The sequence below is a fragment of the Eretmochelys imbricata genome, chromosome 25 (genome assembly GCF_965152235.1).
Source record: "Eretmochelys imbricata isolate rEreImb1 chromosome 25, rEreImb1.hap1, whole genome shotgun sequence".
Classification (NCBI taxonomy): domain Eukaryota; kingdom Metazoa; phylum Chordata; order Testudines; family Cheloniidae; genus Eretmochelys; species Eretmochelys imbricata.
In genome coordinates this window covers 6,441,542-6,502,489 of record NC_135596.1, presented here as the reverse complement: position 1 = coordinate 6,502,489, position 60,948 = coordinate 6,441,542, and the positions used below count along the sequence as shown (strand labels likewise).

The 60,948-nt window shown below is 48.6% G+C and overlaps 2 protein-coding genes across 2 annotated transcripts; both read right to left on the bottom strand.

The window, feature by feature from the left end:
* Positions 1–1,221: 1,221 nt before the first annotated feature.
* On the bottom strand, positions 1,222–28,512 carry SCAMP4 (secretory carrier membrane protein 4). The gene is given in 9 exon segments (XM_077841917.1): positions 1,222–6,619; positions 7,653–7,770; positions 9,502–9,603; positions 13,838–13,994; positions 18,062–18,190; positions 21,679–21,736; positions 23,679–23,785; positions 28,355–28,376; positions 28,378–28,512. Coding segments are annotated over 9 exon segments (1,005 nt in total). The 3' UTR covers positions 1,222–6,442.
* Positions 28,513–37,488: 8,976 nt separating this feature from the next.
* Positions 37,489–51,378, bottom strand: LOC144280191 (nuclear receptor ROR-beta-like; the record flags this gene model as incomplete). The annotated part of the gene is made up of 9 exons (XM_077842027.1): positions 37,489–38,093; positions 39,137–39,249; positions 40,170–40,280; positions 42,846–42,953; positions 47,303–47,435; positions 48,530–48,651; positions 49,686–50,099; positions 50,536–50,677; positions 51,268–51,378. Coding segments are annotated over 9 exons (1,416 nt in total), but the record flags the coding sequence as incomplete, so codon positions are not given.
* Positions 51,379–60,948: the final 9,570 nt, after the last annotated feature.

Here is a 60,948-nt window from a genome sequence, read left to right as displayed (position 1 = left end):
TACACCAGTTAAACAGCCCCTGAGCTTGTCAGCTGATACAGCCTAGCTGTGGGTTTTAACTGCCATGTGGACACACCCCTAATCATCACCTGCTCCAGAGATCAACAGGGGAAAGGCCAGCCTGAGACACTGTGTGAACTCCTCTCTCACCCACAGATTAGGGGAGGCCCATTGGGGTTGCCTGGTGGGTGGGAGCATCTACCCAATTTTTAGCTGAACCCGGACAGCCTAATTCCCCGGCTCAGGACTCCACCAAGCCAGCCTTCCCCACTTTTAGCAGGTGCCCACCCCTGGGCCTTCACCCATGGGCTTCAGCTGACAGATTCCTCCCCCTGCTTCCACCAAAGCACCTGCCAGATAAGGCCACCACTCTCTCATGCTGTGGACTCTCTTGAGTGTGAGTGGTAGCCTGACCCACTCCACCACACGTGATACAAGGGTGGCCAGTCCCAGTTGTTTGGGTAGCCTAGGGTGCAGGGCACATATCCAGGGCAGAGTTTTTTCATAGAGGTAGGGGTATGCAGCTGACTCTGCTCCCTTCCCTGGCTCCAGGGTCTTGGGAGGAGGGTGATAGGTTTATTCTCATATCGAATCTCCTCTGCTCTTCAGCAGCATCTCTCCAAAGTGGGACAGATGCTGCTCCTTCTGTTCTCCTCCCCAGTTCTTGGAAGCAAATGCAACATGTGACAGGGCCAGGGGATGTCTAAGCAGAAGCCAGCGAGGTAGGTCTGCAGGGGAGACTGCACTCTGATGTCTCAGCCTGGCCTGCTTGAATAGGGGACTCCTGTTTTCCACAGGGCTTTGTTCATTCTGCCCCAGGAGATAGTTTCTGCAGCCATTTCTGTAGCCAAGCAAGCCCAGTCCCTGTTTAATTTATTATTATAGATATGCATGCTGAGTAATCAAATCTCATCCCGCAGGGCATAAGCAGATTGCTGCAGGGGGTGGAAAGGATGTCCCTCTGTCCCTGTACAGTACTGCACAACCAGCCCTCTCCCTGCTCCCAGTTCCTTTGAGTATCATGACACCCCAGAATACTACTGCAAGCACCTCCCATCCCAGCCAGAATGTCCACTGTCTTCAGCAGAAGTTCCTGCAAGCTCCTTCTGTGCAGATCTGGCCCCCGCCCACGGCACTGGAGGAGATGGGCCAGTGCTCTGAGCCGATACCACAAGACACCCACCCCTTTCAGACACTTGGCTCGAGAGCTTAGACTGCTCATTAGAGTTGAAGACAGGAAAAGCAACACAGTTTGACTTTTATTTCACTAGAATGCTCCAGCATGCTGTAATTCAGCATCAAATACAGTGGCGTGAAAGGGCAGCACACAGACACGTAGTGGAGAGATCAATACAATTCATGCTCTACATCCAGCGTAGCATTAGTAAGCTAGTTATAAAAGCTACTGTATTACTGTCGGAAAACATACATCTGCTAACCCTCCACTCATCGCGGGGTGGGGAGAACTAAGTAGGGCTAGTTCATAAGCAGAGAATACAAAATCCACCAATTTAAAAGCAGAGGGAAAAGCAAACTGCTCAGCCAAGTTTAATCTTTCTGTTACAAAGCATTCACATTCTGGGCTCAAGGAAGATGCACACAGGCATTGGGAACGTGGCAGCAGCGAGGCAAACAAGCAGGTACACATTTTCACATGGGCCAGGCACACACAGAGAGGGCTTGATCTTCCCCAGGTGTAGGGGCATGAGTGTAATGTAACCACTGCTGAGAGGGAGAGTTAGTTGGGAATCCTGATCCCACAGGCAAGCTCCTTGGGGCAGGGACTTTTAGACTTTAGTTTGTACACCACCTAGCACAGTGGGGTCCTGGCCCATGCCTAGAGGTCCTAGGCATAACTGCAACACAAATAACAGGAGCATGACTGGGTGGGTACCAAGTCACACCTGCCCCAGCTGGAAGGAGACCTGAAGGGGGAGCATCCGAGTTCCTCAGTAGCACGATGAAGGCCATGGTCATGCCTGCATCTCAAGACACTGCCATCTTCTGCCCACACGCGACCCTCTGCTCTTGTGTACTAGGGAGTGAGTGCACAGCGGTGCCTGCCGCAAAACCACTCATTGCAAGGGACTATGACGATCTACGCTTGGCTTGGGGAGCGGCGCCCTTGTGACACTTGTGTTCCACGCAAGGACTTGCAAGATGGATGCCTGAGAGGAGAGTTTATCCCTGTGCATTGAACCGAGACCTGGGGATGAAAGTCCACCTCACAGCAGCAAACCACCATATGAAGCAGCTGCCATTTACTACCATTAACAAATTGCTAACAGTGCAGAGAAGTGCCCTAGGAGTGATATCCCCAACACCCCCATGCAGGTAGTCAGCACAAGGCCCTGCATGCTATTTACACCCTGCTTAAATGGTGCCTAGGGCCTTGTGCGAGTCCCCCAGACTACAGTGAATTTCACCCTGGGGCCAAATCCTGCTTCCACTAAGTCAACTGGAATTGCAAAGCTGTCACTGACCTCCTGAGGCCAAAATGTAGGCCTTGGTGAACACACCAAATGGGTCTGCACCGTTGACAGAAGACATCCACTTTCATCTGCTCTGCTAAGTGCTTTTCTGGCTCTGAGTGAAATGGCTAAAAGTTAAGCAATCTTGAGGAGGCGCCATTCATTTCAGGATAACGTTAAGAGGTGTGTGTAGGGAAACTTGACTGAATTCAGCATACAGCATGAGCCTGTTTAACCCAAGGCTTATTAATACCCTCCCCCCCCCACCGCCGTAACTCATACCAGGTGAAATTCATCTACGTGCAGAGGACCAACTTGAATCCTAGGTGCTACATAGGAAAGGCAGTGCTATCCAGTGGATAGAGCACTGGACTGGGACTCAGGAGATCTTGGTTCTATTCCTAGCTATGCCACTGGCCTTCTGGGTGATCCAGGTACAGAGAGAAGTGGCTTGCCCAGTTTCTCCATCTGCACAATGGGGATAACAATACCTCCTTTGTAATGGACTTTGCTCAGATCTAGAGTTGAAAAGCGCTAAAAGAGGATAAATTAAATAGTGAATATGCCTTGCACTAGCTCCCAGCAAAGGGGTGAATTTCACCCACAATGCACTGTTCCTTTACTTGTCCAAAACCCCCATTTCCCAGAAGCTTTGGAGTTTTCTAAGAGGAAAATACTTAACTGGGATAACTAGATCTCGCTATTTTCTTCCAACCCTCATGACTACACACACACCTCCAAGGTAGCCAGGCTCTTCTCATTGAGCGTAGAATGAGGATTTATTTGACCCCTGCAAGGAAAACAACAAAGAACCCCACAGACGACACAAAGCATCCCACATAACATGATGCAGAACAAAAATTAAAAGTTGGCTAAGTCCAGGTTAACAATTCTCCAAAACATTGGTAGTTCCTTAGAAATCTAATGTAAACATTACATTTATAAAAATATAGCTATGATTCCAAAAATAAGCCACAACAGTTCTGGCAGCACATTGATTGAGTCAACTTTCTGGAATTACGACTCACCTGCAGTCACCCCATATTGAAAAGAATGGCCAAGAGGAGCAGAAGATATTCCACACCTCCAAGGATGAGGTTAGGCAGCCACGCTATGTTTAGGCTTCCCGATGTGGCAAATTACAGGCAGGACTCCAGTTTCCATTAACAGGATCCAAGCACTGGGAATTTTGACCCATCCCCTGGGCAGCATGTTCGTATTTCCAGGGAGTTAAATGACAGGCAGTTCTCTTTCACCACCCTTTCGATGGCAAGCATGCAAAGAAAATCCACACAACACATTACGCAAGATGAAGGCAACTAAAAGTTCGGTAACATGATTGGACCGTATTCTGTTAGCAAAGCTCCAAGCATCTGTCCTTGTGTTTATGAGCAAATCACACACACACACACACACCACTGCGTTAGGAATGTGTTAGAAAGATATTTGAGAGGCCCAGCAAAGGGCTGGCTTTGCAGCAATGGGAAATGTTGCTTTTAAACTGAAGTTCAAGGAGGCTTTGGCCTCCAGTGTTAATTAGTTGCTTTGGTCCATCTGATAAAGATGTCACACAAATCCCATGGTAATGCATTTCACTTACTTAATATTTACAATATATACAATATAGGGAAAAAATTAAGACTAAACAAAATGGGGAATGGGGCACTGGGGGAAGGAGAACTCTCCCCTAGGAGCTAATATATTATTGAATAAGGCACTTGTATATTGAGACCATTTTCAAAAGATCATTTGCAAATGGATTCCATCCAGCTTGGAGACCTTTTCGAAGCCTTTCAGGAGCAGATTCTGTTTCCAGTTACTCAGTGTAAATTTGGCATAACTCCACTGTTAGCTATGGAGTTACTCTGGATTCACATCAACACGACAGAGCAGAATCCAGCACTAGAGTGCAGATCTGAACAAACAACAAACCTCCTTCATGTCTTTCTGAAGTTGAAGGCTTTTAGCACCTCACAGGATCTTTAGCAGAGACTTTCAAAGCTGCTGGAGGGTTTTGAAGGCTCAGCTCTCATAAAAATTAACGGAAATCGGGCATCCAAATCTCACAGGCTGATTGGAAAAATCTCAACATTGAGTAGCAGATTTTTTAAGGAGAAATGAGAAACTGTAGCTTGTACTGCGTGGGCTGACATAGTACAAAATGGAAAGGAATCAGACTGCTCTGTCTACAGATTCCAGTACTTGTGACATGAGAAATCGATAAAAGGATGTGAGTCAGCACTGACACATACTATGGCCAGGTCTACACTACAAAGTTTTGTCAGCATAGCTAAGCTGATGGAGGTGTGAAACAAAAAACAAATCAACATCCCCCCTAGCCAACATAGCTATGTCAGCAAACCCCCGCCCAATACAGACGCAGCTCAGCAGGCATAACAGTGCTTCCTTCTGTCGATATAGCTAATATCATTCAGTGAGGTGGTGTTACTGGCCAACTACAAAACTTCTGTCATATGCTATGTCTATACTTGGGTGCTCTGGTTGTTACAGCTATACTAGAAAGCATTTGTAGTGTAGACAAAGCCTAGTTCTCAGCAAGAAAAGACCCTCAACAGAACCTCTCTCTTCCCCTCAACCAACTTCTTAGGGAAAGACAATACCACCTCTCTCTGCCTGCATGCTGAAGTAGAGAGAAGAGCTGTACAGCTGGCGTTATATCAGGGGAGTGGTCCTGCATGACTAAATAAAGGATCGTTCACAAGACTGTTAAGCATTTTGTAGTATAACGGGTGACATATTGGAGTAGAACAATTCACAAGCATAAGAAACTTGATCAGATTCGGATCTAACCTATGTCAGAATAAATCAGGGATTAATCCATCCATTTTAACGGAGTTACTCCCAAATCATTCTTAGTGTTCATTCATGTACAAGTCATTCTTGGTACTCAGATTTACAGTTATCTACCACCTGGCTACAGAACTGTAGCTGGAAGATTATTTACATTTTTAGGGTTTGTCAATGGGGTGAGATTCAATCAGGAGGGAGAGGATACGTGGGGCCAGCACAAAATCTAGACACTGCGTAAGCGGGACTTAAGTGATGCCTAGGTCCTGTGTTGGCTGTCTGCATAAGAGTGAATATAACTGATGCAGTCTGAGCCAAAGCCCACTGAAGTCAGTGATTCCAATGGGCTTTCAATCAGGCCATTAGCAAGCAAGGGTTATAGGCAAGTGAGATGAAGTGGTACTTTCAAAGCATGTAGATCCTATCGTAAGAAAAACCTTTTTTTTTTTTTGGGGGGGGGATGACGAATTGTAACAGTATAATACCTCACCAGCTGAGTGGAGGTTCTGCTAATCAGATGCAATGTCCCCAGCAATCCCTCACTGTGAGCAGAGTTATCTAAAGCATTTTCTTACTACAGAGAACTCAAGAGAAGGTTTAGACCTTCAAGGGCCTTATGAACAAAAAGGGAGCCCTGGCCACCAATTTCAATCTTACAAGGAACAAAATAAAATAGATGAGACATTTCCCTTCGAGAAACAGAAATTCCAGAAAACTCATCAGGAGATACCCGTTGATGCCCATTTCCAATTGCGTCCCCTGCTCAGTAACAGGAAGATGGCTGTGGTGTACTGTGCATCTGATATGACTGAAGAGGGAAGGGAAAGAGCATCTTAAAGTGTTCTTTGCAGAGGGAAAATCAGCCTTTTCCATGTACAGATCATTGGAGGATTCCCCCAAGCAAGGGCAGCGAATAGTTCCTCGGTCTGCAGCAAGGCAAATACTGGCATCTGTGCACAAAATAAAACATTCCAACAGAGATGGGCAAATCCCTGGAGGCAGTACACGCTGAGTGCACAGATTTTCTGCAGTCATGGGGGAGGAGGGAATTAAAAAACCCCAAAGATGATGGGAAAAAAAAACAAGTGATATTTTCAAATAATAAAAATAATAATGATGAGACCAAAAAAAGATAATCCAGGCAGTTTGACTGCTGTTGCTGCTTAAGGCCACTGATTTCCCGTGGGATAGTTGGGCACCGTGGGATACTGTGGCAGACTGTTTCCAGAAAAGTTATTGTACTGAGCTTCCCTGCTCGGGGGGTCCCTCCATGAGCCGCTGTTCCATTCATCCTGGGCTTTCTGAAAGCTTCCGCCAGCCCCTCGGTAAATTTTATGTACCTAATAGGTAATCAAGAGAGCAAGGGAAGAATCAGCAGCAAGTATCTAGTTCCCTTTCCAACAAGAGCTATGGTCACTTTGATAATGCCTAATATACTAGACACTTCCTAGTGCTGTCCCATGTATCTGGTAACATCTCTGTTCAAGTGTCCACATTCCAAAGGAACAAGGGCGCTATAAACAGAACAGTGCAGCAGACGGCAACAGAGAAGCAGCTAGATAAGATCTACATAGAGTCTTTTAACCCACTGCAGCATTATGACGAACTCAGGTTGGGGAATTGCATAGTAATGATGTTAGAAGCAATTCATCCAAACTAGGTCAGTTTACCTATAATTCACTATTACTGAAATTGCTGCATCCCAGACTGGCAAAGCTTGGGTACACGATAGGAGAACTATATAGCTGGGTGTATAGAGGTGCAGGAGGAGGAGTGACTTTCTTCAGCCACCCTACCACACAGATGCCAACCAACGTGTGATCTCAAAGAAGGCAGTATGCTCCCACATTCCAGAGGTAAACTGTCCTGATGGCAGCTGCTTTGGGGTAGAGAACACTTTGCTGGACTGGTCAGCTTTGGCATCACCTTGTGTGACAGATGAAGTGCAACAGAAATACTATGGTGAAGTGTCTCCTGTTGTATTCCCTAGGACAGTGGCTCTCCAGCTTTTTCTTTTTGCAGACCACTTTAAGGAGAAAGATCCTCCCATGAACCTCCCTCTCACCACCCCCATCTGTCATTGTGTGGGTCTCAACAGGTTTAATTCTCCGAATCAATGGTTGTCCATGGATTCATGCTGGGAGGGACACGGTTGCATTGCATGGAGGGAACCCTCAATTGCGCACTCAACCTTTCATCTAGATGTGCCTTGGAGGGGATCAGGCTTGGCAGGGGGACAACCCCCTCACGGTTTATACTCTCAACTTTATAGGATGCGAGTGGGTACAGCGACCACCGAGCTGATGATTCACTTTGCTTTGATGCACAGAACTGACAGATACTTCATGTCAGAAAGGCAACTGAGGCACTTACCCTTAGGAGATAGAAGGACATCGCAACTGCCGACACCGTAAACAGTATGGCTGGGAACAGCATGAACACAGCCGCGGCAACACTGGTACTGAAAAAAGTAGTGGCTGCCAACCATCCGCTGGAAGAAAGTGAAATACAGAGACGGTAGTTTGTTGTGACCGCCAACCTGAAAATATTTGCAAGGGAGTTGTAAAGTTCCAAGATATGCATGGAAAAAACAAACGAACTAGGGCAAGAACCAGCTGCAGTACAGGTAGGCACTCCCCCCTGCACATCTCTGTCAAGGCACCTCAAGTCCTGACCTGCAACATCCCCTGCTAGGTGAATTTCTCTAGGGGCCTGGAAGCCAGTTGAATGGTGAGGATTTAGGAGGTAAACAAACATCCATCAGGGAACCAAATTTATTTTCACTTGTGCAGAGGTAGTATGGGGGCTAGTGGAATAAAGTTGGGGTTAAGAACCAGGAACCTGAGAGTCCTTGACCTAGCGCTGAGTCTCCATTTCCCACAGGTCTTCACACTGTGCCTCATGGGCACCCTGAGGAGCAGCGTTTAAACACAGCACTCTGCGTAGCACTTTCCCCCCGTTATTCTAGCTTCAGCAGGATTTGCATCCAGGATTTGCATCCAGGCTCTAAAGATGGCAGATTAAATTATCAACCTTCTGTGACCTAAACAGGTAAGGTCAAGAACATACCCTCCAATTATTATTTAAGGATGAACGTTGGGACTCTAGCTTTGTAGACTGGAGATGAAGTGAAATTTATGTGCACGGGGAAGATGGGAAGAAAGGATAAGATGTCTTGATCTCCTCACTCTCACGCCCAAGAAGCTGGGTTGGAACCTTGCTGCAAACTCACAGGTGGCTTCTCCGCGGCAATGGTGTGGTCATATGGAGGGAGAAATGGTTATTTATTGGTAGGGCCCTACCAAATTCACGGTCCATTTTGGTCAAATTTCACGGTCATAGGATTTAAAAAAATAATAAATTTAACAATTTCAGCTATTTAAATCTGAAATTTCACGGTAGTGTAATTGTTGGGGTCCTGACCCAAAAAGGAGTTGTGGGGGTCACAAGGTTATAGTAGGGGGGGCTGCGGTTCTGCTACCCTTACTTCTGTGCTGCTGCCGGCAGTGGAACTTCCTTCAGAGCTGGGTGGCTGGAGAGCAGCAGCTGCTGGTTGGGAGCCCAGCTCTGAAGGCAGTTTGCTGCCAGCAGCAGCTTAGAAGTAAGGGTGGCCTGGTATGGTCTTGCCACCCTGACTTCTGCGCTGCTGCTGGCAGGGTGCTGCCTTGAGACCTGGGTGCCCAGCCAACAGCTGCCGTCCTGCAGCCACCCAGCTCCGAAGGCAGTGCAGAAGTAAGGATGTCAATATTGTGACCCCTCCCCCCCCCCCCATAACCTTGCGACTCCCATGCAACTCCCTTTTGGGTCAGGACCCCCAATTTGAGAAATGCTCGTCTCCCCCGTGAAGTCTGTATAGTGTAGGGTAAAAAGCACACAAAAGACCCGATTTCACAGTCCTATTTATTAGGGTGGGGGAAAACACGTAGCCCTGAAAGAACAGACCGGATGAAAATCCTATGCTGGCTCAAATCATGTAACATATTCTGTCATTACCTTAGTGAGATGAGGAGCTGAGACCATGCCCTCACTCTAACCAGGACCCTTTCTTCATCAAACCCCTTCCCCTATCATCTCCCCCAACTCTTCCCCACCCCCAAACATCAGCATTTAATGAGTGGAAATGTGGAACATAGATCCTATGGGACAAAAATCTCTGCAGCTAGATGGAGAGAAGACATGGACTGAGTGCTCCATTCAAAGACAATGGGAGCATCCTGCTTACCATGCACCCCAGCCGGAGAAACCGATTGCTTGTATGACAGTCAGAATAAACTGGGCACCAAAGATGAAGAAAAAAGCCATAAAATTAAAAGAGCTGTCAGACCTGTGAAATGAGAGAGGATATTAGGGAGAATGCATGGGGTTTATCACCTTGTACTGTACCATGTTACTGTGTCCCCACTCCCTCCATACACACTTTATCATGAAGCAATGGATCCCCACTCAGTTTTGTACCTTGAAGACGAATATTCCCCACCCCCCTTTCTCGAGTGCTGGAAACACACAGGTCTCTGCATCATCGGGACTTAATCTCCCTCAATAAACCTAGGTCCTGAAATTGATCTAAAACTAATTAGACGTATGACCACCTTCAGAGAGGCATGTTTCCCATCAATACCTCAGCAGTCTCTTGCAGAAGAGAAAGCACCTGCTGCGTTATCCTGACTGCATGTCTAAACCCAATGCAGTTTGACACCTGTGCTTTTCATAATGCAACCCATCCATTTGTGATCAGGCACAAAGCCATGGGAACACATGGGTACGAGTGCTGGCAGCCAGAGAGATCCTGTATGTGCATTACATGCAATTATTGAGAACAAGAATCCTAGCTGGGAATATCCCAGTGGCTGTTTGTCATCAGTTTACACACCTGTGGTTAAGGAAGTGGGCCACTGATAACCCAGCTCTGGGATGGATTAGGAAGAAAAACAGCTCTGACAGCCATGTACAGAGTGCGTTTGAGCCTCATGAGCTGGGTGGAATGCTGCCTGGGGAAAGCAGTTGTGTTCAGAGGCAACGCTGCTTTTTGTAACTCCACAGCACCTCTGTCTTTTGGCTGGATAGGTCAGGCAGGTGCCAAACTACTGAACGAAGTCAGCAGAGTTTATGTTCGTGGTCCAGGTACGCATGGTGGCTACCGAAATTAGGTGTGCTCAATGGCCTCTCCATCACAAGATGTACCGGGGGTCAGCATAGCTCTACCAGAGCCCTAGCCGTACCATCCAGCAACAGTAGCACAGATGGTACCATCAGAGGCAGTGTCTTCATCTACCACCCCCCATATTAGTCAGCCGTTCTTTGGCAAGGAATACTGCTAGTTTAAATGGAAGTTCAGCTCTGGATCCACTCATACCTGATGACATTTAATAGAGCAAATTATTGACATCAAATCCATTGAACCACAGAAACAGGGAGGTGGTGTGTTCTAGGCGAGATGTACAAAGGTATTTAGGCACCTAAAGATGCACAGAGGAGCTTTTTAAAATCCCCTAGGTGCCTAAGCAGGACAGGTACCTAACTCGCATTGAAAGTCAACTAAATGAGTTAGGTTCTTAACTCCCCTTGAGTATGTAATTCCTCTTAGGTGCCTATCTGCACATTTAAGCACCTAAATACTGTTGTAAATCTGGTACTTAATGACGAGAGCAAATGAACAGGGCTGACCTTGGGCAAGTTGGAAACCCTCAGGACTTGATTCTCTCTTGCCCTACACCTTATGCAGTCATTTACACCAGTGCAAAGTGAGTGTAAAGTTGCATGAATACCTCCACAAAAGGCAGGTCAATAGAAGATGTGGCCTCTGTGTCCAATAGTATTGTTGCCTCACAGGGGGGTTGTGAAAGAGACTGGACATCCTGGGTTGGACAATGCTACAGAATAGCAAAATGCTACCATCATGGCATTCTCCTTTTGAATACTGGATCTGAGCATCGCACATTTACGGTGATAGAATTACCTTAACCATGGACTATTTGTCTCAGTACTGAAACCAAATCACAGTGAAAGAACAACTTTCCAGGCAGGACCTTTAAATGGACTCTCATGACAATGACCTGGCAATAGTGAAGAAATCTCAATTTGAAGGGGTGTATGGGAATCAGCTAGAGCAGTGGTTTTCAACCTGTGGTCTGAGGACCCCTGGGGATCTGCAGACTATATGATTTCCAAAGGGGTCTACACCTCCATTTGAAATTGGTTTAGGGATCCGCAAATGAAAAAAGGTTGAATACCACTGAGCTAGAACATGTGGAAAAGGTGAATTCTGATCCACCTTTCCGCTGGAAATTTGCCACATCTCTGCTCTCATGCCAAGGCTCTGCACCTAATTTAACTTTGGACGTGGACATATGGTGAATGTTTCACAAAACCATCCATGGAGTATGCTATCCCAATATCTACCATGGCTGTAACATCTGGGAATAAGCCTAGCAAGTGGGTCTAACCTGACTCTCTAGAAGAGAGACTGGCTGTAATGAATCTGGCTACAATATTCCTTTCTCATAAAAAGATTTCCCCGATTACACCGCTATTTTCTTTAAAGTCTCCTCCAAACTAACTGCTCTGTGGCTTGCTGGCCTGTCCCTTGGGTATTGATTTTATAGAGAAGTATTTACACAGGATAATCACAAGGGCCTTTCAGCATTCAGTTGCACAAACACATACAAACAGCATTAAAGAAATAATTAGAATCTTAGTCCACAAAGCCAAGAGGAAAGCATTGTGGAGGAGTAATTTTCCCCAGACTTTGGAATAGAAAGTGCTCTTTGAACAGAGTTCCGCTAGTGACTTGGAAACCCCAGGGACTTCTGAATTAGGAAAGGGGAAGGGAAAAAAAACAAAAAAAAACACAGCCCAATAGAGTAACACTTCTCAGATTTCATTTTTCACTTCCTTTAAGAATTTCAGATGATTCAATTGCTTTGCTTTTCATATCCTTTTAGAAGTTATTTCCTTTGAATTCTATAACGTAATTAATTTAGTTGCTATGGTTTTAATCATCTCCAGTACATTAGCACACATTTTGTTAGTATTTGAGGTGAGCATTTAGATGCAGATTCAGGAAAGCATTTGAGCACATGCTTAGAGTTAAGCACTTGCGTAAGTCCCCCCGGCACACGCTTAAAATTTAGCATATACTTGAGTGCTTTCTAGAATCAGGGCCTTAGTCTGTCTGCTTCTATTCCTGCCAGCTGCTTATGCTTTTTTCTAAATTAACTTCTTACCATAGAATGATGATTAACCAATTTAAAAAAAAAAAACCACACTGGTCATGAAGGAAGGGAGAGAAGGTTTCTAGGAAACTGGAATGACAGACTCCTGTCAGTTCTGCTAGTGACTTGCTGCAGGACCTTGGGAAAATAAACTTCCCCTCTCCACGCCTCAGTTTCCCTATGCAAAATGGAGATTAAACACAAGTCCCTCAAAGAGATGTGAGTCTCAATACACTAATGATTGCAAAGTGCTTTGCAATTCCCAGCAGGCACTAGAGACATGCAAATGATTATTAATTTTAAAAAAAAAAGTAGGATTTTAAATAGATTTGTGCAGTTTGAGAAGAGACCTGGTCTTTGTATGCTGCTTTTATTTAAATACCCCCTCCCAATATGCGTAACTAGATGCTGTGCCTAGAGACAAAAAACAGAACAGTTCTTAGCAAGCTGTTTTTGTACAGCTTTCCCATAAAGAACTGAGAAACCAAAAATCTCATACAAGCTTTTTGAAGAATGTCTCCCATACCATTAGTGATGTGAATGCTTAGGTAACCCCAGGGATATTTAATAATCACAATTCATTAACAATTTTAAGTTTTTAAAATATGGATTTCATGCTTGTGAAAGTGCCAAACCAAACAGTGCTGCAATGACCACAGAACAGGTCATACGGCATGGTCATCAGCAGTGCAAGATCTTATTGCGAGCCCCCCTTCACCAATGTGAATCAGCCCGGTTCTGAAGGAACCCTTCATGGGGACAAGAGAGAAACTAAGTTTCTGTGGCCTTTTCAGGCCTGGACCTCTCTGCCAACAAGGGGCCAGTCTGTGTCAAGGGTGGTGTTTTGTGGGCATGGATACTTCTCGCTAATCATAGTATTCTTCACCGAGCTCATACGTAGCTTGTAGACTGTATCCTTCCCCACTACCTCCACCCTTTGTCCATCTTGTCTGTTTCAACTGTAAGCTCTCTAGGGCAGAGACTAGCTCTTAGTCCATATCTGTATAGCACTAGAACAATCGGATCCCTTTAACCACTATCATAATACAAACAAGCAGCTACCAAACCACCACCAGACAGCAGCAGCTTTGAGTCACTCTCTACCTGGGCTGGATTCAAACCAGCCACCCAGAGATGGGAAGCCCTATAGCTTCATCTATAAGCTCCTGAGCTGGCCAAACTTTCTTAACCAAATATTGTTGTAACTGAATATTCCATTTACTTTCTCCTTAATCTTTGCCCTGACAGATAACAGCTTGCGGGCATTGTCCTCTTGATCAACATTTACTGAACGAACCTCTCAGAGGAAACCCTTTGATCAAAGGAAGAAGATGAGTGTCTACTTACCGAAAACCTTTGTATGCAGGCCGGAACCAGCATATGTAACTGCAGGGGCTGAAGAGAAAAAGCCAAAGGATGGCCAAGCCAAAATTAACGCCATAACCACCACCAATCCACCAGGCCAGGCAGCCAATTAGATTCACCACTAGTGTGATGCAGTAAACTATAAAGAGAGAACAGGAGAGGGCATAAGTAGTGCTGTTTGCTGCCTTCAGAAAAAAAGCAAATGGTTTGTATTATAATACAAGGAGACCTTGTTATGGGAGGAATTGTTAGCACAATGAAGTGATTGGGGTGGACGTTATCAACACGCTGACCACAAGGCATGGCTTCTGCTGTAACTTGGAAGAACTGCTGCTAGGGATGGTCAGTTTTGGAATGGGGCAGATACCAGTAGAGAAATCAAGGGACTCATTTGTGAGCATATGTTAGTGGAAGAAAAACTGGGTGGATAATTCTGCAAGTGAAGGGATCAGTGGAAGATCAGGATTTGGACCTCTATTGTTACAAAGTAAAATTGAGTTGCCAGATTTTTAGTTACATCAAGGTCCCTTTATGCCCCAAGAATGGTACAGAAGGGTCTTTAAAGGAGTGGAATCATCCATTGAAAAAACACCCCCTGCACAAGTAGCTTCCCTGGCTAGCACATGGAGTCCAAGTAAGGGCTCTGTGGTGGGTTTCCCGCACACCACTGTCCCCCATCCTGCCAGGGGCTCTGGGCACCCTATTCTCCTATACCAGGATCTCCCAATTGCCCTCCGTGGAAGAGACTCTGTGTGTCCCTATTTCCCCCAACTCCCGTAACAGGATTCCACATCCCTCAATGCCAGGGTCTGCACAGGTCCTCTCCCCCCGCCTCAAACATTATTTTACTTCTTCCTGCCTGGGAGATGCATCATTCAAGGTTTCAACATGTTTAACTCTATTGGGAGGATGAGCAGAGATGAGACAGGGTGTTATGCTGGAAAGTTTTAATAGCTTCCATCAAGTGGCTCTTCAATCTAAAGACAATTACAGAGGGCTTGAAGCTGTGGCTATGCTAAACTGATGCCAGGAGCTCAGTGTGATGCCATTTTCCACCTTCCCGCTTTCTGATTCCCCCCCACAATATCAATTGAGTTCTGCCCATTGATACCTGGAAAATTCCCAGAAATTTTAGAACAGATAGGATGGAGCATTAAAAAGTTATATAGAATCATAGGACTGGAAGGGACCTAGAGAGGTCATCTAGTCCAGTCCCCTGCACTCATGGCAGGACTAAGTATTATCTACACCTCCCTGGGCAATTCATTCCAATGCTTAACCATCCAAACAGAGATGCCTTATACCATCAAGTTGAGTGTCTCGCAAGCTCAGCCAATTATATGTCCCCTCCTAACCGACTTTGGGGACACTGAGTAATTAATAAATGATTGTGTACCAACACATCATACTGGGAAGATACACAGCTGAATCTTTAATACAAGAAGTTTCTAACTGATTATTCAGGCATTTAAGTTAAATGGGAGTTAACATAATCAAAAAAGCAGTTTTAATTAAAAAAATCCTTCGCTCAGTTATGCAGGTTTCACTTCCTGGTATAAGTTAACTGTAAAAGGTTAACAAAAGATTTGCTTTAAATGCCCTGGTTTGCAGATGCCTTAAGATTTAGCAAAGGGAAAACTCACTTTTAAGTTAAATCCTATTTAAAGTGAATAACTGGAGAGTCTAGAATTTTTAGTTTGATAACTCGTGGGCTATAAAAACAAGCAAATAATAAAAACCCTTTAAATCAATGGTGCCTATAAAGCTGTAACGCAAAATGTGATTTACACAGGCATTTGTTCTCCAGCAGTAGGAGCTCTGGTACAGGATACCCCAAATCTCACTACACCATTTGTTATTAAATGTTCAAATCCAATTAAAATAATGACCCCTCAGCTTTCTAGTATGTATTTATTTTAAATGTTTTTGTCCTCTCTTTGGATCTGTTTCTCTCACCTTTATGCCGCACCCACCCCAGAAACCCAGAATGACCCAAACAGAAAACGTGCAGCAGATGGAAATCTAAAATGCACAGAGGAAAGCCCAGGTCTGCTCAGACATACATGTGGCCCAGTTGCCTAAATGGCTGGCACCTTTCCATTTTTCCACTAAATTGAATGAGGGATGCTTTGTTTAAAAAAAAAAAAACAACCCATCCACACACAAAGGCAGCTTTACTGCATGCAACATTTAACTAGTCAGTCTGGAGGAGACAAGCAGTTTCTTCAGGCAAGAAAATTAGAGCTTTTTTCAGCATCTCTGAATAACAAAAGAACAATGAAATGACAGATCATCCTATTGTTTATACACACACATCTCTCTCTCACACAACATTTGGAATAAAACCCACAGCATCAAGTGTGTATTGTGTCCCTCAGTGAGAAAGTTATTTCTGTAACCAGAAGGGAAGCTGGGATGACAGGTATTTTGGGAGGAAAGGGTTGGCAGGGCAAAAGGATTTTTTTCATCTTCAGGAGCAGGGTTTCTCAAACTGGGGGTCCTGACCCAAAACGGGGTGGGGGTTGGTTGTTGTGCGTCCTTCAAGTTCGAAGATCACTATGATATCACTGATTGGTTTGTTTTCTGTGAACACCTGAGTGGCTGATCAGGCCAATTTGAGTTTCGAACCATCTGTGGCACACTAAATCTCTTTGTCATGAAATTGCAACTTACAAATGTAGTGGTTTTTTTTTTTTTTGTTACATAACTGCACTCAAAAACAAAACAATGTGACACTTCAGAGCCTACAAGTCCACTCAGTCCTAATACTTGTTCAGCCAATCGCTCAGACAAACAAGTTTGTTTACATTTACAGGAGATACTGCTGCCTCCTTATTTACAATGTCACCAGAAAGTGAGAACAGGTATTCGCATGGCACTTTTGTAGCTGGCATTGCAAGGTTTTGACATGCCAGATACGCTAAACATTCGAATGCCCCTTCATGCTTCGGCCACCATTCCAGAGGACATGCTTTCATGCTGATGATGCTCGTTAAAAAAGAATAATGCGTTAATTAAATTTGTGACTGAACTCCTTGGGGGGAGAATTTTTTGTCCCCTGGTTGGTTTTACCCACATTCTGCCTTATATTCCATGTTATAGCAGTCTCAGATGATGACCCAGCATATGTTGTTCATTTTAAGAACACTTTCACTACAGATTTCACAAAACGCAAAGACACAAAGAAGGTACCAATGTGAGATTTCTAAAGATAGCTACAGCACTGGACCCAAGGTTTAAGAATCTGAAGTGCTGTACAAAATCTGAGAGGGACGGGGTGTGGAGCATGATTTCAGAAGTCTTAAAAGAGCAACACTCCGATGGGGAATCTACAGAACCCGAGCCACCAAAAAAGAAAGTCAACCTTCTGCTGGTGGCATCTGACTCAGATAATGAACATGAACATGCATCGGTCCACACTGCTTTGGATGGTTATCGAGCAGAACCCGTCATCAGCATGGACGCATGTCCCCTGGAATGGTGGTTGAAGCATGAAGGGACATATGAATCTTTAGCGCATTTGGCACGTAAATATCTTGCCATGCAGGCTACAACATTGCCATGAGAAAGCCTGTTCTCACATTCAGGTGACATTGTAAACAAGTAGTGGGCAGCATTATGTCCCGCAAATGTAAACAAACTCGTTTGTCTGAGCGATTGGCTGAACAAAAAATAGGACTGAGTGGATTTGCAGGCTCTAAACTTTTACATTGTTTTATTTTTGAATGCAGTTTTATTTTTAACATAATTCTACACTTGAGAGTTCAACTTTCATGATAAAGAGATTGCACTGCAGTACTTGTAAAAGGGGAATTGAAAAATACTATCTTTTTTTTTTTTACAGTGCAAATACTTGTAATCAAAAATATAAAGTGAGCACTGTACACTTTGTATTCTGTGTTGTAATTGAAATCAATACATTTGAAAATGTAGAAAACATCCAAAAATATTTAAATAAATGGTATTCTATTATTAACAGTGCGATTAATCGCTTGACTGCCCTAGTTACTTTTGAAGTAAGCTTCATGGGACAACAGGTTAAAATTCAGGCACAAACTACACCACAGTATCCTAGAAGGAAGATTTTGTTCTTGATAAGTGAACAGAAGTGAAACTCTAAAATGTGTAATACATGGGGATCTACCTCTTTATAGCTGTTGAGCCCAATATGTACAATTTCTCAAAAAATTTCATAATTTCACTTACAGATCCATAAATGGTAAATTCTCTTCACCAAACTCTGATAGTCTATGGGAATTTCATCAGCAAAGTTCTGGTAGAAGCACGGTTTCAGAGGAATAAACTTGGGGAGCGGAGGGAAATTATTCACTTTCTCTACAAAAACAAAAACATACACAGTTTAGCTAACTCAGACATATTCTCTTAAATTAATGAATCATCATAATGACATGCCCCCTCACCCGCACTTTCCCAGCATGGAAATACTCAGAGGAAGCACAGAGAAGAGTGTGGAAGCTTGGAACTATTCTGACAAACATGCCCACCATTAGGAGAAAAGAGGATGCCTAGTTCATGGTATCCAGTTTATTTACTCAAATGGGCCAATATCAGCACTTATCTTCACCCTAGATATTTAGGGCTTATTCTCTGTTGTTTTGTAGCCTGTGTAGTCATTTACCCCAGTGCAAACCAGGGGAAAAGCACCACCATTCTGATTCAGTTGTGTTTCACTGGCATAAATGACCACAAAAGGTGCAGTGAAACAGACTCCAGACTTAGCTCAGGAGCACAGTAGCTTAGATAGGGTGAGAGAGGCCAGCTAAGCAGGTCACTAGCTGCATCTAGTGGTGGCAGCCCTTGCAGGAGGGTTTTATCTAATCCATTAGGGCACAAAAGCAGTGGTGGATATTGGTTTCCCACACCAAACAAATCAGATGAAAAGCAGGGATTCTCCCCTCCCACAGGCAGAGACAGATGGAGATTGGCTTGCAGAAGAGCCTACATTCCCAGTGGAGTTCTTTCTGGCTACAGCAATCAGGCCTTGTGGCCTGCAGCCAATATGGTTTCATGACAATGAAAGGGGTGACTTTAGGAGAACAGTCCTCTACAAATAGGTTATACATAGGTTATATATAGGGGTCGGTCCTGGGGACGGTTTTGTTCAATATCTTCATAAATGATCTGGAGGATGGTGTGGATTGCACTCTCAGCAAATTTGCGGATGATACTAAACTGAGAGGAGTGGTAGATACACTGGAGGGCAGGGATAGGATACAGAGGGACCAGACAAATTGGAGGATTGGGCCAAAAGAAATCTGATGAGGTTCAATAAGGATAAGTGCAGGGTCCTGCACTTAGGACGGAAGAACCCAATGCACAGCTACAGACTAGGGACCGAATGGCTAGGCAGCAGTTCTGCGGAAAAGGACCTGGGGTGACAGTGGACGAGAAGCTGGATATGAGTCAGCAGTGTCCCCTTGTTGCCAAGAAGGCCAATGGCATTTTGGGATGTATAAGTAGGGGCATAGTGAGCAGATTGAGGGACGTGATTGTCCCCCTCTATTCGACATTGGTGAGGCCTCATCTGGAGTACTGTGTCCAGTTTTGGGCCCCACACTACAAGAAGGATGTGGAAAAATTGGAGAGAGTCCAGTGAAGGGCAACAAAAATGATTAGGGGTCTGGAACACATGACTTATGAGGAGAGACTGAGGGAACTGGGATTGTTTAGTCTGCAGAAGAGAAGAATGAGGGGGCATTTGATAGCTGCTTTCAACTACCTGAGAGGTGGTTCCAAGAGGATGGTTCTAGACTATTCTCAGTGGTAGAAGAGGACAGGACAAGGAGTAATGGTCTCAAGTTGCAGTGGGGGAGGTTTAGGTTGGATATTAGGAAAAACTTTTTCACTAAGAGGGTGGTGAAACACTGGAATGCGTTACCTAGGGAGGTGGTAGAATCTCCTTCCTTAGAAGTTTTTAAGGTCAGGCTTGACAAAGCCCTAGCTGGGATGATTTAATTGGGGATTGGTCCTGCTTCGAGCAGGGGGTTGGACTAGATGACCTCCTGAGGTCCCTTCCAACCCTGATATTCTATGATACTAAAAGGATGCCATCCAGTCAAAGGGGAAAATGAGTCACACTAACTCTTCATGGGACTATCTGCCCTGCATATATCAGGGATGTTTTTACTGTTATGAATTTCATAAGTCATGGCCTTCTTGCCTTCCAAATCCAACATTTCTATTATCATTCAGCCTTGCCCCTAGCAAACCAAGCCATAAATTCAGACACCATTATACAGACAGTAGGGACAGCCACACAAGGAGCAGAGAGATATCTACCTTCTTATATGCATTTTATTTTTTAAACCTCTGATTTTTAAAAAAGTAATAGGAGTCCTTAAATTGTGTAATCCAAACTGCTGTTAGCTGCTGGGAAGATACGCACGCATGAATATCTAATATAACCATGTGTGCATTTCTACATATTTGGGAATATCTGTTCTTGCCTTTGAGTGCTGATTAAAAGTTTGATTCCAGGGCACTGTGACTAATTGTTTCAAGTCCTCAGTTTCAGTAAAACAGAATTAAAAACAATCAGAGGAAGAGAAGAAAAATGTCCTGGGAAAACTTCCAAATGGCACAGAAGACAAGACAAGTGTCTTAACATGACCTTTCAGGCCCAGAGAGTTCCCCCCCTCTTGCCATCATCTCTGTGTGAGAAGATAAAAAGCTGCTCTGGCAAAATGAACTGCTCTCTATAGAAACACCAGCAATAAGAGCAGCCTCACTGTGATGCTAAAGGAACAGTCTGCCCACAGCCTCTTTATCAGGGTGCTGCTAGCCCCTTCTCTATCCCCTCTCCCAAAATGTAGTTGCAGCCACTTTAGGTTACTGCAGATCCCTCTCTCCTTCCCTCCCCGCAAGGGGGTCTCATTCACCAGCATTTCCGTGACGGCAAGCCACCAGTGCATCTGGCCCATAGATTTCCTTGAAGCACAGGTTCAAACCCTGGCACATTCAGATAAGCCCTCCAGCTCTCTAAGGTAGATACATTTAGTACCATAATGTTTACTTTGCATTTTGCACTGCCTGGAAATTAATGATCCCATGGTAATTGGCTAAAGGCGTTTGTCAGTGGCCAAAATTTTCCTCTATTATTCTCTATTGTTGTGTACCACGCTGTGTGCCAGTTGGCTGCTAACCGCCCACCCCAGAGTTGGCTACATTTTAGGGCTGCTGTGCATATACAATTTTAAACTGTTTGCGGTTTCTTCGGCGGAACAACAGGAATGTAAGAAAATATTCTCTCTCAGATCTGATCACGTGCCCCAGAGATTTCTACAATACTCGCTTTTGCTCTGGGACAAGACTTTTAGACTACAGCAAGCACAATGTTTGCTAAAAAACACTGTCAATTTTAGAGGATGTATAAACTCAGGACTCGTTCCAGCTCGCAGTGAAGTCAATGGGAGTTTTGCTTTTGTTTTCAATGGGAGCAGAATTAAGCCCTTGGTTAAAGTTCATAATGCAGCTAGGAGTGCTGTGGAAGCAGACATTTAATTTCTGTAGGAAGGGACTGCAGTAACCAATTTCCTCCACACAAGCATCTAAGTCACATCCAGCCTTCTATGGCCAGGATGGGGACCTCAGTTAATGACCTTGAGGACAAACACAGTGTAAAATAGGAGTATGCGGAAGGGAGGAAAAGGGGAGCAGCCAGAAGGCTCTACAAGGGATGTGAAGGGCCTATGGAGAGAAGAAGAAAAGCTTATCATGCCTAATCCACTATGCTGATCACTGTACACTGCTGAAACATTATCTGCCATCGTTTTTATTTCTCCGTATTTAGTACTGCTCTTTACCTGCCATTTCTGCTAGAAATGTTCCTTGGAGAAATTTTGAAATCAGACAGCAATGAATCTATTAAAGAAAGAAAGAAATCAGATCAATCGCATATAATTGTAACCCACATTCACAGAAACCCCAATTTTAAAGGCATTTTAAAATTTTCAACGAAGTCCACATTTTTTCAAAAATTCATTATTCTAGCTCTTGACTGCCAGCATAGCGTTTCCAGTGCACACTGTTTGTTTCTAACTGTACAGAGTAGGCAGGCTCAAACAGTATCACTAAGAGAAATATGAATTACCCCATTTGTATTAATGGGATGCTACATTTGAAGGCTTAATTAATTACAACCTCACGGTCAACAACTTTAGCAGCTTTATTGCTAAATGTACCTGGCACAGTCAGAGGTTGCACAGGAAACTGCTGCCAGAACACATGCACATTCCAGCTGAAGGCAGACAAGTTGAAACAAACGAGCCTGGTTTGGACTCAGGTCCAAGCAAACAAAAACTCAGAGGGGAAGAAACTGGTGCCAGACCAGCAGACATAATGATTTGACTGTTCCCCAGCTCACCATGGCACTTTCATAACTGTTAGAGTATGAGTACGCTTAAAACGCTACAGCAGCAGCTTCGCCGCCATAGTGCTTTAACGTAGACACCGCTTATGTCTATGGGAGAGGTTCTCCCATTGGAATAGGTAGTCCACCTCCCCAAGAAGCGGTAGCTAGGTTGATGGAAGAATTCTTCCGTTGATCTAGCAATGTCTACACCGGGGGGTTAGGTCAGTATACCTACCTCTCTTGGAGGCGTGAAAATTACACAGAGAGAGGTAGTAGTTATACTGATAAAATTTCCCACTGTAGACCAGGCCTCAATTATTAACCAATTGTTTGCTAAGAAAAACATCCCTCCCTCCCTCCCCTCCCCCAAAAAATCACAGATGCAACACAAACTGACAACATAGTTTATCTTCACAGAGAATTCTTTTACATAACAGTTTGGCAAGGAACCAGACTGCAGTACAGAACTCCCAAAGAAGTCACACATTCCATCATTAATTTTTTTTTAAAAAAATCATGCAAAAATATTCAGAGACTTTACAAATAAAGATTATTTAATGGGGAGAGGGTGGAGAACCATTCTTATTATTGCAATTCTTGGAGGACTCAATCATGCAACCCTTATTCTGCTCAGCAATTCCACTGATTTCAGTGGAATTAACCGTGTGAGTAAAAGCTGCAGGTTTGGATCCTGAACCACAGATAGCTGATTCTATCTACTTGATATTTAAAGAACAGAAAATGTGTGCCAATGCTTTCAGTAAATCCCAGTTGAAAACAAAGAATCCTTTAAAAAAACAAAAATACAAAAAAAACCCCCATTGTTTTGGCCACAGTTCTAAACCAGAATTTTAAGTACCAACAAAAATAACTAGTAAAATGAAAGAAAAAAGTCAGCCCTTACTTTAATATGACAAACAACAGACACATACAAAGTTCCACCTCACACCGCAGTGTGATCTTGAGACCAGGAAACTGAACTTGCGAGTAAGAAGAACTGCCACTAAATTGTTGTGACTTGAAGCAATTCACTTTACATCTCTGACCCTCTGTTTCTTCTCTCACCCTTTGTCTTGTCTATCACTTGGTCTGCACACATTTTGCACCAAAAACAACGAGGAGTCCTTGTGGCACCTTAGAGACTAAGAAGTTCATTTGAGCATAAGCTTTCATGGGCTAAAACCCACTTCATCAGATACATGGAGTGGAAAATACAGTAGCAAGTATATATACATAGTACATGAAAAGATGGGAGGTACCATAGCAATTTCAATATAAAAAAAACAAAACCAAAAAACCACCACCTTTTTGCAAGGAAGAAAAAGCCAATGGGCAAGTTAAGTGATGCAGGATCAGGTTCCACAATTTATTTAGATTCCTCTCATTTGTTCGCTTTGCCATGGACTTCAGTAGAAGCAAGCTCAAACTCTTTGTATGAGGATATGCACTTACATTGTTGGCTTGGACCTTGAAGTACTTTTCTTTAGTGCTCTGAAATGGCTTGGTAATTGAGTTGTTATTACACACTCCCAACTTGTCATTTATTTTGCCAGGGACTCCTGCAAATACATGACTGCATGTTCGAGGAGAAGACACCTTAGATTTATGATAAAACAGAAGAAAGATCCTGCTCCTGCAAGGTGACAACGTTACTCAGTTCTCACTGACTTGAGCATATATAGCCCATACAATGCTATATTTCTATTTGAAGAAGTCTTAGCCATCAGTGAACTCCAGCTGCAAGATACAAGTGTAGTGAAACAGCTGCACTGCAAATATTGATAAGCAGTTAAGCAAGAAGACATATGGATGAGCATTTACATCTGCACATAGATACCATAACTGACTTATGTCTTGTGATACAGTTGTATGAAAGATACTAACAGAAATGTAAGTTCTATTGTACATTCATATAGAAACTTTAAGTCAACTGAAAAGAACAGATTAAAAATGCATCACCCCACCACTCTCTGCAGCCAAGACTTTTCAATTAAAATCCATCTTGCTGGGGGGAAACTAAAGGAAACCTGGATGTAAAATGCTCTTCCCTTTTCCACTATGCTCCTAAGCAAACATGAATAACTCAAAGTTTACAGTCCAATTCACATGACTCACAAAACCAAGACGGGGTTCAATGAAAGCTGCTACTGTCTCCATTTCAAAAATACAAAATGCCCTTGTATCCTGTTGAGGGTAACATTTTCTGTTTTAAAAATGCAAGAAACAGGACACTGTTGTCTGCACAGGAAGCAGGCAACAAACTACATTAAAGGGATACATCATGTTTAAAGTCATATGTCATAAATACGTGTATTTCTTTACCTATGTTGTAATATCTTAAGTTGTCAGAAGGGAAGGTTTTAAATTGGATTTATTTTTCGCTGTTTGTGCCTTTCATTGATTTTTTGAATTTCTCTTAGCTTGGAGAAGGGACAGTCTGGCTGTTAGGATGCTAACCTGAGACTTTTAGATTCATAATCATAGACAATAAGGCCAGAAGGGACCACTGTGATCATCTAGTCTTACCTCCTGGATAACACGTTATAGCACTTCCATCCATTAATTCCTGTTTGAACTAGAGCAGATCTTTTAGAAAAATAGTTAATCTTGCTTTAAAAATGGTCTGTGATGTAGAATCTACCACAGTCCTGGGTGAATTGTTCCATGGCTAATTACTCTCACTACTAAAAACTTGCACCTTATTTCCAGTCTGAATTTTTCTAGCTTCAACTTCTAACCATTGGTTCTTGTTCTAACTAGGTCTGCTAGATTGAAGAACCCGTTATCAATATTTTGTTCCCCATGTAGCTATTGCTTGCCCCAAGATAAGACTCCCCTGACAACCTGTAAGTATGGCCTATGCGCTTTTTTCCTAGATTAGAGAGTTACTTGGGAGAGCCAGGTTCAATTCCCTGCTCTGTCAGAAACTGCCTGTGAGACCTTCAGCAAGCCACTTAAGGCCAGATTTTTAAAAAGTATCTAGGCACCACCTAAATCACACTGAAGTCAATGGGAGTTAGGCACCTAACTACTTCTAAATATCTGCCCCTTAGTCTCTCTATGCCTCAGCTTCCCATCTGTACAATGGGGATAAAAGCACAGCCCTACTTCACAGGGCTGTTGTGTGGATAAATACATTAAAGATTGTGAGGCACTCAGATAATGGGGGCCATATGAGTACCTAGAAGAGAAACAGAAAGATGGACAATCAAAATAAATGAATTCAATTTCACTTTTGCTTATAGCCAGTTTCACAGTCAGACTAGAGAGGGAGCATAGTCTTAACTGACAGGCTTTCACCTTTGCACCCTCCTAATCCTGAGTTGCTGGAAAGATGGGACAAAAACACCCTCTCTCTTCTGTCAATTAGACAGCCTAGAGACTGCTCTATGTTAATAAGATTTCCAAGGATGTCTATGGCTTACAGTCAGGCTCGGAAGGATGTGGTTTTTACTGATAAGCGTCAATTTCACCACACACAGCCAAACTGACAAAAAAATATTTCCATCAAGAATAAGCAAAGTTTACAGATCAGCAAAGAAAGAAAAATGGTGCTTGAGAACTTATTAGAATTTGATTGAAGGATATTTATTTTGACATGTGATGCTGACAATTTGTGTTTTAACAGTTATAAAACTTCAACTTTTTGCATCTTGATGTTTACTGTCATTAATTATTGCCTGCCCCCCATAATTTCCTGCAACTGTAAAAATTTAAATTGATACAAAGATTTAAAATGCTTAAAATAGACATTAATATTATCTGTCAAAATTATAAAAAAAATAAAAACCAAGTTTTGCCAAGCCTACTTACAACATATGCTACTGCTATGCTCCCTCTCAACGCCTATCTGGCACTTGCAGAAGGCAGTTTATGGAAGCCCAACACAACACCTGTTCTGGAGGAATTTACAGCCCCATATCCTACCGCAGTAGATCGAGCAAGATCCCACACTCCAAAAACATGATAGACAGACACTGGCTTCAATGGGATTACTCCTGTGAATAAGCCTTACTCACAGGAGTAAGAGATTGCAGCAGAGGGCCCCAGAGGAGAGAAAGACTTGCTTTTCCAACTTGTGTGTTTCTGTGCTCTCATACTGCATTATAACTACTACTCCTGGGGGAACTCTGTGCTAAAAAATTAAAAATTCTACGCACAATATTTTAAAATTCTGCATATTTTATTTGTCAAAACAACGCAGTATAATCATGTTGGTTTCAATTATTTAGGTAATTTATTTAAAGTACAATACAGTGGATGGAGCATGGGAGGAAATCCCCAAACCTCCTTGCCTAACAGTAATGTAGCTAGGTTTGACCCTTTATTTCTAGTTATTAGTCAACAAATATATGTAGCCATATGCTCAGTGTTACATCACAGGCAACTGAAGAGCAAGTGAGGGCTGGGGAATCAAACTCACAATTTGTACTGGCTACTAACCATCTCCAGAGAAGTCAGTAGCAAACAGTTCATAGAGCACATTTTGATAAGAATTCTTTTCAGTCCAATAATTTAGACCAGTTGTAATCAGTAAAGCACCATACGCACTTATAAGGCCATACTGTCCTTTACACCACTCTGACCATATAAAGAAGCCTTAAAACTTTTACACCTGTTTTATACTCCTGGGGGAATTCACAAAGACAATGGAAACAATTCACTAAGCGGGCAGGCTGCTACGTTCTGCTCTTTCTGAGGGGACAGTCTGCGCCACGCCTGCCGCCTCAGACACACCCTGAAGCCATGCCCCTCCAAGCCAAGAGTGCCGCAATAGGGAGTGAGAAGGACAGTGTCTCTCTCACAACTTCCCACCCCTTCACACACACCCGGTGGTGATTTACGTCTCTATTGGCTGCTCTAGGTGCTGAACAGACCTGCTTGTGCTGCCAGGAAGGTGTGCGTGGCTGCTCTTGTGGCTTCCCTTTGCTCCCTCATCAGAAGTCATTTTTCTGCAGGAAAGAAAAGAAATCTGCAGGGGGCGGGAATATGAATTCTGTGCACACGCAGTGATGCAGAATTCCCCCAAGAGTAAACTACTCAGATTGGCCTAGCTACAAATGGGACCTCTGCAGCAGACAACACTAACACCCAAAGTAAAATTAAAAACACACACAAAAATAAATCATCAATTATTTACATGTCAAATGTCTACAGCACAGATAAATACCACAAAGGTCTCATCACTACAGCATGAGAGAAATACTTTTTGCTAAATATATTCTGAAAGTGTTTCACAGTCAAGAACAAAAAGGGGGGGGGGGAAACCATTCCTCTTAGAACTACTAGTGCCCAAGGATACGCTTTGAAAAAACTTCCACCCTTCTTGCAATCACCACATGTGCAAAACCCCCAGGCATTACAGATGTGACTTTCCCTTACATTCACTGTACAACCAGCCTCTCCTTGCACCTGCACCACATACAAGACAGCACTCCCACCCTTACTTGCTCTACATTCATAATACAGAATTACCTCAACTGTCATACATGCAAACTGGTCATTTTCATCCACAAACCAGGAAGTTACACACCCAACTCACCACAAATCACAATGCAACAAGGTGCAAAACTTGGCAGAGAAAATATGGGCGGGAACCTGCCACTGACAGATGGTTGCTGAACAGTCAGACTTGGGGGACAGATCATGGGGGGGGGGCGCAGAAGTGTTTCCAATCCAATCAGTCCCCAGTGCCGAGAGGGGGAGAAGAGGTCTGCCTGGTTACACCTCCATTAATTGCTCACCTGGGCTGAGAGGGGGACTGGCCTGGCTACAGCCTCTCCCCCATTAATTGCTCGCCTGGGCTGAGGAGGGGGAGCTGGCCTGGCTGCACCCCCCCTCCCCCATTAATTGCTCGCCTGGGCTGAGGAGGGGGGCTGGCCTGGCTGCACCCCCCCCCATTAATTGCTCGCCTGGGCTGAGGAGGGGGGCTGGCCTGGCTGCACCCCCCTCCCCCACTAATTGCTCGCCTAGGCTGGGGGGGGCTGGCCTGGCTGCACCCCCCCTCCCCCATTAATTGCTCGGCAGCGGGGGGGCCTGGTTCCTAACCGGGGCGAGGGGCCACTCCCGGGCCGCCAAGCCATTCCCCGCAAGGGGTAGCCACCCGCTCGGCTGTTTATCGCCCTCACCTCCGCACCAGCCGCCGAAGCCCTCCGCTCCCTCCCGGCCTTAGCAGCAGCCGCGGGGCACGCCGGGAGTTGCAGTTCCAGGACGGCTTATGGCCGGCCCCGCCAGCCGCGAGGATGACTACCTCTCCCAACATGCCCCTCGGCGGCCACGGCGTCATGTGACCAAGGAGCGGGCCAAGGGGCGAGGCCTGAAGTCAGAGGGGCGTGGCCTGAAGCCGGGGGGGCGTGGCAGGCGGATATTGGCCTACGGCGGCCGGCGGGGGACAATTTTATAAGGGAGGGGAGGCGCGGGGGTGCAAACGGCGAAGCCAGGGCTGGCCTTACCCTGAGGCGCACTGAGGCGGCCGCCTCAGGTGCCAGTAGGGGGGAGCGAGGGGGGGGGTAATAGGAGCCTGTGTAAGAAAAAGACCCAAAAATCGGGACTGTCCCTATAAAACCGGGACATCTGGTCACCCTAGGTGCCAGACGGGGGGGGCACCACTAGGCCCCAGAGTTTAAAAGTTTTGGCCCAAGCCAGGGGACGTGGGGGCGGGGCCGCCGGGGGGGGGGCAAGTGGGGCAATTTGCCCCGGGGCCCCCAGGGGAGCTTTCGGCAACACTTTGGCGGCGGGTCCTTCCGTGCCGCCAAACGCACCCAGAGCGAAGGACCCGCCGCCGCCCCTTCCTCCGCTCCGGGTCTTCGGCGGCGGGGGCCCTTCCGCTCCCGGTGTTCGGCCAAGTGCCCCGACGACCCGGGGTGGAAGGACCCCCGCCGCCGAAGACCCCAGACCCCCTGAATCCTCTGGGCAGCCCTGCGTGGGGGCGTCACTTGAGCTCCCTGTCTCAGGTGCCAAAATGCTGTGGGCTGGCCCTGCCTGGGGTCACTGATGGGGCTGGCGTCTGCACCCCCCACCCCCTTTAGGCCTCTGCTCCTTAGCACCCCCACCTGGTCTTCCAAAGAAAGAAAAGGAGGACTTGTGGCACCTTAGAGACTAACAAATGTATTTGAGCACCTGGTCTTGGCAGCCTGCCGCTCCGGGGCCGCCACACCCCTGAGCCAACAAGTCAGAGCGCTATAAAATGTAAGTGTAGCCAAGCCCTGAGTTTATGAAAGGAGCTGTTGACACTGAGGGAAATAACTTTGCAGTATTTCAGGTTTCCTGTGTACCCTCGGTTGTGGGGCTTTGGCACATGCTGTGTCTCACATTTGGGTCTTGGTAGACGGACAGGCTTGGGCTGGCCGGATCTCACTGCCCTTTGGCAGCAGTAGGCAATGCACCAACTCCCCTCTGGCACCATGAAAGGAAGGTCTGGCAATTAGCAGCCACTTAAGATCCCTTTTCTTCTCCAGCAATGGCACCTGCCCAGGGCCAGCCATAGGCTTGTTCTTAATTCGGGTTAGCTAACTCAGGTTAAAATAGCAGTGAAAACACTGCAACTTGCCCTTTAACTCAGGTTAGCTGCTCAAGCTGCCAACCCAAATTGCAGTGTCTTCACTGCTGTTTTATCTGAGTTAACTAACACAGGTTAGCTAACCTGAGTTAAGAATACACCTTTTTTTGTAGTAATTGTAATTGTAAAAATTGTAATTGTAATTGTAAAAATACCCAATCAAGCTACTCCAAGCTTAACAAGTGCACAAGGCAGGGGAGAATCAGGTCCAATGTCTCACATCCCTGTGTGAGAATGGCTGAAGCAAAGTCAGGATTTCAGCTCTAAGCCAGCAGAGCTCATTCTGTCTCTAGTACAGAGGCCCCAAACTGTGGGGGTGTGCCCCCCTGGGGGGCATGGCAGGGCCTAGGCCACCCCCAGCTCTGCTCTGGTCCCGCCTACAGCCACGTCCCTGGCTCTCGGCCCCACACCTGTCCCTGTCCCCGTCCCCAGCCTCGGCGTGGCTCCACTTCTGGCCCTGCACCAGCCGCGGCCCCAGCCCCAACGCCCAGCTGCGGCCCCAGCCTCAACCCCCTTATCCCTGTCCGCTTTCCCCCTCCTTCCACGGAGCTGTGGCCCTGATCCTGCCCTGGCTCCGGGGAGGTGTGACCCTCAAAAGTTTGGGGACTGCTGTTCTAGTGAAGCATCTGAAAACCCAGAAGGCTGGAAGCTTGACTGGGCTGCAACTTGGGAAGAAGGAGAGTTACATTGCACAAAACCTATTGCTACCTTTTAATGTGTCCCTGTTTATTGAGGAGCATTTCCAATATAATTAACTTTTTAGCCAGTTTACACACATCTGTGGATATTAAACATTCATAATGGATTTCCAGCTTGTTATATGTAGGGCTGGCTGGCAAGAAAAATTTTCAGCACTTCTTTTTTGATGAAAAAGGTTATTTCAAATGGGAATGAAGATTTTCTGATTTTGAATGTATTGAAATTTCCTGACAGTGTCCATGAAAAATCAGAAACTGAGCAATTTCGATGTAAAGTTTCAGTTTTGTAAAACTGAACATTTTTATTGAAAGCATTTTGTACAAAAAACCCCCCCAAAACAAACAAACCCCAAACAAACACACAAGAATGAGAGTCGCTTACTGTTTAAAAGATGGCTTAGTCTAAGTGCTCTAAAATCCATGTGCCAACTCAGAGTGTCTCAAAACGTGCTGGGCTTCACGTGGGCATAAGGTAGAGGAAGTGGTCCAAATTTGGGGTTATTTGAGCCAGGTGTTTGTGAGGTATAGCCCCCTAAAAAGCACATGTACAAAAATCGCCTGGTGTGAGGGAGATATTGTTCAAAGAGGGCACAGTTAAGGCTGTGTTGCAGGGGTGAAATGATGTGCTAGGAGTTTTGGGCTGACCCAAGACAGACAAATCCCAGCTTAGACCCTGTCCCTGGGCAGCCCCTGCTTGAGCACCCTCCAGCCCCACAGCAGACATGCCTGCCTTAGCTCCTCTTTGATTCTCCTCTCTAAGGAATATTGTCTCTCAGTAGGAAATCCAAACCCTTTTTATTCATGGAAAGTGCCATAGCCTGCAGATCCCTCATAGGAAAACAGTTCCTCCCCAAAACAAAGTGACAAGGCAGCAGCTCCTCAATCCCATTCAAAGGTCACTTTTCCCAGGTCACCCACCTTACAGTCGTTAATCACTCTGTCCCCGTTCCTTTAGCCCCTGTTCCAGGGCCCCACTCTCCAGGGCATCCACCTGAGAGTTCCCAGACTTGCTTCTCTCCCACAAGTCTTCTCCTGTAGTCCCGAATCAGGTCTCCCATGAGAGGGCTCCCTGCAATATTTCACTCCCCCAGGCCTCCTCCCCTTTGATTGCTACCCCCTGCTCAGGGGAACCTCCCTTCAGATCTTGTTCCTGGGCTCCTCCCACAACCCTGCACTCAGGTCTTCTGCCAGAGGGTTCCTTGCAGTGTTTATACTCCCCAGATCTCCAAACCTGACAATCCTCCTACCCCTGCTCATGGGTCTCTCCCTCTGGAGTCAACCCCTTGCTTCTGGGCCTGCCTTACACTGACCATGCAGGTTCTTCCGCTCATTCCTAGGGGACCTGAACAAGCTTCCCTACCATCTGGCAGGGTTCCCCAGCTCTAGCCAGGCCTCCTTGCAGGTTTCCTCAGATCTCAGCAGCAGCTCACGTTTCCCTAGATTCATAGATTCTAAGGGAGGATTGTAATCATCTAAGTCTGACTTCCTGCGTAGCCCAGGCCAGAGCACTGCCCCCAAATCGTTCCTAGAGCAGATCTGTTAGAAAAACAGCCACTCTTGATTTTCAGCGATGGAGACCATGACTCTTGGTAGATTGCTAATTAAAAACATACACGTTATTTCCTGTCTAATTTGTCTGGCTTTCAACTTCCAGCCCTTGGATTGTATTGGACCTATCTTTGAAAGATTGAAGAGCCCATTATTAAATATTTATTCCCCAGGCAGGTACTTAGGACGGTAATCAAGTCACTCCTTAGCCTTCTCTTTGTTAAGCTAAATACGTGGAGCTCCTTGCGTGTGTCACTCTAAGGCAGGTTTTCTAGTCCTTTAATCTTTCTCATGGCTCTTCTCTGAACCCTCTCCAATTTATCAAAATTCTTCTTGAATTGTGGGTACCAGAACTGGACAGTAACTCACCATGTACAACTTCCCTTCAGCGCTTTCCCTCAGGCAATTTGCCAATTCAACCAGGCACGTAAGCATATGCCTAACTGTAAGGATGTGAATAGTACCATCGGTGCTTAAAGTCAGGCATTGAGTACCTTGTGAATGGGGCTTCAGTGACAGCCTGTCCCAAAAAGCCCCTTGAAATCCATGAAAAGACTCTCCCTGGATTCAAGTGGGCTTTCTGCTAAGAAACAGGAGTCAAATTCAATACTTCCAACACATTTTCCTCCTGTAAAACAGACTTTATTTTTCTTTCCATAAATCTTGTGCAATATACATCTATATCTCTATAGAATCCACCTCATTAAAAGGTCACCCCCATACATTATAGTACTTTTATGAAAAATCCAAACAAAGCCCCCTCCCCTGCGCCTTAAATTAACATTTCCCCTCCCCCACCTGCCCCTTCCTAGCTGGCCAATTCATAAGAGGAAGTTTCATTATTTTCTAAGGGTTTTTTTTTTCCTTTAAAAAAATAGAAATTACAATCTTACAAGATTCAGAGTAGCAGCCGTGTTAGTCTGTATTCGCAAAAAGAAAAGGAGGACTTGTGGCACCTTAGAGACTAACAAATTTATTTGAGCATAAGCTTTCGTGAGCTACAGCTCACTTCATCGGATGCATCTTACAAGACAGGACATTCAATGAGAACAGAAGTGTTTTCCTAAGTCTAAAAAGTAAAACATTTCCATAAAACCTGTCTGTACCTACAGGTGGTGGTGGTGGGGGTGTGTGTGTGTGTGTGTTGTGTTAGATGGAAAAATGCTTTGCATTTCTTCCTTTCATTCATATAGATAAAAAATAACATAAAACTGACTGCAATGTTCTATATTTTCTCTTTTGCACCAACATTCACAAGAATATATATTAGCCATTTCTTCTTTTTATACACAGTGTGAGGGGTCTAGAGGTGGAAAAACACACTCAGCTAAATGTTCATATAAAACAATATATTAGATCTTCATCTGGGAAATAGTGAGCTCTCACTTTTTGTTTGGTTCCACAATTCAACTTTTTTTTTTTTTTTTAAATCAAAAAGGAAAGCAAATGAAAGAAACTCATCCAACTATCTAAAGCCTGCTCAGCCTGGAGCTATGAGTCAGAGATATTTGGTGTGAAATTTTCGAAAGCACCTGCCTTAGGCTCTTAAGAGTCATTGGCCAAAATGATGTGGAAGCCTAAGACTCATTGAAAGTTAGAGGCTCCTAAGTACCCAAGTTTCTTTTGAAAACAGCACTTAGGTTCCTAGGCCCCCATTCTCAAAGGGATGTAGACGTCTGACTTCCACCGAAATCTGTAGTATTCAGACCAAGAGCCTCAAAGGTGTTTAAGTGCCTAAGTCACATAGGCACTTTTGAAAATGTTACCTGTGATCTTACCTTTGTATCGCCTGGTGTGTGTGTGTATGCATGTATCCACCAGGTCTGATTCCCACTTACACTGAGCCTCATTTAATCCACTCTGACAGCATAAAGGGGCCTTAAACTGTGTGTAATTGCACTTTAAGTCCACTTCATATTGCCAGAGTGGTGTAAAAAGGCCTTAATCTCATTTACACTAAGGCCCACCATGTATACTGGCATATAAACTGAGAAATGTATGTATACCCCATTGGTGCAGCATATGTTACAGGCCTCGCCTCTAATCTCTTACCCACATAAGTGGATAAGAGCCATTATTGCTACCAGCCTGTGGAGTTACTCCTTTAGCTCAAGCAATAGAGGTCCCTACTTTCAGCCCTGCAAGTCCCAGTTTCCTTCCCATATGGGGGAAGGGGCACATTCATTACATTTGTTAGAATGCCAAGGCATTAATTTGCGAGGCAGGTGGGTGACACACTCCTATGCCACTCTAGTACGGTGATTATGATAACCCAGTGACTGAACCTGGGGCCCGATCCCGCAAGGTGCAGAGCACCGTCAAGTGGCATACAAGTCAGTGGGAGATGAGGGTGCTCAGCAGCTAGGTGTATCAGGTCCCACCGGCAAAACTATCCTTGACTACACTGGGAATAACATTGAACAGAAAGGGCAAAGGTGAGAGAAGCAGAGGGAAAGGTGTCTAAGGTTCGGAAAGCTTGGGTGGGGGGGTGGAAGTAGACAGTGCAGCCAGAACAAGAGTATAGGGAAACTGGCCTACGTGGGACACTGAGCTTTGCAGTGCTAAATTAGGGGGTGATTTATACAAGGGGTTAGCTTATATGCAAGTATATACGGTACACATGTAGGTGGAGATTTGCAATAGCGCCTAGAGGAGTTAGATGTCCAACTCCCATTCATTTCAACATGCCTAAATCCCCTAGGTGGCTTTGAAGATCTCAGCTGTAACAGGTTGTTTAAAATAATCACGCATGCCCTACTCTCGTTCAGCTGTTGGAGGTTGATGTCACTTGTGAAAAGGGCCAAAACTCTATGAGTTTTGACAAACTGGTTTATGTATTAAAAAAAAAAAAAAATTCATTTCACCAACAATTCAGTGCCTTGAAAAAGAAAAAAGTCCTGCTTCCTGCACGTTGGCAGGTTGGGTTACAATGTCTTATGCTTCCAGTCTCTTGCTTAAATTTCCCTGTGGGCTTTTATTGCTCAGAATCCAAAATGTCTTCCCCTTTGACATACGCTGTGTCGCAAGCAGGGAAATTGCCATTTCAGCGGCGAGGGCTCAGTCTTTCCAGACTTAAGGTGCTCTCTTGGCCTCTTCGCTGATGAAATGAAAATGGCGACTTTCAACCTAGTGCACATTGTCCGGAGAACATCAAAGACACAAGGGCGGGGAGGGGGTTGTGCCTTTTTTTTCAAACATTTCGGAACACCTGTGGCTATTGCCTTTAAGAAAGGGACTTCGGTCCTCTCGCAGAAACTGACAAAACCTCTTTAACAAAGCACCTCGCTCTGCTCGCCCCCTAAGGTCTACCTTCCATCAAGGAAGATAGCAGATAAGCAACTGGTGCTGTGGGAAATGAGTTTTAAAAAGGCACAACCCGATGTATGAAAAAGGCAATACTGACTTTTCAAGTCCACAAAGCTCTGGGATCGGAGGGTATAGCAAAAAAAGGAATATTACGTCCCCACCCCGGCTAACACTGCCTTGGAGAACAATATATGGCACTCGATACTGCAAGGGGCTACTGGGAAAGCCAGCAGCCTTCTTCTGAAAGATGAGTGAATTTGGGAACATGCCATCAGTGGAGAAAAATGCCATGATAATAAACGGCGGTGGAGAATTCTGATATGCCCCACAAAAGACATCTAACAGTGGTTAACGAGAAAAGAAATAATGCTCAGCTTTATTTTGTGTATGGTGACTTTAAGGGAAAATAAAGCCCCAAGTTCTGACTCTATTTTTACTCCACCTTTAGTCCGGCAGAGTTTCCACTGACTCCATGGGGAGGTTTGCCTGAATAAGTGCCAAGCATGTTCCTCTCCAGGAGCTGGGCCACACGCAGAAGAAAAACCAGTGACTAGTGCTCGCTAATGGAATTACTTGCTCACCTCAGGAGATGGAGTGGGCTGGACTATAGATATGAAGATAGTAGGTTCAAACCTTCCTGGTGACTTATAGGATGGGGGAGGTTAATTACGTAAGGAATAAGTACGAAAAAGGGCAAGGAGTTGGAACTTTGATTATTTATCAGTAGGAACCACTGTTCCTCTGGCAACCAGGTTTTCTCCTCGTACGATTTGGCATTGACAACAATGGGAGCAGGAGCAGGAACTAAAAAATAATCCACAGCAGGTGACTGTTTAATCTCTCCCGCAGTATAAGCAACCTCTGGGCTGTGCGTGGAAGGAGACGGTATCGCTCCACCCAAATGATTGCACAAGTATAGTCCCTCTTCTTTTTCCTCAGAGGCATCACCTTCTTCCAAAACTGCAACTCTGGGGAGGGGAAGATGCTAGAGGGGGGAATAATAACCTCTGCCCCCATCCCCACCTAGTAACTTTGCTGTTATTAAAAAGATCCACTGAGAGAGAACCCTGCTTTCTGTTCAACTCAGAGAGCGAATCCTAAAAGCTAGGATCCGAAAAGCTAAAAGCTCCTGAAAAATGGGGTCAAGGATGATTCAACCTCCAGGAACAGAGCAGGCAGAGCCACCGCTCACTGCTTTTTCCTAATCTTGTTACACTTGGCAGGTACTGCGCTGTGTAGCATATGTTGCCTGGAGAACGAGAACATTAACCGTCCTTACAGGGAGGTACAAGGCTTTGTGTGGGAACCAGCACCGAAGGAGGCCCGGGATGCCTTGGTAACACTGCTTTCCCAGCTGAGTGGGTTGCACTGAGTGGGTTACACCTCTGGGAGAAGAAGGCTTAACATGGCAGCGCTGGATGCAGTTAGGGAGAAGAAAAAGTCACCGGACGTGATCTGAGATGGGGAATTTCATGGGAGAGCGTTAAAAGGGGACTCTATACAAATAAATAAATACGGCAGCCGTGGCTGGAACGAATGACTGCTTACAATGCCAACAGTAAGTGCGGTGCTTGGCACCCCAAAGCACAGACGCTATGTACACACAGCACCTCTAAAATGCAGCTGCCTCTGGGAAGGACAACGCACAGCAGCACTGTACAGGAGCCGGAGAGCGGTATTTGGCCACAGGTCGAGCGGCAAATCCCTTCTCTTAGAGAAAGTGCCCGGGATTGTACAGGGCAGACAGGGACTTCCCTGAAAGTCTCACATGTATGGCATTCGGAGGGGTGAGAGGAACAGCTAACCCTGCATTCAAACCACTGATCACAGGGAGTCCACCCCTGTGCAGACCCCACTAAAGCATCCCTTCTGGTTAGGTTTGGACACTTACCCTGCTAGATTCTTCAGAAGGGGATACGACGTTGAATTTCTACTTCCCTGTTTTCCACAGAGCGGCCCAGTCATTACAGGCCTGGTTCTGTCCCCCTTCTCCTTGGGTAGTCATTAACCCCAGGGCACATTAAAAGTAAGATGCTATTTTTGTCTTCTTTTCCCCCATGCTTCAGTCCAATTCAACTCCGGATTTTATTTCTCTTCCCAACCCCTGCCTGTTTTTGGTGAGCCACCTATCCCACCAAGTCTGTATTGCCCCTTTTTCATTCCATCTTTCTGGTGTTTATTTCATTTAAAATGAACAAATACATATGAAACAAGAGGAGAACAAGGGCTGGTCCTGGGATGAGTGCTGGCGGCTGGGCTCCTTTGCTGTATTGCATGAGCGTGTGTGTGCCCCATGGTGGTTCATGCATTAAGGAAAGGTATTGATACGGTACTGGAGTGTCTCCTCGAGGGAGTGGAGATTTCACATTCATTTCACCGGTATGGCAAAGTCAGTTCACTTGTCCTTCAAGGTGCATTACATTCAAGAGCTATTGCAAACCACAGTGAGGAGGTGGGGCAGAGGGGCAGATCACCTCACCCCGTAGGGTCTCTCGGGTTTGGTTATTTGAGTTAAATGAACCTCCTCATGGCCCCCAATGTTTCTGTTCCTCTCCAGGCTTTGGGAAATGAAACAGGGTCTGGCGGCTCCAAGCCTTAGCTCTCTCGCGGGTCGCTGTACTGGAGCTCCGAGTTGAATACTTCCTTGTACAGGGGCGGAAAGTTCATGGCTGTCTCCGGATGCAGAATCCGGAAAAACTCCAACTTGTCCAAGTGCAGGTTGCAGATGGTTTTCATCAAGGGCAGCTTGGAAATCAACTACAGGGGAGAGAAGCAGGGGAAGGAAGTGAGACTTGGGCTTGCGATCAGCATTGCTGTGCACCAGTCACGCCCAAGCTTTGCGGTCACTGGATGGGGCTTCGCTAGCCGTGGCGTGGTGTCATGACAGTGATGCGGCGACAGCGGTGTGAAACCCTGAAGATGGCGTGCTGCGTCTGGGTGACTGCCCCTGGGAATGGACCAGGACTGAGAGGCACCAGGTCAAGCCCCGTTTTGAACCGGTGCAATACATCTATCCTAGATGCTTGCTGTTTTCAGGGGGAAATGATTTGGCTCCCCCTGGATAACCATGCCTGGGAGAATAAAGGGAGCAGCTGGGCTGGTTTTCAACACCCTGAAAATTCTAGGCTGAGGTTTCCCCCTCTTGCTCACTGTCGCGCCTGCCCAATGGTACCATAATCCCTCGATCCTGAGAGTAACAAACGAGCCTTTGCGCTACAGAGGGCTGATACATAAACCTCACCCACACCTGGTACTCGAATCGTAACCCCTCCGTTCTTAACACACAGGCCTCTTGCACTTGAGTGAGAGGAGAACTTCCTTGGCTGGTCCCTGCAGCAGGTTCCACTATAATTAAGCAACAAAGCTCATCCCAGGCTGTGGGAGAAGAACTCTGTGGTGATGCTCTGCCCCCTCCCAGCCCAGGCTGTATGTCATGCCAGAATAAAGCCTCGATGAAGCACTGTTAGCCCTTTCACTCAATGCTAGAGGCCTTGTGCTATGCAGGAAGTCAGGTTAGAAGATTCTAATGGCCTTAACATTTATGGAGTGAGACCTATTCCCGTAGGACCTAGTGAATCCAGCCAATGCAGGAGGATCCCTACGGTCTATCCATGAGGGGCTTTGTCCAGTTTAGTTGTAAATGTCCCCAGGAGTAAGGCTACCCTCCCCCACTGAGAGCCAATCCCACAATACAGTGGTCCTGGGTATCAGGACCATTTTCCCTTGACGTTCAGCCCTTGTTTTTCCTTAGTGCAATTCCACCCCTGTTCCGCCTGGCTGCTCCCAGTCAGCTCCATTACCTTTGAGAGCTTATCCTCGCTGGAGTGTTTCTTCTGGATCTCGTGCTGCAGGGCTATGTAGATCTTGTCCTGGAGCTTCTGCACCTTCTTGGATTCCGTGAGCCAAGGGCGATCTGCGAATCGATAGCCAAAGCTCACGTCAGCCCTGGGAAATGGATCTGAATCCTGCATAGCATGGCAATGCTGCGGGGGAGGGGGTATTTCCTTAACTGATTTTCCGGCCCTTCGTATGCAGGGAGCTACAGGTCAACGCTTTGCTTTGTGATCATTTGCCACCCCCAGTGATGTGTCTTGGCTGGAGAGGGCTCCAAATTCCAGAGCCGGATCTGGTGGGAAGTGGAGAAAAGGGGTTGCGGAGGAGGGGTTTGGGGGATGGGACGCTCAGTACAGCATTTAAGGTTACAAGGATTTTCCACTGGGACGTTGGTCTGACATGCTGCCTCTGTTGGTGGCGAATGCCTGATGCTTGAGAACAGTTTAGCCCCCACTAGTGCCCAATTGTGTACAGGGGCAGTTCTTTCCTGACCCCAGCCGCCATTAGTTTTACACCCTGACGCATGAGAGTTAATTACCCTTGTATACCAGGCTTTGAGGCTTGAAAGAGGAGAGCAAAGTTGGAGAAGGTCAGGATTTTGGAGTGGGATTTCTGTTTAGTACAAGCCTCTTCAACTAAAGGGCTCAGTCCCTCCAGCAAAGAGCTGAACGATATGCAACATGCAAGCAACTTCCCAAGCAACTGCTTTGCCCCTTGAGGGCAACCTCTGCTACCCCTAAAAGCAGCAGAAGCTCACGCTTCAGTCTTGCTCTCCCTGGGGAGTTTTGCCATGGACTCCATCAGCAGCCAGCTCAGCTCCATGCGCTTAATTTGTTCCACCTGACAATGATCTAGTGGGTCTTCAATTTCTCTAATAAGGTTTCGGGTTAACTCTCCCCAGAATCACAGCCAAAACCCTCTCTCCTGGAGCTCGTGGCTCTGCGAGCTCCTTGAATGGAGAACGGACATTGCCATTCGCCTGTCCCCCTCTGCACCTACCTGGAGCGAGCAGGACGGCTGCAGTGAACAGCGCAATCTCCTCGTCCGAGAGCTGTAGCCGGCACAGGTTCCTCCCCAGCTCGAAGACAGCATTGATAAGGTCGTCGCAGCCTAAAGAGAAGACATGGGAACGAGAAGCACATTACGTCCCAGTGCCACAGACCCCTTCACTGCAAGAAATTTGCCTCTGTCCACACAGGGCAACTCCTGCTCACAACGACAGCCAAGTCTCCTGAAGCAGGAGGGGGAAGGGAGTCACTTAGAAGGTTCCCGGAGTCTAAGCAGGCAAATGGGGAGGAACCCAGCCGGTCTCCAGTAAAAGAATCCCTGCATCACAAGCCAAAGGCACTGGGGTGAATGCCACCTCCACATGGCTGGAGCTCATACCCTAGCCATTGTTAGTAGAAATAAGACAAGAAGCGTTCTTCCCCATGCAAGCCGCAAACGCCCTTCTGACAGCAGCCCAAGCAGCCGGCGAGCTTCCATCCAAGTTCTGGCCCAGCCTAGCTCAGGAAAGCCAGGAAGAGCTCAGCCCCACATAGGACACGTCTTCGGCAGGACTAGCTCTTCTGAGAATTCAGCCTTTCAAAACCCACCCACCCCTCCACCAGGCGTGCAAGAAGCGCACAGCACCCTGCAGGGCCACTGAGACCAGCATGGGAAAAGCGCCCCCTAGTGGGCCCCAGTGCCACTTTCTGGAGCACCCTGGAGGTCTCCCCCTCTCCCCCTGGGGATTATAGCCCAAAGATGTATGGCTGCAGGCTTTCTGCACCATTGCCCAGGACAGCTCATAATCTGCCTCCCCGCTCCTATTTGCTATGACCCTGTGAATTCCCCCAAGTTAAGCAGGTGCAGGCTAGATCAGTAGCTGGCGGGGAGACCTGCAAGGACACTGAATGGCTGGTGCTCCAGCAACTGATATTGCCCCATTTGCTCCAGTACAGAACTAGCAGCCCAGGGGGACGCTGTGCTCTACTTTGAATGAGTCTAACTCCGCGGGCCTGCCTAGCACTAGTCGTTTAACGATCCCCTGGCCCTTTTTGCAAGAGTTGGGGTATCAATGCTGACTTGGCAGAAGTCCAACGTTAGTAATTTTGCTCGGCCTCCCTAACCTCTCCTGTGGGTTCAGGCAGAGCCAGCGCTGTTCACTGCCTGCTCTAAGATGTTGTGTAGCGTTGCTGGGGGTTGTTCTACCTCAGAGGGAGTGGCACTGCAGTGGTGGGTTAAATAATCCCTAGATATCTGAACCTCGTAAGGGTGTCTAAGGGATCAGAGAACTAGGGCCCGAACTGTCATTGCCCTACATCAGATCAGAACGGTAGCATTTTAAACCCCCTCTCCACGGGTATAACTGACCATCCAGGCTGGGGTTTGCATAGACACATAAGGGAGCTCGATGTCCAACTCCCAGTAACTGAACTCCCCGATGCATCTTCAAAAATCCCAGCCAGAGTGTGCAGGGGAATGGGGAATCAGGCCTGGCCGTCTGCAAAGTACTTGGAGATCCACAGATGGAAGATGCTAGAGGACGGCTTTGAGCAGGGGGTTGGACTAGATGACCTCCTGAGGTCTCTTCCAACCCTCATCTTCTAGGATTCTACGACTGCAAAAGAGCTTGTTTCATTTGCTCCTGGGACTTTGCAGGTAGGTGCGGAGCCACAAACTGAACATTACGGGGCACGTGAGAGAGAAGCGGCAGGTGAACGTGAAGTAACCAATGTTGTGGTTTATCTCCAACCTCCCCGCCAGTAAAGAATGGGAGAGAAGGGGAAGATCCCAGGAAGCAGACATGACCTAGGGGCAGTACAGAAGCAGTTACCATGGGTGAGAGGACTCAGGGCTCTTTGGGTTGTGCCTTCTCCTTCTGCCCCATCCGTCGGACCAGGTGCTGCCCAGGAGCCATGCTGCTGCTGACGTCAGTGGGAGATCCTGGGGGTGAGTCAAGGCCAAAGTGTGGCCCATGGGCAATATTTCCCCTTAACTGTGTTTAGTGCACCGAGCTGTCAGCCCTGGAGGACAAAGGGCTCCTTCCCCAGCACGCTGCAGCATGGGCAGCAGCAGATGGATTTTTCCGGACACTGCTCCACTGATGTACCTGAAGGGACTGCCTCTCAGGGCTGCGGGGTTTGGCCTCTGCCACCTGTTTGTGAGATTGCCAACAAGGGAAGCCAGCATGGCTCCCGACCCTGCAATTGCATATGCCCAGGCGGAAGCCCTGCACCGCTGCTAATGCCCATTGAAATCACTACACTTTGTTAGCACACGTCCACTAGGACCCAGACTGAGACCCATCAGCTTGTGGCACAAAGAACAACCAGCCATTAGCTGGAGGCACCCAATCTAGGCTGGGGTCAGAATACAGCCTAGAGCCCATTAGCCATTGTCCCATATGCTAGCCAGCCTCTGAGAATATATACCATGGGATTCTGCAAGAAGAAGCACTAGACAGTTATGGGGAGACAGGAGGACAAGACTCAGTGACTTTCATTGTGTTCCTAAATCCCCTAGGTGCTTCTGATGCTCTCCCCCTTACGCCTTGCCATGAAGTTAATGCAGTGACTGGGACCCTTCCTGTAGGATTCACTGCTGTGTGTTCACCATAAGAAGCTTTAAAGAAGAGTCATAAATCCACCCCCATCACCCCGTGAGGACAAAAGCAAACAAACCGGCTCTTACCAAGCGACTTGAATATCTGCATGCCACCGTATTTCCCCTCGAAGAGCACCGTGTTATTTAAAGGGTTGAATGCCCGAATCATTCGGATCAGAAGCACTTCCAGGCAACCTAATGCAGGCAGAAAGATAACAGACCATGAGGAGGAGGAGGGAAAGGAGGAGGGTAAGGGAGCATTTCCGTCATCCAAGGACAAAAAAAAAAAAAAAAAATCCAGACCAACAACCCCACCATCCGCAATTCAAGTGTAAATTCCAAATGATTTTTTAAAAAGAGTTTAAAAAATCCCAATTTTGTTTTTTTAAAGAGCAACTTGTGACCATGATATTTCAACAAAGGGAAATATGACCTAGTCGGTTAGCAACGGAAAGCACAGAGATCAAATGGTCAATGTAATGGTGGATTACAAAGAAAGGAGAAGGTAAAAAAAAATTTAAAAATGGAAGGAAGACATGAAGAGGTTGGTTAGATTCCATGCACTAAGACATATAAACTAGGCAGCATTTGGTTTTAAGTGAAGCAACCTGCATGGAACTTGGAGGGAGAAGCATGGGTTGCAGGAGGGAAGACATTGGTGGAGGAACCAATGCAGGTTGCTATATAAACAGATGTAGCCAGGAGGTGCCCAGCTATCTGTATTATCTCTCTCAGCCATGCGCAGCGGCAGGGTGGACGTGGGGTGTGAGGGCAGTGTGCAGTACTAGATAGTGTGGCCGTGCTCTAGGAAGTTGGGTTCCTGTGGGATGACTAACCCAAGATTGCACAGCTTGCAGGTAGCCTGCACTGAAGACACGGCCTGATTCTCCATCACGCCTCCATCACCTTGTGTGGTGGTTTATATTTGGGTAAAATGGACGGATGCTTTTCCCTGGTGTAAATGGCAGTGCAATTGAGAATCAGACCCGGGGGAGCTTAACACCAAATTTTGGCTCCCCAATCCCACAGTCTGATCTGCTAGCATGGACCTGACTGTAGGATCGGGGCCTTCATGTGTGAAAATCTACCAGGAAGGGAGTGTCGGAGACAGTACACGTGGTGCGAGCTCTCAATGGTAAATGACCATCAGTACGCAATCAGAAAGCACACTGGATTGGCTGCAGGCCCCAGGGTCAGAGGCTCCTCCTTCACCTTTCCTCCTCAGTAGCAAAAGTGCACAGATGTTCCTGTACTTCTGCTATAGTTTATAAATGGCAGTGAAAGCAGGGTTTGCATTTTAAGCCAGTCCCGATGTGCTGGGATTGCACCAGCGCTTGATGAAAACAAAAAACTAATTTGGGACTTCGGAGTGGAACACAAAAGTGAAATCGATTAATCTGTTCCCCCCGCCCCAAGAGCAGAATATAGCACAGAAAGCCAGTGAGTACCATCCACTCTCTTAAGTGCACCAAGGGGTTGTTAGAAACCTAGGGGATTTGTTTCTCTGTTTGCTGGTTCTTAAAAAGAACAACTTTTAACCTGGCACTTTCCCGGTAAGATTCACTGCCCTTAAAACAAAACAACAACAAAACAATGGACAGCTGGACGTAAGCTAGCATCCAGCCATAAGGAAGCGCCCCTACCAATTCAAATCGGCTGCTAAGAGTCCATCAACAGTTTTTGTGTGCCACAAGGGACCTGTAACATTGGCTGAATGAACAACTGCAGCTTCCTCATTTGGACCTGATCCCATTCGAGTCAATGGAAAACTCTCCTTGACTTCAGTGGGTGCAGGACTTTCCTTCAAGGGAGTGACCTTGCTGATGCAATGCAGACCAGGGCCAGCTTTGTGATCTGAGAACCTGAAGGCTTGGAGACAATCACTGTGGCACTTTTGCTACTTGGACCTCTGCCTCTTTGGGGCAGGACAACATCTTGCACAGGGGGACCCGATCTGTGAGTGGGGCTCGAAGGCCCTCCTGCCACCCACATCAGAAATAATAATAATAAAAGTGGTTTCTCGGCTTGGCTCTGGCTGCTGGGATATTTCTAGAGGGGAGAAGGTCAGAGCAGTCGCTTTAGAGTTCAGAGCGGACCAGTAGTTGTAGTAATGAGAAATTTGACCCACCAGCGTGGGGTTAGTGTCTGAGCCGTTCAGGAAAGGAGTCTTAATTCCCAGGGAAACGTAGACAAGAACAAAGAACGTGTCATTTTCACTGATATTTTTCTTCAAAAGTTTTCTGGGTGTTCAATTAAAAATTTCAGTAACATCCGACAATTCCTAGGGAAATTTCCACTTTGACGAAAAAGCCATTTTTTGTTCGCAACACCCCCTTCCGCCGTTGCAAAGGAAAAATTCCAACCAGCTTTAGTTAGTGCCTGAGAGCTGGAAGGTGAAACTGACTAGAAACCCAGGGCCTGATTCTTTAGTACTTCTGGACGGTTATTTACACCAGTGCCAAGTGCTGCCGGATCACAGTGGGATCATTTTATACCCGCTGTGCGCTGGCAAGAGAGAATCCGTGCTATGCAGGCCTAAAAGTGTATAAAGCAGCCAGCATTGTCACTACAACATTTATACAGTGCTGCAGATGTGTAGGGCACTGCTCAGACGTTCACTAAGTTACCCTCACAACACCCCTGGGAGGTAGGTATGGGAAACTGAGGCACGGAGAGGGGACGCGATTTGCCCCGTGAGTCATTGGCTGAATCAGTATTAGAACTCAGGTCCTTTCAGACTCTACGAGGGCAAAGATACCAAAGAGACGGATGCTGTGAGAACGAGCTAGATTCACAGGGGTTTTCAGAAGGGCTGAGGATCTTCAGCACCCACTGACACAGCTCGAGTTGGAACACTGCTGAAGATCAGGGCCCTAGGAGGCAGAGATGGAAGAGACTTATCAGGTCTCATCCAGGATTATCGGGGCAGAATCGTTCCCTTCTGTCTATTCCTCGGTGGTCGTGGGGTGTGAGGGAGATCCCCAGAGGTTAAGAGGTTGGAGCTGGAAGCTGCAGTGAGACAAACCTGGTGCCCCCCAAGATCCCAACACCCCTGTACTTGTGGGGAGCGGGAGGGCATTGAAAACCAGACCTGGATCCAAAATCTGCCACTTTCTCTGAGCTTCCTAATGAGCCAAAGCGAAACTCTGGATCTGAACCCCTCCAAACCTGGTGGGGCTGAACTCCAGACCTGGACATTAATAGTTAAGCCCATCTACATGCAGGACCTTTAATAAAGGTGGGCCTGGGAAGGGGGAAGCTTGGTGAGCAGGGGGGAATGTGCTTTCCCCTGACTCTGCTAATCCCGGAGCATTCCCAGCCTGGCACCCTGGGGCGCGTTACCTCTGGAGGTTAAGGACCATCCAGGCTGTGGCTCTATAAGATCCTTCACGTTTCCTGTTCTCTCTCCCTTACCCAGCACCACCAGCTTCTGGTTGTGATCAGGAAGAGGCCAGGCAGGAAGATGCGTCTCCAAGCTGCCCAGGCCACCAGGCTGACGGCAGAGAGGCTGCTCACGGCATGGCCCACTCTATGTGTGTGAGACACACCTCGGGGATACCTCCTTCTCTCCAGGAAGGGGAGGGTGCTGGGAGGTGCCCCTACTCCATAGCTCTTCCCAAGCAGGAGAGCCAGTGAGGAGGCTCTTGAGCTGGGTGCCCCATGCTGTGAGATACCCCCTGGGCCTCCCACTATTACCAGTGGGATCTGAGGGACTCCCCCATTGGCTCTGGGCTCCAGCTCCTGCCAGTTCTTTGGATCCTCCTCCCCATCCACTCCACCTGCCCACAGTGGGAAGTGGGACCTGCATGTGTCATGGGGTGGGAGATTCAGAGGGGCAGCGGGGCTCAGTGTGTGCTAAGAAGATGAGCCATACCCACCTCAGCCCGGAGATAAGAGTGAGGAAGAAGGAGGGATGCAGACGGCAGGGGAAGGAGGAGGGTGGGGGTGAGTAAGAGGGAGAAGTGTTGGTGAGGGACAGAGAGAACGGAGGAAGGGAAAGGCAGAGCAGAGAAGGGAAGGAACGAGGAAGTGGCCCTGTGGACGCCCCCGTGTTGAAATCCCAGGCTGAGCCTCCAGAAGGTTGGACTAGAAGACCTCCTGAGGTCTCTTCCAACCCTAATCTTCTATGAGGCGCAGCACGGTGGGGAGAAGGCGGCTTTCAGCCATTCTTCAATGTGGGCTGCTCTGGGAATGGCCAGGATGTAAATCAGAGCAGCCCCAAGGGGCTCGAACGTACAGCAGCCTCTGGAGAGCAGCTTATGGGCTTCTCCATAGACCAGAGCAGCCCAGAGTCTCCATAGTGCCCTGTGCTAAATGGCCCTGAAGCCTCCCACACTGGCTCCACCCCCTCCCAACCTAGCCCCGCCCCCACGCAGCACTGAGGTTCCGATGGGGGCATGTAAGAGGACCTGTGCTTCCTGGGAACAAGGCCAGGGGCCAGACTGTCTATCAGTGCCTAGAAGTCTGGGGGGGATTTTGCCACCCCAGCAGGGCGCAGGGAGGAACCTGTCTGCGCGGTGGGGTCCATCTCCCCGCTCTCTCACCTGCTTTGAGGAGGATGATCTGGTCGTTCTGGCAGAGCTCCATGAAGCCGTCGATGCGCTTGGCGAACTCCACCACGTACTGAATGGCGTTGGAGATCTGCAGGGAGCACTGCTGCCACATGGTCTCGCAGCTCTGCGAGCACAACAGGGGAGCATCAGGCACAGCCCGCTCCCTTCCATGCATCACCCCCGCCCAGGCCACAGGGGACCAAGCACGGGGGCTCCTTTTTGTACAGTGCCATCCTGCGGGGTGCGCTGCGTGGGGTTCAGCACCCCGCCCCCCAGAATGCACACCTCCACCCGCAAATCTTCATGCATCTCCCTTCCCATGGTGTTCAACTCCCGCTGAAATCCAAGGCGTCCCTGGGCCATTTGCTCCATCCCAAGACAGAATCGAAGCGGGGGTGGGAAAAATAAGCAGTGGTTCTCTCCCAGGTGCCACTCACTAACTAAGCTCCGCCCACTGGTCACCAAAATGAGACTCTGCTCGCAGTGGATCTTCATAATATGATGGATCTGCCTCTTTTTTGCTTTGATCAGCCATTTAAATTGGCCATCATTAAACTTCAGAGTGAACAACCCCTTGAAATAGACAGGGGCTTCACGGAGCCCTTAAAGGCAGTCTTTCAAGCAGCCTGCAGACTCAAGCAGACATGGCTTCAGCCGTGACACTCGGTTCTGGGACATTACGTCTATTTCACAATATTAAGTGTAAAGGCATCTGGTTCCCTCCCCTCCGCAAAATGTTAGCTTGGATTTTGGAGCTCAAGGAGATAGCTTCCGGAAAGAGCCCTGCCTTGCTGGGACCCAATCTGGTTCATCCCTGTCTCCACTCTCCTGCCCCACTAGGTGATGGTCTGGAACGCCAGGGTACGTAGTCTGGGGATTCTGCCCCACCAACCTTAGGGCATGTGTACCCCCAGCCACAAATCTGTGCTCCTCCACCCGCAGATCCACGCCAGGGGGTTCTGCCCCTAACCGCAGGGCGTGCTCAGCCCCATGAGGCAGTGACAGCATCCTCATCACAGCCGATATCCCTTCCCCAACCCCATCCCCATCCCACTCCCGGGGCACCACGTATGATGCAGCTGGCACCATGACGAGCTCCCGTACGTGTGCCCTGACCCGGGAGAGATTAGTGCTGGGGATTGGGTATCTAGAGCAGCCTGTTGTGTGGGGCAGTGAGGCACGGACCCCGGGGACTGGTAGGAAGCAAGGGGAAGTTACCTTGTTCTGCAAGCTCCTGATCTCCTCCTGGGTGTACAGCATCCACGCTAGCGTCTTGAGCTCCTCCGTCGTGTACTGGCAGGTCTCCAGGTGGGACTTGACTACGTTCTGGGCGATGCGGTCTGCCGAAGTAAGCACAAAGCGCAGCTGAGACTCAGGGCCTGGGAGACAGGGCATTGCCTGCTACAGGGGCAGACAGGCTTCCTCGAAGACAGAGCAGCCCCAGGGCTCCTGGCGCGTTGCGAGCATGGCCTCTCAGCTACGAAGAGGCCCGGGAGTGTCAAGTGATGAACTGTCACATGTCTACATGTGCCACTGCCTTCTCTTGGGTGGAGTCAGAACTGATCAGGCTGTGTGCCTTAGGCCCTATAGTGACAGCGGGGATTCTCCTTAGCTCAGGTGCAAGGAGCCTTGTGCTTTCAGAGCAGGAGGATCTGGGGTCTACCCTTCTACAAAGTTCTTAGCTGCCTGGGGTTTGTTACAGGATTTGTGTGTTGTGAGTGACTGGAATTCAGGCAGTTGGCTGACCGGAGGGTACGGGCTGGACTGCAGCTTAGCAGGGTGTGGGGCATGTTCTGGGTCTCAAGAACACTACGAGCTGAGTTTGGGGGGACTATTTTCCTCCTGCCGCTGCTCAGTTCTGGTGGGAGTGGGAGAGGACAGTTCCTGCCACAGCTGCCCTATCCCCCCCAAGGGCTTTCCTGCCCCTTGGGAGGACAGGGAAAGGGGTTGAGGGGCTGCAGACCAGTCTTAGAGCTTCTTCTCCATCCTTGTAGCTGGGGCTGCACTAGTCCTGCATGGACACACACTCCCAGAGTGGGGCACTTTAGGTGGCTGGGTGCCAGACTCACGGGGAGGGGACTGCAGGAGGCTCTAGGAGAGAGCAGGACCAGAGACTGGGAGTCCCCACTTTATCTTCCGCTATCAGCAAGTAGCCCCCTGTTTAGGGCAGGCCCACATGACATGATAGCCTACTACTGTTCCCCACTAGAAGAAATGCTCCTTTAGCTGAAGCAGTAGAGACCTGCGCTTTCAGTGCTGAAGGTCTGGGGGTCAGCCCTACCTATGGGTGATTGCTCTGAGCCCTGCAAAATTCAGCTCATGCCTTCTCTTATGACTGGGGTTGCGGGGGGGGGGTGGTGGTGGTGGTACTGACCGATCTCGAGCATCGAAATGTCCGAGGCGAGCTGGCTGCCCTCCAGGGTGCTGTGGTCAAAGAGGCCGGGCTCCAGCATCAGCTCGTAGATGGACTCCTGCTTGATGAGCTTGGCATCGCTCACGTCCACGCTGGACTGGTCGGGCGAGGGCTGGGCCGAGGTCAGGAGGTCGAGGTTGTAGTAAGCGCTGCCTCCCTCGGGGGTGAGGGGGAAGTCGAAGAGGAGCCCGTCCGACAGCGGGGAGATGTCGTCCAGGTCCGAGACCCCGCTGCTCACGCTGGTGGGGTAGACCCGGGCCAGGGCCTCGGAGTCGTCCTTGGAGACGCCGTTCTGCTCCTGGCTCTGCTGGTGCTTCTGCACCTCGGCATACAAGCTGTCCCGCTGCTTCTTGGACATGCGGCCGAACTTCACCGCTGGGGAGAAGGAAGCAGGGCCAGTGGGCTTGGGCGAATGGATGGGGCCCAGTGGCCAATGAAGGGTTAACAACAACGCCACTTCCCCCAGGCGGGGCCAAAGGAGTAGGAGGGGGGCAGGGCAATGCCCCTGAGGCTCCAGGGCTGGGGTGATTATTTTGGTTCATTCTGATGATGGGATTCTTCCCTCCTTTGGTAAGCAGCAGCGAGCAGAGCCCCCAGCTGGGATCAGGGCCCCCACCTTGGTAGGCGCTGAGCACACAGACTGGGGGACAGTCCCTGCTCTGACGAGACTTACCCCAGGTCCCTGGCACTGCCAGGGATCCAGGAGTCCTGGCTCACAGCCCTATTACTATTTCCCACTGAGTGGCCCAGCCCGCAACTCCCCGGTCCCCCAGGGGCCCCGCCGCCCCCCAGGCCTTGGGAGCAGACTCACCATCACGCGACATGCCCAGTGCCAGACATTTCTGTAGGCGGCAATGTTGGCACCGGTTCCGGTTGGTCCGGTCGATCAGGCAGTTCCTCTGGCGCGAGCAGGAGTAGCTGGCGTTATTCTGCTGGCTTCTCCGGAAGAAGCCCTGCGTGGGAAGGAGGATGGTTCAAAACCGGGGGAGGGGGCGGGGAATCCCCCACATGGTCTCCACCTGCCTGGGGAGTGACTGGAGGAGGGGGTCTTCCAAGGGTAGGGACGGAAAAGGCCCAGTGGGGGCACCTGGCCCAGCCCAAGCTCGTTCCTGGGGAGACAGTCTCTTGCGCTTTGTCCAGCCATGGCCCACGCAGAGGGAACCAGGGGCTGTCACAGAGTGCGGAGGGAGCAATGCCGGACCCAGGGAAGGGGCGAATGGGTGGGGGAGGGCACTAGGCCAGCAATGGTGCTGGTAGGATGGTGACCAGAGCCAGGGAGGTGCCATGAGATTTGTCCCCAAGCAGCTCAACCAGGGTATCCGGCTCCTGCCCGGCAATGCGCCTAGGCTGGGACCTTCAATGGGAGCTGGTGTCTAGCCGGCATAGGCGCTTTTGGAAACCTCTGCCTCAGCACTGGGCGTGCAGACGGCTCATGCCAAAGAGGTGTGTAAACCAAGGCCACCATCCCCTGAATCACTGGGCTGAGAATGCCCAACTCATTACACTTGCTGAATGCCAGGGCCGGACATAACCCATCGCTTACCTTACAGCCTTCGCAGGTGATGACACCATAGTGAATCCCTGAAGACTTGTCTCCGCAGATCTTACATGGGATCACTTCGATTTGGGCTGCAGCAGGGAGGGGAACAAAACAGACAAGCCCAGGTCAGTTCACTGTGGCCTCTCTCTCTAGGGACCAGAGCAGTTAAGACACTTGGCCCCTGTGTGGAGACAGGGTCCTCACAGAGCTTTACATTGACGAAACCTTCTGGGAGGTGGGTAGCATCATCCCCATCTTGAGGGAAACTGAGGCACACAGCAGGGCTGTGACTTGCCCAAGGTCACCCAGCAGGCCAGTAACGGAGCTGGGAACAGAACCCAGGTCTGCCAACGCTGTGCTCTAGTCAGTAGATCCCACTGTCTACACCAGGGGTGGCCAACCTGGGGCTCCGGAGCCACACGCGGCTCTTCAGATGTTAATATGCGGCTCCTTGTCTAGGCACCGACTCTGGGGCTGGAGCTACAGGTGTTAACTTTCCAATGTGCTCAACCCCTGGCTCTGCCCCAGGCCCTGCCCCCACTCCCCCCCTTCCTACCCCGTCCCCTGAGCCTGCCGTGCCCTCGCTCCTCCCCCCAGAGCTGCCTGCACACCACAAAACAGCTGATCAGGAGATGCAGGGAGGAGGGGCAGGCGGGGCTGCCGGTGGGCGGGAGGCACTGGGAGGTGGAGCTGATGGGGGGCTGCTGACGTGTTACTGTGGCTCTTTGGCAATGTCCATTGGTAAATTCTGGCTCCTTCTCAGGCTCAGGTTGGCCACCCCTGGTTTAAACCCTCCGAAATGATCCTCTTAAGAGTCCAGCCCTCCTGCTCCGCGCGCTCCTGGGAAACGAGCAACACCATCTACTCAGCTGAGCAAGCAGCCGCTCTCTTCCCAGCCTCACGCCAAGCACCGCAAGACCCCGCCTAGGCCCCGTTCCAAGTAGCCACAGAATCCCCTCCAGGTTTTCCTCTTCCTTATTCCTGATGGTGAGTGAGGAGGCTGAGGGACTCATTGACACTTGGCTTGATTCTGTACCTGTACTGGCCGCACTTATAGTCACGGGTGGATCTGAGCACTCAGAAGGAACGGATCTCTGCCTGCCTGGATCCCACACACCTGCCCTGGCTGGGTCTCCTTGCAGGGACTGAACCCTGGAACCTCTGGATCCAAAAGCCCATATTAAACATCCAGACCTGCTCCACCCCATAGTGGGAGACAAAGCCACGCACTGTGCTAGCTTGAGGTACACACCCAGGTGCTGTCTGTCTGCAGCACTTAAATGGCCACTTTTCTCCATCTTTTTTATGGCAGGCTGGCAGCCTTTCACGTATTTGGAGACCTCTTAATCTCCTCTTTTCCAAACTAAACATACCCAGTTCCTTCAGCCTTTGCTCATATGGTTTGCGTTCCATCCCTTTGATCATCTTGGTCGTTCACCTCTGGATCCTCTCCCGTTTCTCTACATCCTTTCTATACCCTGCTGACCAAAACTGGACACTCTTCTCCAGCTGCGACCTAACCCGTGCCAAGTAGAGTGGTACTATCACCTCCCGTGGCTTGCATGCTCTGCCTCTGGTAATGCAACCTAAAATTGCATTTGCTTTTTTTGCAACAGCATCGCATGGCTGGCTCCGCTTGAGGTGGTGATCCACCCCAACTCCCAGGGCCTTGCGCAGCCCTTGCCCTCAACAGCATGGAAGCCCTGAGTGGTACAGATGGACAAGCATTACAGACTGTTGGGGCAGCGTTCTCGGTAGCGGGGACTGCAGGGGATCCAGAACCTGGGTGACCTGCCTATGCAGGATATAATACAAGAGCAGAGGACGAATCAGTACAGTGAAGAGGGCTGCAATTCCCCACATGCTCAGGGGATGGCAGTGAAGTGCTGTTCCCAGCCATTAGGAGCTCTAGGGTGGATTACAGCTGGGTGGGCATGTGAGGGGAGAGGTCTCTTGCAGCAAGGCAAGGACAAGGATTTCACAGCTCAGCTGCACAGAGACTCCCTGTCCCCTGACGCCCAACACCCACCCCTCCAGAGCCACATCTGCCTGTGCTGAAACTGGTTCCCCAACCCTCCCCATAGCTACCAGTTCCTGGCACAGGGCTGCCTTGCATGTCCCGGACACGGGGTAGCGTGCTAGGTGTGCCAGCAAGCCCTGGTGGTGCTTCAAACCCTAGGCCTCCTTATCCTGGGTGGGCCCCCATTGTGTGCACACACAGCTAGCAGGGAAGGGTCTGGCAGGGGAGAAAGGGGGCAGGTCCCAGAGGCCATGAGTGTAGTTAGTTGGAGGCACCCAGGGACTGGATATCACCAGTCAAAGGCAACAGAGAATGCAGCAGGGTGGCCCCGTGGAGCAGGAATTTCCACGTCCCCTGTAAGCGTCCCCAGTGTGGCAAGAGGGAGGGCTGGGCTGGGCTGGATCTAAAAGAGCTTGGCTTGTTTAGCCTAAGTAAAAGCAGGCCGAGGGGAGAGCTGATTGCTCTCTATAAATACATCAGAGGGATAAATACCACACAGGGAGAGGATTATTTAAGTTAAGCGCCAATGTGGACACAAGAATAAATGGAGATAAACTGGCCATCAACAAGTTTAGGCTCGAAATCAGGTGAAGGTTTCTAACCATCAGAGGAGTGAAGTCCTGGAACAGCCTTCCCAGGGGGGCAGTGGGGGAAAAAAACCCCTAACTGGCTTCAAGCGTGAGATTGATAAGTTTCTGGAGGGGATGGTCTGAAGGGACTGCCTACAATGGCGTGTGGCCCATCGGCGACGGCCAGTAGCAAAAATCCCCAACGGCTGGAGAGGGACACTAGACGGGGAGGGCTTTGAGTTACTGTAGATAATTCTCTCCCAGGTGTCTGCCTGGCGGGTCTTGCCCACATGCTCAGGGTTTAACCGATCGCCATATGTGGGGTTGGGAAGGAATTTCCCCCCAGGTCAGACTGGCAGAGACCCTGGGGGTTTTTCGCCTTCCTTTGCACCATGGGGCCCCGGTCACTTGCAGGTTTAAACTAGTGTAAGTGGTGGATTCTCTGTAACTTGAAGTCATTTAACCATGATTTGAAGACGTCAGTAACTCAGCCAGAGGCTGGGGGTCTCTTCCAGGAGGCTCTATAGTCTGCAATGTGCAGGAGATCAGACTAGGTGATCATGATCGTCCCTCTGACCTACAGGGGAGCCTGGACTGAGGCTGCTGGACACAGACAGACCCTGTGGTCCTCTCTGCCTGTCCAGCTGGCAGCCTAGAGTCACTACACAGGGCAGCCCTAAGGCCCAGCCTGGATTTGGCAGCCACGGATTGGGATTGCTGACTGCACTGTCATTCCGGGGGCACTGCCAGCGAGCCTGGTCCCCACCGTATGTCAAACTACCCCTCCAAGCCCTTTCTACCTGCAGCCCTTAGTGTCCTGGGGTGCCACCTGGTGTTTGTGGGGGTGGCGCCTTTCATGCCATCTCTGCTGGTTTGCTCGTCACGTGGGTAGAGCACTCAGACTCCAGTGACCTGGGTTCTAGCCCCAGCTCTGCTGCTGGGTGACCTTGGGCAAGCCATCTCCCCTCCTCCTGCCTCAGTTTCCTCATGTGCAAAATGGGGAGAATGATACTGCCCTCCTTGGTAAAGCGCTTTTAGATCTAGAGATGAGAAGTGCTATGCGGTATTTATTTGCACTACAGTAGCACCAGGGACCCTAGTCACAGACCAGGATTCCACCGTGCTAGGCGCTGTACAAACACAAGGAAAAGATGGTCCCTGCCCCAAAGAGCTTCTGGTTGAAATATAAGACAAGAGACAACACATTCAGACAGACAGACAGACGGGGAGCACAAGGAAACAATGAGCCAACAACGAGTCATCTCTGCAGCAGCTGGAGTCATTCGCATTTCCCTGGTGAGGTTGCTGGCCTGCCCATCGGATGAGCATCGGGATGGGGACTGGTTGCAAAGGTGATGCCGAACAGGCCTGATTCTGCTTTGTACCTTCTGCGCTGATTTCCATGGCACTCTTCAGGATTGGGGCCCGCCGCAGTGGGGCTGCATGTCGACCCGCCAAGGCTTTGGTTGTGTGGTTTTAAAACCAAAAGCCCAGGCAGGAGGCGACACGAGGCAGGTATCAAGGCAGCCAGTCAGCAGACTGGCCCAGCTGGGCAGGCCCAGGGCACCACAATCATGACAATAATGGCTGGAGGGGTAGAGGCAGGGATCTGGCATGCAGGAGAGACACCTGGAACTCCCAGTGCCGGGGTCAGTGGGGCCCAGCTGTGTCTAGGGCAGGCCTGGGCTTGTTGCCAGGATACTGTATGGGAGGGGGCTGGGAGTCTTCGGCCAGAACGACTGGGCCAGATTCTGACCTCACACTGGTGTTAAATCCAAAGTATGGTCAACGGAGTCCCACCAGTGTGAGACTCAGGGTGTCTGTGGGCTCGGCCTGTCTACAGCATGTCTGTGTCCCGGGTCGCGCATCATGTGGGGTCATGGAGCGGGGAGGGAATGGAGTGTCCTATCTGCACATCTCCTCTGCACTCATTCCCCGGCCCCAAAACTGCCAGGGTGGAGGGCACCCCTGATGCGGGACATCGGGGGTTTGGAAACATTCCTTTCACACAGCTCTGTCTTTGCAAACATCCATGCACTGGGAGAGGGGGCAGAAACAGGCCTCCAGATGGGCTTATCAGAACCTGATTAACAGCTGCATAATAACCAGGCTTTTCATTAGAGCTAAGGCATTGCTGTAGGGAACAGCTGTGTGTAGAGAGGACGGCTGCCTTCAAAGTGTCCTGTGCCTTGGAATAAACCTCTCAGCAAATGCTCAGCTTTGCTCCCTCCTTCTCTTCAGCGCAAAGTAACATCCTCTGTTCCTGGTGTACTAGCGGGATTTCTGAATGCTTTACATGCCACTAGAAAAGCGATCTCTTCACCCAGCACTGCAATGCAGCCAGCTCTGTGACAGAACATGGCAGCTGTTTAACAATGCACAGCACTGGTTTAGCACAGGAAGTAAAGAAAAGCACTGAATCCACCAAAGGGAATGTCTAGAGGGAGACTGAATGGAATGAGCCAAGCTGGCATCTGGCCACAACAGCGGGGTTGTCTCGAGCAGAAAGAGCCATGGGATCCTGAGAGATTATAGTGGTTAGAACCTGGGTTTTACACCTCACTTGTGCAAATGCCTGGCAGAGAAAGGAGCCATGGCAGAGGGAGTGCAAAGAGAAATCCAGTCCAGAGCTTGCTTACAACTGTCCCAGGTGGCACAAGTGAGCTCCAGCCCAGTTTAGAACAGAATAAATAACTGGGGGTGGATTCCCCTGCCCATGTGCAATGGCCTTGGGAGGGAAAATACCCTGGAGTGGCTCTCTCTTCTCCCCTGGGCCCTGATCCAGTGGAAAGTCTCTCACTGACATCAGTGGCCTTTGGAACCAGCCCCTCGAATGGCTCTCTGCCACTAAAGCAGAGACGTGCTGAGTCTGGGGCTAGAGAGTGCCTCCCAGCAGCCGGAGCATGGCCCTCTTCCCTGCGGCTGCTGCAGTGGCTGGGTGCCCAACCACGGAAACAACTTGCCAGTTGGATTCTCCATCCCTGCAAATCTGGCAGCATTGCTAGGAGAGCCGCTGTAGTTCACACAGGACAGAACACAGGGAAGCCACATTGGTCCCTTCTGGCTTGGAAACAATGACCCTAAGGGGTCTGCTTGCAGCCCCTTCCCTGTAGCAGGCAGCCACCTGGGACCGATATGGAAAACCGCCTTGGCATTAGGCCCCCCAGCAGCACTGCCCTGCATCCGCTCTCCCAGCCCGGGGGAGGGCTTGGCAGCCGTTCCCTGCTCTGCTTGAGCTGAACTGCTAACAGTCTTCAGCCCCTCCTTCTTCCAGGCTGCCCCAGATCTGGGGGGTGATCTCCAGCCCCCTAACCCAGGCAGCCCTTGGCCTTCTTGGCAGGCATTACACGGGTCCTGGTGCCTGGGAAATAGTACATGCCATTCGGATCAGGCCTTGCTCATTAAATTGCTAGTGACTCAACATCCTGTTGTGGCACTAGGGGGCGCTAGGCCGCCATCTTTTACATGAGACTTAAAACCAAGGTCCTGGTCATTCACTGTCATTACAGATCCCAGGGTGCTTTGGGCTCCACCATGGTCATGCTTAAATCCCCAGCTCCAGTAATTCCATTCTGCCTCCCTACATTCCCCTCAGCATTTCCAGTGGATTCTTCTTTGCCAGCTGTTGCATGGTGCTGCCTCGAGCTGTGTTCCACCCCAGAGGAGGCTGCATTTCAGCGGCGGGGTCAGCGCTGTGTATCGTTATCCCGGGTGTTTTGGGGTCCGTTGAGATGAACGACATGAGGGAAATCATCACCTTTATTGTTATTGTTATTCTCTGGCTCCAGAGGCTGATTTTGTACAGCTATTTGTTCTCACTCATCTAACCCATGTTTTCATAGCACCTTTCACCTTAGAGGACCCCAAAACAATTCAGAAACTAGAAGTGCTGAGCACCCCCCAGTCCACTTGAAGTCAATGGGAGCTGTGGGGGCTCAGCACCTCCCAAAAATCAGACACTATATCCAGGGATTCCTTCATCCACTGCTGACATGCAGCCACCTCTGGGGTGGAATGAAGCAGCCATCCTGCTCAGCGGGTGGAAGTGAGTCCAAGTAGGAAGAAGGGGTGGGACAGAAGGGGGGGAATACAGCAGGCAAGGAAGCAGAATGGGGGTGGGGCAGGTGATGACATACCAAGGAGATGGGCGTGTTATAAACACAAGGCATTGGGTGGGTGGAAGGGTGTGTAGAGGGCGAGAGAGAAGAGTTGTACACTACGTAACAATCCTGCAATTGTGGGTTGTCGCAGCTCTATTTTCTATATGAATACAGCCCAACAACTGCAAACCAATCAATAAGAATTCACCCAGCACGGGATCTCAGGGCAACTTGCCAACCATCGTTGACCAAGCCACACAACCGCAACATTTGACGGAGGGGAAACTGAGGCACATGCTCACGTGCAGCCAGGGCCTCAAGTGTCAGCAGTGGAAATGGGTCCCTGGAGTCTGACCTCCCTCTCGCCTGCCTCCCCACCAACTGCGCACATGTGTGCTGAGCTCCTGTTATTTAAAGCCCCAGCAGCAGGGGGCCCTGGCACAAAAGCCCAGCGGTAGGCCTCTTGGTGCAGTTCGTCACGCAGTGATATCAGTGAGTGGAGAATCTCCCTCACAGTAACAGTATGGGGAGAATGATATTTTTCCCTCAGAAAGATCGAGTGACTTACCCCAGGCGCCCGGCCTTGAACCCAGATCTCCTGAGTCACTGGCCCAGGCCCCACTCACAAGAGCATCCTTCCTCCCTACAGCACAGCATTAACCTTGTCCTTTTCTCACAAGTGGCCGACAAGAAGCTTTGGAGATTTCCCCTCGTAAAAAGAACACAGCTAGTATGGTGCAGCGGAGGGGTGCCTGGCTTATTATACTAACCTCTGGCTCTTCCACTGCACTTTCCACCAGGAGATCTGAAAGCACGTTACCCAGGAGCCCAGTATCATTATCCCCATTTCACAGATGGGGAAACTGAGGCACAGAGAGGCGCAATGACTTGCCCAAGGTCCCCCAGCAAGCTAGTAGCAGAGGCAGGACTAGACCCCAAGGCTCCACTCACCAGGATACCTGCGCCTCTGAGGCCAGCCCCAAGCAAAGATAACACAGCACCGCAAAAGGCAGAGCAGTCCACCGCAAGGCTCATGTCCCACCGCAGGGGGCCCCCATTCCCAGAATGCAATGCTCCTATCATCCGTGTCTCCCGTCGCCCCGATTCTCATCTCACCTCTCATTTCCGATGACCAGAAAGATTCCCTTCTCATGTGCACGTGTGCATGTGTTTGTGTGTGTGCGTTTGTGCGTGAGTGTTTGTGTGTGTCCATGCATGTGTGCACGTGTGCGAGCACACGGATCTGTGCACGTGCACTGGTGCGTGTCCATGCATTTGTCTGTGTTTGTGCGCACGCGTCGGTGTGTGTCCACGCGTTTGCGATGTGTTGGGGCACGCCCCTCCTTTTAGGCGTGGCTCGTTTTGGGCGAGGACGGGGTGGACTGGCTATGGGCAGGAAGTGGCACAGGGGTGCCAGCTGGGCACGACAACCGTGGGATGGGAATGCTGCGGGAGGGATGCACATTTGAACCTCGCTCCCTACCTCAGCCCCTATAAAGGGGGTGCATCCCTCCCACCCCCAGCCTCCCCTCCCCTGCCCTTCCACCAGCAATTCAGAAGGAATTGAGTTTGTCTGAGGACCAAGGTGGGAGACCTGGAAGAGCACCCTGGGCCCAGCTGTGCGGTGAGCCAGGGCACCTCTGAACGGAAGGGGTTGGCAGTCAGGCTGGGAACTCGGAGACGGACAGACCCTGTGTACTTGTGTGAGCACACGTGGGAGTGCGCAGCTGGAGCTGGGGGGCTCTCTGTCAGCCTGGGGGTGCTGGAAGGAAGAACATGCTGGACAACAGCTGAGACTCGGTGCGTATAAGCCATGAAGGAGTTATTGGGGGAGCATTTCATTCCCTTTTATATCTCTTCTCTTCCCCCATGCCTGGCCCTGCCCCACTGGCAGGTCAGTCAGTAGATCACAGAGCTTGCTTCCAAAGCGTCGCCCATTCATACGTGACCCAGGCCCTGATCCTGAGCCCACGCCTCCCACTGGGCCCAGCTTGGCAGGTTCGGTACCTCCAGGGCCCAAAGCAAGCGGAGCCAAAGAACAACAAAACCCACCTCTGCCAAGCTGAACACTGTCAGATCTTTTGCCTTCTAGACTTGCTGTGGTGGCATGGCAGGAAACCCAACAACTGGAACAGATGCCAGCAGGCCCAGCCTGTGACATCACAGCCCCACTGCCATGGAGACAGGTATGACTGCACAGGTAAACGTGGATACAGTTACGACAGTACGTCGATACAGTAGCACGTAAGTTCAGCTATCTGCAACAGATCAGACTCTGAAGGCACTTTAATTTCATGGTGTAACACACGGTCAGCAAAGAAGGAGCTATATTGTCCAAAAAGACCTATAAATAATCCACTTCCCGGAAGAAATGGGGACGGAAACGCTAGGTCAGAGTTAAGGTTATTGAGGGAATTATACATTTCCAGACTTGCAATATTTTTTTAAACTTGAATCTTAGCTGAGAATTTTTTGCCTTTCGAGCAGCTATGAAGAAAAAACAAATCAAATGTATTTGTATCACGGTAGCTTCTTCGAGTCCTAATCAGGATCGCAGCCCCATTGCGCTAGGACACACGGGGACAGTCTAATGAGATACTCTTCTTCGGTAACCGACCTAGAGATACACACTCAACTCAAACTTTGTGGTGCTTGAGAGTGGAAATGGCCTTTAATTGCAATCCTGTTTGCAACTTATCGCGGAATCATTTTAATGCAATCCAGAGCAGAACTCGTCCCAGTTATCCCCACGTATCCTGTTAACCCACAACTGAGAGTAAACAAAAGGAGGGAATGAAACCAACAGCTGGAGCTGGTGACTTCTTGGAAAGGAAAGGGCTCATTTTTAGTATAAATATCAAATCCGACTTTCCCGCAGTGTCAGTTCTGCTGTAGGGGCTACAGCCGTGGGAGAGGTTAGCGTGACCAACGGGCCCGATCCACGACAGCGGGAGCTGGATCGGTGCATTCTCCTGTGGATGTTTAGAGCTCCACT